Below are 72,089 nucleotides of genomic sequence, written 5' to 3'. Positions count from 1 at the left end.
CCTACAGCTTTTCAAATTCCCGTCAAGCTATCAAAACTAACAAAAAATAAAATTTCACTTTAGCCAAGGTTTGAACACTTTACCTCCTAATTACCAAACACACGACAAGAGTTGAACACCGACCTCCAATTACCCAACAAAGAGATTTTAACCAACTTAGCTACACACTTTGTTCTTTATAAAACCACTTATTAATTTCTTATAACTAACTCTCTTCCCAAATATCCATTATTTACTTTAATTAAATAATTCATTAATTTTCCTAGTTCTTACAAACAATGGTATCCTGGTCTCACTAACAAAGAGGAGGAAAAATCTACCTGTAAAAACTCTCTAACATCAAGCCAGTAAGAGTAGGGATGGCAACGGGGCGGGGCGGGTACGGGTATCATGATCCCATCCCCATCCCCATAATAAAAATTCATCCCCATCCCCATCCCCAAACCCAACGGGTATACAACTTTTGACCCATCCCCATCCCCACCGGGTAACGGGTATTTTCTTATACCCATACCCATACCCATTTTTTTATTGTTCCATATATCAATTAAATATTTTTTATAAAAAAAATTTAAAAATCACACCAACGGAATCATGATACTATCAAAATATTCAATATTAAAATAACATACTCTTTTTGATTTTCATGATGTCAAATATTAAGAAAAATATTATAATAGTATAAATCTCAAATTAAAGTATCAAATAACAACTAAATAAAATTCAAATAATTATATAAAAGCTAAAAAATTACACATTACTAAAATTTTATAATAACCAAAATATTTATTAATTTTACAAATGATCAGTGGTTTCATTTGCATTCGATCCACCTACACATAGAAAAAAAATGAAAAATTAGATATGATATAATAATTGAAATTGAAAATTTTAATTACTAGAATATAATGTACCTTCTTCATCAGATTCATTTTCACTCATGAGAACATCTTTTTCTTTTAATTTTTTAACACCTACAAACACCAAATGTAGAATATTAGATGAGAATTCACAAAAAATACTAACAAAAAATATTAATAAATTTGAGTAACTTACCTAGATGGTTTGAGTTCCATATCCAACTTCTTGTACACATCAAAGCCTCTATAGTAATATGATGAAGTCGACTACGGTGAGAAGTTAATATCTGACCACCAGTACTAAAAGCAGATTCAGAAGCTACAGTTGTTATTGGAATAGCTAAAACATCCCTTGCAATTGCTTGAAGGGTTGGAAACTTTAACCCATTTGTTTTCCACCATGATAGGATATCAAATTCTTGTGTAACCGGCAAATTATCTTCTTCCAAGTAATAATCCAACTCTGTTTTCATAACTGTAGTTCTAGATTTTTTCTTTTTTGCCATAAACTCTAAAAATTCATTCGCATCATTATCAACATCCTTTCCCAACTCCAATGATGTAGCTCTATAAGAAGAAGTTTCATTCTTTTTTGATTGATATTCCAAAACCAAATCATAGCACATTTGACGAATCCTACTAAGTTTCAGATCAAAATCATTACCATACAATTTATAAAAATAATATTCTAACATGTCCATCTTGTACCTTGGATCTAAAACTGAAGCAATTGCCAATATATCATGAATAACATTCCAGTAACTTTCAAATTTCTTTAACATTTGTATTGCCATATTTTGAATGGTTATCTCAGGAGATTTAACCCAATCATTTATTGCAATCTTGATCTCACAAATCTTTGGGAAAAAGATGTTGGCAGTTGGGTATTTGGAGCCAGAAATGATTTCTGTGATGTCATTAAATAATTTTAGCCTTCGACAAACATCCTTTGCAAATTCCCACTGCATATCAGTTGGCAAAGAAGTGTATTGAGCTTCACGTTGCTTTAACCTAAAAAACACATCCTTATAACATATGGCAATATCAAGCATCTTGTAAGTAGAATTCCATCTAGTTGGGCAATCCAAACTTAACTTTTTAGTGAAAGAAATTCGCAATTGTCTAGCTGTTTCCTCAAATTTTTCCATTCTTTTAAGAGTTGCTGTCCAATATGCTACACTTTCTCGAATTTTTTCCACCCTTTCTTTTAGGACGGCTAACCCTTCTTTCACAATCAAATTAAGGATATGTGCTGAACAACGCATATGAAGCAAAGACCCTTTCTTAATGAGTGTGTCCAACTTCAACTTATCCTTAATTTTTTCAATCATGCTATCATTTGTGCTGCAGTTGTCTAAAGTGATAGTAGACAATTTTGTATCAATATTCCAATCGAACAAACAATCAACTAATACATTGCAAAGTCGATCAGCTGTGTGAGGTGCGGGAACATAAATGAACCTATAAATTAAGCAATATTTTGTAAGACATATAATCTTTCTAGAGGTGCATAAAAGAAATTACTGGAAAATTTATAAATTAAAAAAGGTGTACCTCAAAATTATATTTTGCAATGTCCAATTGTCATCAATATAGTGAGCTGTGATAGACATATACCCTTTCTTTTGATTGCTTGCAGTCCACATATCCGATGTAATTGCTATTCTTCCTTTATTTGTATCTATCAACTTCATAACAACTTGTTTTTCATGTTCATAGATGCCAAGTATCTCTTTCTTTATCGTATTTCGTGAAGGAAGTTGAAATAATGGTTGAATTGTTGTCACGAATCTAATAAAACCAATATGGTCCACTATTGACAATGGATATTCATGCAATATAATCATTGTTGCAAGTTCCCTTTTGGCATTTTCTTCATTATAAGCTCCACAAGCCAATTCCTTTTTGCCACTTGAAATCTTAGAAAAAAGTGTTTTTTGTCCCCCTTTTCCTTTTGCTAAAGCCTTCTTTTGAATACATATGTTTGTATGATGGTGCAAGTGCTTTGTTCCATTCTTTGTTTCTCCACCAAGCAGTTTCTTGCAATAGTTACATTTAGCTTTGTATTTTCCATCAACTTTTATCTTTTCAAAGTGTTCCCACACAACACTTTTCAATTTCCCTTTCTCAGGCTCTACTTGTGTTGTTGAATGTATTTCATCATGAACTTCTGAAGGTGTTTGCGTAGATGGATTCAATGGAGATTGACTGTCATTATTGGAACTTTGAAAGGGAGTTGGTTGTTGTGAACACTGTGGTGGACTTGGTACCTGCAAATCTTGATCTCCTGTGCTCATTTTCTCTAGAAACTAACATACGTAACAAAAAAAAATCAAACAAAGTAAAAAGGTTAATTTCTTTTTTAACAAAATATAAAAGGAAAACCAATAATCAAGTTTAAAAATATTTCAAATATTTTTTATACTATTAAAAATTTATATTATACCACTTAAACGAAATAGCACAAATAACAAAATTAAATTAATAATAATTCAAATTTAAACATAGATTCTTCATCTTTTGATCTTGAATTAAATTAAGGATTTATGCAATTGAGCACTTAAAATTGAGAATTAAACATTATCATGAAACAAAAAATAAATAATAAATAAAATTATCATAAAGGAGTAAAGATAATTAAATGTGTGACCCAAATTTGAGAATATCCATTTGAACATAACATAACGGAAAAAAAAATGTATAATTAAGATTATGATAAAAGGAAAAGTACCTTGAAGATCTGCTTAAACCTTAAAGAACAAGCCAAACAATTAAAAGAGAGTAAAAAAGTGTATAACCAAAGTAACAAAAAAAAGAGCTACAAAATAAGAGTCAAACATTTTCATGAAAATAAATAAATAAATAAAGATAAGCAAATGTGTAACCTAAAAATTATTTCATAGAATGAAATTGAGGAACACCTATTTGAACATAACCATGTACAGAGAGTAAAAATTATGTAATAAGAAGAAGAAAAATTACCTTCAAAATTAAATCTTGAAAAACAAACCAGACAATTGAGAGAGTAAACAAAGTGTATAACAAAAAACAAAGAGAATGAGAAATATGTTATATATATATATATATATATATATATATATATATATATTATATTATATTATATTATATTATATTATATATTATATTACTATGTATATATATTATATGTGTGGATATCTTATGTTTATATATATATATATATAATTATTTATATATATTATATTATATTATATATTATATTATTATTACTATGTATATATATTATATGTGTGGATATCTTATGTTTATATATATATATATATATATATATATATATATATATATATATATATATATATATATATATATATATATATTTATAGATATATATTTATTTTAAGTATATATTATATTATATTATATAATAATATAAATATAATAATATATATTATATTATTATGTATATATATTATATGTATATGCGTAGATATTTTATGCTTATATATATATATTTCTTTTAAATTTTTATAAATTTGTCATGTTATAAATTTGTTTATAAAAGATCTCACTAGTTAAATGATTAATTTGTTTTATACGTATATATTATATATATTATATTATATTATTATGTATATATATTATATGTATATTATATTATATTATATTATATTATATTATATTACATGTATATGTGTAAATATATATATATATATATATATATATATATATATAAAAGTATATTTTATTTATATGTATATATACTATATTATATTATATTATATTATATTATATTATATTTTATGTGTAAATATATTATTTATTTATATATATTTTTTAGATTATTTAATAAATTATAAATAGTTTAGTAATTTAAGCGGGGACGGGTATTTGGGCGGGTATATATATATCCCCATCCCCATCCCCATCCCCAGTTGAAAATTTCGGGTATTACCCATACCCATACCCATACCCAGTCAAAGCGGGGATTCCCCGTCAAAACGGGGACGGGTTCGGGTGATACCCACGGGCACGGGTTTATTTGCCATCTCTAAGTAAGAGTGGACGAATAATATAAGTGTAAAGTAAAGTAAAATATTGATTAATTACTTCCTATGATTTAAGGATGTTTTTATAGACCTTTTAAGTTCATAGGTATGGAGAAGATATTAATAATTCTGTTAATATCTCTTCATATAATAACTAATACATTTACAATACCATATCTTCCCAATATTTGAAGGATTGTTATTATTAGAGATGTCAAAATGGGTTTAACTCGTGAGTCAACCCGGCTCACCATGGGTTCAAGCAGGGTTAGGTTAAGAAAAATTCGGTTTTTTTTTTAAAAGTGGGTTGAACTCAACCCGGCCCATTTAACCCATAGGTTAAACGGGTTTGAGCCAGGTTGAAGGTGGGTTGATCCACTTAACCCAACAACATTTTTTTTTACATTTTTCAATTTCTTTCTAATAATTATTTACTATTCCTAATTATGTAGGTTCACAATTTCATGTTTTTAAATGCTAGAAATTTGCTCAATAATATTTGAATAGTTTCAATTTTAATTAATTTGATTGTCAAGTTATATACATTGATACTTTAATCTTTAACTATAATTATAGTAAATTACTCAAGTAACTATCTTATAAACAAATATTTCTAAATTAGCATGATAGAAAATGTTTAGTTTTTTTTTTTTATATTTTGTTGAATAGTATGACAAAAAATGTGTAATATTAGCCATATTTTTTTGCACTATATAGACACTTTTTCGGAAACAATTCATTATATATTGGTAGTGAGCATGATGAAGATATTGATTCTTGATTTTACTTTTATTGTCATCTCATGAGTTACTTACAAAATTATTTAAATATTTGAATACTTAAAAATAAATAAATAAATAGTTTTTTTTATGTGGGTTGGTGAGTCAATCCACTTAATCTATCAACCCGTGGTGGGTTGAGCCAAATTGTAAAATTCCTGACTCACCATAAAGTAAACTGGGTTGGATTCACTCATTTTCAACCTGACTCGTGATGAACCAACCTATATGAATCGAATTGGGTAACATGTCTACTTATTATAATGGGTCTTTTAGGCATCTCAAATGTTATCAAACTAACATTTAGGCTAATAATATTATACCTATTTTCAGGACAGGTATGCACAACTCTATTTTAAAAAATACAAGATACCAATTGAATTAAAAAGAAAAGTTAATCGTAAGTCTAAATATAAAATGAAATTATTAATTAAATTGTAAATGTCTTACATCCATTATTCCTTTAATGAAAAGCTTTTCTAGATTTATTAGATTTTATAATTTTTAATTGACTTGTAAAATTACTTTACTTATGAAAGCAAGTGATTTAAAAGATTTCGAATAATATTTTTTACGCGAAAACTTCTTCACTCAAGCACATTTTTCCGCTACCACATTCCGGATCCCACTTCTTGCCCATGTTATGTGGTCTATATTCTCTGCTTCCTGCAAACATTTATCCCTACGTTATTATTATTATTATAACACCTAAAAACTTTCAACTCCAATAATAAAAAAAATGTTTCTGTTAATTATGGTGAATAAATATTTTAATTTATTAGTTTTAGCTTAACGATGATTAGAATAATAAATTATTTTTTCAATAATCAGTTAATTAGTCTCATTGAGACTTCAGAAAGTCATAAATACATATTTATTTGGTTAACATAATTTATACCAATTGATTACGTTTGAACTTTTTTATTTTAAAGAAGAGAGGCTATCTTCTATAATTTTTATAACAATAAAAAATGGATTGCTAAAACTTCAATATTTTATATGTATTTACGAAAAGTGCAAGCTAATGTTTTTTAGAAGTCAAAAGTTAACTAGCTCCAATCTTGATTGCACAGACATTTACCATTCTCTCAAAAGTTATAGGGAAAACTGAAACATAAAAATTCTTATTCAAAATCCAAATTTTGTACAAACGGTTCTATAAATGACTTTGGCCTCCAATCGTTAAACTACTTCTTTTATGCCAGAATTATAATTGTTTACTTTCTAAACAACTAATAACATAATCAACTATCTTTAATTCTTTTGACTTCCTTATTGAATCTTGGTAATCGTTCTGAAACGCTATGTCTCTGCCATGAACCTTCTTTAAAAGTGACACATGAAATACATTGTGAATTATGGTATCTACTGAAATATCCAATGCTCCTTACTTATTTTATAACTGAATTCATCAGTTCCAGAGTGTCCACCGATGGGTCAATTATGAAAATGACTTAGAATTTTGCTTCTTAAGCTTTGTTCAACAACTAACCACTCTACCTTTTCTTTTCAACAAGCTACCGTCATAAGTGTACTGCTTATAAGTCCAAAGTCTTATCTTATCCACAAATTTATGCAATTTTGGATCTGTCTTCCGAGACTCAATTATTGACAACAAATTTACGTTGTGAAAAAACTAATTCACCTATATTGTTGTTGTATTATTCATGTGTAGTAAGTCTTATATCTGGATCTGTCTTTCGAGACTCAATTTCTTTGCTTGTTGGCCAATCTGTCTTTTTCTCTCTTTCTTGTCCTCAACTCCTACCATCAGGATCGCTTCCTCTACTTCCTCAGTCTCATTCTCTATCTTGAGTGTTCTGAACTTTCTCATCTTTAGTTAACATCTTCATTTGGAAAAATTGATCAAGTAGCGGCTCTCAATTCTTTTTCTTTTGCTCCTCGAGAGCGTTGATAGGTCATTGGACTCCTTAATTGCGCACTCTATGTTCTCAAAGTCATCGGTCACCGACCCTAAAATTTGCTCCACAGCTCGACTAGTGGGTAGTGTCTCTCCATTTTTGCTAAATTGGGTCATCATGGTTTCTACTCGAGTTATTTACTCAAGCACTCCTTCACTATCCTTCATCTTCATGCACTCTAGCTCGCCCATGAGTGTTTGAAGTCGAACCTACTTCACTTAGTCATCCCTTTATATGCCTTCTCCAATCTTTATGATAAATGCTTCTCCTATAAATAGTGTTATCATTTTTTAACTACAAACAATATTGTATAAAATTTCTTCTAATAAAATAAAACAACTTATACTTATATCCCATTACATTGTTGATGTAAGCAATCAAATGTCTACTTTTTAGCAGAACAACTGCAATGCCTCCTCCTGAAGAATTTGTCACATTCGTAAAAGGTTGTGTGAAGTCTAGTAACCTAAAAAAAGTGTAAACATGAGTGTCTATTAAGTTTTTGAAATGCATTTATTGTTTCTTCAGTTCAGTTAGAAACCATTTTCAACAACTATGTTAGTGGGGCTGCAATTCTTCCATAATTCAAGATGAACCTTCTATAATAGCCTAAAAGTCCTAAAACTCCTTATTTCCTTTACTATTGGCCATTATTAAATTGTTGAAATTTTATTTTTATTTTTGTCGTACTTTGTTACTTGAAATCACATGACCTAAATATATGATTTCTTTATTTCCAAAAGTACATATTTTGTAGTGTACAACCAAGTCATTTTCCTCCAATATTTCTAATGTTGTGTCGAATATTCTAAATAACCATTCCAAGTCTTGGTATAAACTAAGATGTCATCATAGAATACTAATATGAACTTCCCTAAAAAACTTCTAAAGATATTAGCCATGAGTGATTGAAATGTGGATAGAGCATTACACAAACCAAAGGGTAAAACAACCTATTCATAGTATCAATTGAATTCTAAGTGTTGTATTATGGATATCCTCATCGATCATTTTGACTTGATTATAGCAACTTTTGAGATCTAGTTTGGAAAAACTTATTTTTTATGGTAAATGCATCAAGTTTCCTTAAATTTGTGCAACACCACCAAGATTCATCCTTCTTTTTAACCAACACAAAAGAAGAATCATAAAATCTAGTACTTTCGCTTATAAACCTCGTTGAGAGCATTACACAAACCAAAGGGTAAAACAACCTATTCATAGTATCAATTGAATTCTAAGTGTTGTATTATGGATATCCTCATCGATCATTTTGACTTGATTATAGCAACTTTTGAGATCTAGTTTGGAAAGACTTATTTTTTATGGTAAATGCATCAAGTTTCCTTAAATTTGTGCAACACCACCAAGATTCATCCTTCTTTTTAACCAACACAAAATAAGAATCATAAAATCTAGTACTTTCGCTTATAAACCTCGTTGATAATAATCCATGCACTCGTCTACCAATTTCTTATTTTTGGGCATGTGGGTATCTATATGATTTTGAGCAAACTAGTGTTTCATTAATAAAATTGATCTAATGATCTCATTTCCTCTTAGGTGGCAAATGTATGGGTTTCATAAATAACTACTAAAATTTCTACAGAATTGTTGAAAGATCGTGTCGTTGTTCTACTGTTAGAGCTTCTTGGTCAATTATACTAGCAACATTGAGCAAACTGAGCATTGCAATGCAGGCATGACAATTTAAAATTTCCAAGACTTCCAAAAGAAACTCTGACACCATCCTATATAGATAGCAACTTTCATAAGTAATTTGTCTCAAACCACTTACTAAAAACATTCGAATTAAGTTTCTTTCATCCAAAACAGAACATCAATAATATATGAACCCAACCATTCCAGCATTAGTCATTAAATAAGCTTATTACAAAAATTTTGGAAAGAAAATAAACTTTCAAAGTAGGCAATTATTACATCATATTCCGAAAAAGTTAAAAAACTTTAAGTAAACTTCCAAGTCTTTCCCACGAGCTCCTCACACCTAAGCATCTCCACTGGCATCTGCATCAACATCTACTCCCATATAACACAAGTTATATGATCATCGTAGGTGTAAACCATAACCATAAACATGAAAAGGTGAGCTAACCATGTACACACCACATAGCAATAAATATATATACCACACATAACTCACATATCATTACCATACTATAACTTTACTCATCAAGATATTAATTATCAAAAGTTCTCAAACCCACAACATGTAATCATCAACATATTACTACCACATAATATCAATAGTATGGCATTCTCTCAACCAACCATTGTACCTTTATTGTTGAATGACGCCTCTTTGAAAATTCATTTACCATACTTTCCATAAACTTACAAGCAACAACTTCACCTGCTCAACAAAGCTTTGGGTAGGAGCACTCTTGCTAAGCTTATGCCAAAGACTTATGGTGGAACAAAACTATTTAACCTTCACTCGACAAAGCCCTATAGGTAAAAGAATCATCTTGGATTTATGGTTGTCAAGAATTCATATTGTTCCCTCACATATATATAAACATGCATGTAGCACCTCATCACATGATCAACATACCTCAACACATCAAGCAACTACATCATTCCATGACACATCACACCATACCATACATATATGCATATAATTCTCATAATTATATAGGTACCCACACATTATAATTATATCATGTCATATAACATAATCCACCATGCATCAACTTATCACGTCCAAACATCTAGCATACTGCAAATAGGGACCTAAAACAATTTATCACAACAAAAGTATCAATAGAATACAACTAGAAAATCAGCACACATGTGTGACATATATCTCCAACTATAGACCTCCAAACGAAGATCATACTGTTCAAACTAAAGAACAACACGTTATGGACTAGTTGTCAACATTTTAGTTCAATCCGATAGTTAACAAACCGCGAAAATCAATTTTACAAATACTCGAAGACTAGAAAAATACACTCGACCAACGACCTCACCATTCACCCAGCTAAGAGACCCTTCTTTGCCCAACAACCTGATTCGCCCAATGATCGCTTCGTATTAGGATTTTTTCACATACAACAACCTATTCACTCGCTCAGCGAGTCTCACTCGCCCGATGAACAATTTGGTTCAGAAAAACACTTTTAAAATATGAAAAATAGTGTGGAAACATCACAATTTGATAGAGGAATATCCTTAGATTGTATACAAGAAGAACTAGAAGACGAACCTTTACAATTCAAAGGACCTATGACAAAGGCAAGGAGTAAGAGATTGGAAGATCAAATTATTCAAGCAACTTTTGAATATGAAGATCAGACTTTGAGCACATTTGAAAGCTAGTTCTTAGGAAATTAATTTATGCTTTTGGACTTTCGGTTTTCTTTTAGAAATTAGTTATGTTTCTATGTTTTTGGGCTTTGGGCTTTCTTTTATAAATTAGTTCATGTTTTCATGTTTTTATGTTTTTATGTTTTTGTGTTTAGGCCTTTTTGTAGGATTTCCAGGTTTTCTTAAACATATGTGCCTATATATAGAGGCACCAAAAACTAATATAGACATTTTTAGTCATATATTGAATTTTATCTCATTAAAGAGAGGTTTCTCTTTTTTCTTGGCTTGGGCCTCGGGTTTTTATCAAAGATTGATATCTTTGTGGCGAATATTCACTTGACTTACCAATCTGCTAGATTGTGGCGTCCTTCATCCCTGTCTTATTCTGCGTTCTTCTTTGATTTACTTTTGTTGTCCCTCAAGAAGATTCAAATTCAGAAATGATTGTCCTCTTTCTTGGATAGGATCGTATCATCTGGTATCTAGAGTAAGGTTCTGATTTGAATTTCCTCTTCTATCTTATTTTTCTATCATATAAGAAAACTAAATTTTTAGGATGTTTGTGTTTTGTGCTTTGTTTTGAAATTTTGTATGTTTCGTTATTCTTAGAATTTTGTAAGGAGTAGAACCCCAAAGGTTGAGTTTTTAATTTGTCAATTTTTGTTTTATGTTCTGATAAAGCCTTTTTGTCGCCTAAAAGACTCAGTCAAAACCAATTTCCCCTTAAAAATGAAATATCAGGAGAACCTTGGGAATCAACTGTGAACATGGCTAAAGTCAAATGCAACATTGGTAGTTGAAACAAAAACAACACTTAAAAAATAAAAAACTCAAAATCATCAGATGAAAAAAATGCTAAGAACTATGCATGAATGCATGATATGTAAGGCACAAAATGGAAGGGAATGATAAATTAGCTAATCCTAAATGCTAAAAACATGTTTAATGATCAAAACTAGGCTAATGCAATGATTAAATTGGTTCAAATTCATCAAATTCCAAATCTGCCCAAAATCAAGAACGTGTTCATGAGCAAAGTGCATGGTAACCTTGGATTGGGATCTTTTGATGATGCAATTGAAAATGTAATGATGCAAAATGATTATAAATGATCTCAATTGCATTTAGAAACTAGAAACACTCGATTTGCTGCACTACACGCAAAGTTCCCAATTTCATGAACCCTAAATCCCAAATTTGAGTAGAAACGTAATTTCAATCAATTCGTGCAACAAAAATTCAATTAAAAGTGCAGAAAGCTTCGTCATGATGTAGTAAATGAAACCCCCAAATCAATTTGCACCAACAATCATTAAAATTGTGCAACCATTGAGTTATGCAGAAACACAAGTCGATGAAATGCGAAAATTCGAATTCAATGATTCCTTGAAGGAAATGCGAAATTAACGATTCCAATCGCTTGAGAAACATCTATGGATGACGAGTGAAGCTCAAGAATGAATCAAAAAGCTCAAATCACGCAAAATGTGAATGGAACAATGGGGTTGAGTGCATGTGAACGCGAAAATTGCATAAACATATGAATTGATCAAATGGTGATGGAATTGAGTTTGTGATGGTTCGAAATGCTTGAGAATTATCCTATGAGTGTGCATGAATTTACAGAACTCAAAATAATTAAGAATTAAGAGAGAAATTTAATGGAATAGTAACTAATGCGTGTGTGAATGTGAAAAGGGTGCATAAATGGGAATTTGGTGGTTTGATGATGGAAACTTAAAATTAAGCTTGCAAACAATTAAAGAAACCTAAAAGTGGTGTGTGTGAAGTGGTGGAATGAAAAGAAACTAGAAATTGAAGCACGAGTGCAATGAAGTGGAGAAATGTGAGTGAAATGAGCTTGGCTACTACCATTGGTCTTGAATCCAACCCATTCATCTTGTTTACTCTGAAACAATGATGTGTAGAGGTCTTTTAACACACCAATTCACAAGCTTGGTTCCAGAACCTTGATTTGGTAAGGTAGGGTGGAGTTCCAACTTAAAAAGTGGTAGCCAAGGTGGTGGTTTAGTGGAAAATGATGATGAACATTATGAAATCATAGGCTAAATGAACAGTACCTAAATTTTCATTCATTGAAGATGAAAAACAGATTACAATACCAAAACTGAGTACAAGGAGTTGCCTCAACCTTCCTCTCACCAAGGCTTGAGCTAGCCAAGCTTCCAAAGGAAAAAATAGGTGATTTTTGAGAGAATTTCGAGTTTGTTGCATGAGGTGTTGTATTGCTATCAAAAACCATATTACAGTACCAAAAATAAGTACAAGGAGTTTCCTCAACCTTCCTCTCACCAAGGATTGAGCTATCCAAGTTTCCAAAGGAAAAAATGGAGTGCAAAGGGGTGATTTTTTAGGGAATTTTGGGTCTGCTGCATGAGGTGTTGTGTTGTTGTCAAAAACTAGTCTAAGAATGGTCCAAGAAACCTGTAACCTCCATAGGAGGTTGTTATGCCACCAAACCAAATCTACATTAAAACCTACCCTACACTAAGCCACCTCTCACCAAATGAGCCCAAACTCAAAGTGCAGCACCCTCTTTGATTTTTTGCAATCCCATGGCCCAAACGATTGGCTCTTGATTCGGGGTCCAAATGCCAAAAGTCAACTCTAAGGTCAAACATGCCACTTTTGTACACTTCTTGCTTTTCCAAAGTGTAGCCCTCTCTTTTATTTTTTGCAATCCCAAGGCCCAAACTAGTCACATTTAGTGTCCCAAAGTGCTCAAAATGGTTGGCTCTTGATTTGGGATCCAAATGGCAAAAGTCAACTCTAAGGTCAAACTTGCCACTTTTGCACACTTCATGCTTGGCCACCAACTTGACCTTGCTGCTATGTGAACTTCTAGGCCTTCAAATCTTCAATTAAGCCTTGCCTAAGGATAGAGGACCTGCAAATTGATCAAAAGCTGAAGTGGAAGGATTCGCTCTACCTAGACACTACTTAAACTACTAAGCTAAAATGACCTAAAACATGAAAACTAAGACTTTTGCTCAATTGACCCCAAACCTCAAATTTTTGTGTTTGACCATTTCCAACAAGTGTAATTAGGCATTTAAAGTGTTTCCACAACATCAAATTACCCATTAGGGGAAGAATTTCAAAAAGTCAACTCTAAAGTCAACTATGTCATGGTTTAAAGGCTAAATGAGCAAAGTTTGACTCTTAACTCTAGGTTTGACTAACCTAAGACCCTAGGACTCAAAATATGATGCAATCACACTCAAATGATGTTTAAAAACACTCTATAAACACTAATTTTGTGAAAATGCAAAAGTGGTCAAAAGTGAGGAATCTAACCTAATATGCTCAAATTAGCTATTATAGAATGGAAAAATGAACACTTTGACTAATGAAAACTAAGAAAATTCAAGGCACATCCTGTTCTTCGCTTAAATTGTATATTTCTATATTTGATTCATGGAAATTATTTGATTTTGTGGTTAGGGGTTTCCAAGTGCAATTATATTGATTCACATGAATTTGGGGGTTTGAAGGACGATGTGAGTGTGAGATTGGAGGGGGTGGGAGAAGAAGAAGGAGACATGATGTTTGAGACCATTCTTCGCATAATGATGAAGAAGAGCATGTGTTTACACCATGGAGAAGCCAAAGACGAGAGGTGTTTGGGAACCACATGCCTAGAAGGGATAATGATGAAGAGGAGCATGGGTTTAGACCAAGACAAGGCCAAAGACGATATGCGTTTGAGAACCACACACCTATAACAAATAAGATGTGGAGGAAGATTATAATCCCTAAATTTAATGGAGCTAATGACCCTAAAGCCTATTGATCGAGGACATACCCAACCAAATTAAACAATTTAAATGTAGTACTTGGTAATAGATCCAAAGTCGTCTTCCAAACAACCAATATTATCGTTCAAAGGTTCTAAATTAAAAAAAAAAGGTATGCTTTGGCAGATTTAGATTCAATTCAAATTCCAACACAAAATTAAGAAAACATAATTGCAAATTTTAATAAAACAGATTAAAAGCAGTATTGACTCCTTGAATTTGAATGCAATTTCACTTATCATGGGTCACAAAATTAGGGTTCTGGTCTCACCCAATCCACTCGTTCAAAACCCACTAAGCGAAGGTCAAAAATGTGTTTCAATACGCAATTAAGTAAAGCATACATCCATTTATCTATGGTAGAAAAGCTAATTCATTAAACATGAACAAACTCAACGAAGAACACATTACCTAATATGTAAATTAAGTATTAACAGATGCAAGATTATCCATTCATCAGAGAATCAAAATTAAGAGAGAACAAAAACACAAATGCAAATCAAAATCTCAAAGCTTAATTGCATCTCTTCGAAGAAGTCAGTACACAAAATTACCAAACCATGGAATTGAAATTACCAAACATAGATAAACAAAAAGGCATCACCATCTTGAAGAAAACGGACTGAAATAGTATGCAGGTGCAGAAAAACACTCCAAATGTGTGCAAAAAAGAGGAAAATGAAAAACTCCCAAGTGGGTGCCCTCCTAAAACGTGAAATTCAGAACAGAGAGAAGAGAGCCCTAAAACCCTAAGAAAATGTGTTCTCCTTAATTTGGCCACACATATTTACAAAAATACCACTTTGGGCCCAAAATGCTAGGCCAATCACTTGAATGATGTGGAAATGATGTGGAAGCTCTCTTCATCTTAAGATTAATGTCCAAACTCCAAAATTGCTTCACAAAATGCCTACAAAATAATTACAAATGAAAATTAGACCAATTAAATCCAAATTAATTAAAATACAGAATAATGGCCCAATGAAGCCCAATTGATGAAAATGCACTAAAGATATACAATTAAGCACTAAACATCCATAAAGATGAGCACAAAAAGGAAATTGAATAGGGGAAAATAATTACTTATCACCTTTTTGGCATGGGAAATGAAGCTTGACCAAATCTTCAACTCTTACGATTAGAAAGATGATGATAAGGTTCTTATAGCTTTCTTGGAGTTTGAAGGCTATGCTATGAATTGGTGAAATCAAATTACCGTGGACATAGCTAGAAGAAGAAGGCTGCCAATTTCTATCTAGGAACACTTAAAGGTATAAAGGAAATATTTGTGCCTCCTTATTATAAAATGGAGCTCTTAAACAAATTATAAAGACTTACACAAGGAAATTGGAGTGTTTAAGAGTATGCTTAAGAGATCGAGGTCACCTTGATGAAAGTTGAAGTAGAAGAAACACCTATGGCTAAAATGGCTAGATTCTTTAATGGATTAAATAGGAAGATTCAAGATGTGGTGGAAATGCACCATTATTAGACCTTGGAGGATCTTATTCACCAAGCCACCAAAGTGGTAGAACAACTCAAGAGAAGAAATGCCTACAGGAAGTCATCCACCTCATTGGAGAGATAAGGAGAAAAATAAGAAGGAGGGAGTTACTTCTACCATTCCTAAATCTAAGGAGAAAGAGTCTTCAAATGGTAAAGTAACTTTTCAATCTAATAATGATGATTCTTCACGTTCTAGTGCAAATAATTGTTTTAAATGTTTGTGTAGGGCATATATAGTAGCTGAATGTCCCAATAGAAGAACTGTGGTGTTGTTGGAGAATGGTGAGTACCTTAGTGAGCACTCCGTTGAAACTAGAACAACTCGAAGGAGGTGTCTATTGGAAATAGAAGCTCGGAAATTGATACACCACCTACTATGAGAGATCATGAGACTTCTGATGAAGAAGATGAACCTCTACAGCCCAGAGCGTGAAGTTTACAAGACATATATAACTCCACTAATGAAGTGCATGTAGTATGTTTCTTGGCAAATTCAGAAGACTTAAGTTTTAAAGAGTGATGAGTACGTATTTTTGCCCTCATTTAATGTTTAATTCTGGGTATTTAATTGAATTTATGTGCCTAAAGAGTGATTTAATTGATAATTTTGATAATTAGGTTGTTTGAGCTTGTGTGATAAAAATGTCTTAAAAAGTGATTTTTAGCTGTATAAATTATTTTTGGATATTTTAACGTTTGTTGATGCAGCTGAAGTTAAGTTTTAAGCTCATTTAGAGGTGTGGAAATAAATTGATTAAAGCTTCATGACACCTTAAAGATAAATCAAAGAATAAGAAATTATCAAAAGCACAAAAATTCAGGCCAAGCATTACATGAAGACGGCAAGAAAAGCTTGAAAAAGTGAAGAAGTTTGGCTAAACCAAGAAGAGAGGAAAGAAAAATTGGACCTTGCGGTTTTCTTTATCTTTATGATAGAAGATAATTTGGGAAAATATATCTTTAGATATTTTATTTGATATTTTTAAATAATTATCTTATTTAATTATATCATAAAATATTAAAAGATAATAACTACCAAATCTTTTTAAATATGACAAGATCTTCTTGAATCTTTTTAGTTCCACAACAAACAAATATATCTTGAAGATATTGGATTATTTAGAAGATAATTTAAGGAGATTGCAAAGGGTTAATTTGGAAAATTAATACAAATACTAATTGGTGATAATTTATCATATATCTTTAAGTAATTAATTAATTTAATTATATTAGATATTGATATTATCAACCAACTATATTTGTCAAATAGTATATATCTCTCTAAATATTTTTAAATATTTATATTTATATTTATTTTAAAAGATATTTGAGAGATTTTAACAACAGAAAAGCCCAGTCCAATTCTTATATAAAGAGACCAAGGGAGAAGCATAAACAACAAGCTCGGCACTTCGGAATTTAGGAACCCTTAGGGGGACCTAATTTCTTTCTCTCTCTTTTCTTCTCTTTATTCTTCTTTTATTCTTATTTTGTATTCCATGGATTGCTAAACTTCTTGGGTTGATTCCATTGTAATTTCATTATGGATTCTGAGGTTAGAATGAAATAATTTCTTTGTTCTTTTTATTATTGTTGAGGTTTTAATTCATCTATGTCTTTTATCTTTGAATCACGTGACAAGTAATGATTTTAAATCTATATGCATGTTGATCATATGAGTTCAAGGGTTTTTAAATTTAATTGAGACTTTACTTTGATTTTATTTAGAAACTTTCATATGATTAAATGAGTTTTTACCAATAATTGAGACTTTACTTTGGTTAAAGGTATTTACTCTAACTACAATTAATTGAGACTTTACTTTGATTAATTAAGCTTTTTATTTGGTGAGGAGATAAAAGAATAGACATGATTAGGCATAGTAAATTTGATTGAGACTGTACTTTGGTTGAATTTACTGTGGATAATCTAAAAGTTCTCACTTTTAATTGAGACTGTACTTTGGTTAAAAGTGAGAACACCAACAAATTAATTAAAACTTTACATTGATTAATTTGTAAATCTATAACAATAATTAATTGAGCAATAATCTTTAGATAACCGAGGATGAATCTATTTTGAAAAAGCAATGGAATCAATCTATTTTCTTTACTATTGTTTTTATTTCTTTTTATCTTTTAAACTTTATTTCTATCTTTGTTTATTTTAATCCCCTATATTTTTTATTTTATTTGACTAACTCATTTGTATAGTTTTATAAGAACTAATTTGTTAAAAATCAATTCCGTGTTCGTTGGGAGACGACTTAGGGTTACTTTACCCTTTCTATTTTCTTGACTACTATCTTAGCAATACTGAAGTTGCTATAGTTTAGTAGTATTAATTTGATCGCGTCAACGACAGCGTTATCAAATTTGGCGCCGTTGCCGGGGAACACGGTTAGAATTTTTATCATTTTAGTTCTTATTTTTATTTTTATTCTTTTGATTTTATTTTTTATTTTTATTTTTATTTTTTTTATCACTAACATTTTCTTTTCTCAATTTTTGTTCTAACATTTTTTAAATTTTCTTTAGTTATTTTATTTTATTTTATTTAGTTATTTTTTTAAGCGTAATTTTTGTTTGAGGAATTTTGTTGGGAAATTTGTGAAACTAGTTGGGAAAAACTTTGGCTAAGGAAAGATAAGGTACTTAAGTTGTCCATTGAGACGCACCTCTCTTTCCTGGAAGTCTACTCAACAAGCTTTCAACTTATCTCTTTTCAGAAAACCTCTTTCAAAAATGCAAAATAATTTTTCATATGAAAATAATCAACTGTGTGATTTTCAAGTGAATTATGATTACTATCCACAGCAACCACGTGATTTTCAGCAACAAATTGTCACACCTACTTCTGCACCTGATATAAGTGGGTTAACTTTACGACAATTTAATGATCTATATCCTAGATCATCTTTTTTGGGATATGAGCAACAACCATATTCTGAGTGTCCACCTCAGCAACCATATGTTCCAAATAGTGTTCAGCAACAATATGTACCACCACAGCAAGTTGAAGCAATCAATGGACCATCCTACAGGGAAGTTATGATATTAATGGGTGAAGTTATAGAGAAATTAGAGTCCATGGATGAAAGGTTGCGAGTTGATCAACGATGTAGAAATATTGAGCAAGAGTGGTACGAAAATAAGCAAATATTGTCTGATATGTTGAGGGATGCAAGTAAGAACAACTTCATAGAATTACTTGTAACTGTTAATACTACCCCTCAACCCCATCAAAGATTTCCTGAAAATCCAGATTTTAACAAACTTCGTCATGAAATCAAAGATGTGCTTCTGAAGTTGGCCATCAGAGCTGAACAAATGTCTGAAGATTTGAGTCAGCTAATGAATGATGCAATGATGAAAATGATGACTGAAATGATGAAGATGAATCAGACAGATCAGAAAGAGATGATGAATGCCGCCACACAAAGCTTGCAGAGTCAGTCTGAAAAATTGATAGCGGAATCACATCACACTGATATATCTACTGATAGATATAATGATGCTCATAGTAATATGTCTACTGATGGACATATCAATTTTGCTAAAGATGTTGCTGATGAAGAAATTAAAGATTCTCACATAAACATATCTACTGATGGATATGTTGATGATGCTCAATGTGAATATAAAGTTGTACCCGTTGATGAGGATATGAGTACAAATGATCATTTTCAAGAGCAAAGTTGTGAGAACAATACAATGGAGGAACCAAGTGCAGTTGAAGAGCCAACAATATTAGAAGATGCAGCTGAAGCATCTACTATTGCAACTGACTTGGTTAATGATGAAGCAACAGAGTCAACAACACCAGGTGAAAATTTTTGCTCAGAAGATAAGATTATGAGGATTACTGATGATCCGCTTAACCATTCGAATGCACCTGATGATGCTCAAATTGAGTTGAAGCCACACACTCCACACATCAAGTTTGTTGATGTGAATGATGCAAATAAATTTTTAGTGGTTATCTTTGTTGACATGGCTGCAGAAAAAGAAGAAAGGTTGCTGCAACAGGTAAAAAGCTTAGATTCAAATTCTTTTGAAATCATTGTTGATAGAAAAGTTAATTTGCATGCATGTTTGTTTTTTGTTTTTGTTTTTAATTTTAAAAATATTAAAAAAATTTCAAAAATATGTGTTTTTGTTTTCTTTAATAAAATTGTACAAGCTGACTTGTACTTTATAAAATTAAAGAAAATAAATTTTGACATATGGCCAGATTGAGCCAGAAGTCACAAATTTTTTCGTTTCCTCCCCAAAATAAGTCTATCAAGGACATTTTTTTTAAATAAGTGAGGGGGAGACAAACTGTAGGTAGGATTATTTTTTTTTTTTGTGTTTTTCAATTTTTGTTTTTGTTTTCATAAAAAAATTGTGATTTCTTTTTGAGAAAACTGTGAAAGTATTAACTTTTTACTAAGTGAAACTTTTAAACAATATGTCTCATAAGAAATCCACCAAAAATATTTCCCTGCTTTCAATAAAACATATTGACATTGGATTTTGGGATTTGATTCAATAATTGGGATGATCATGATTATAGAAAAATAAAAGTCATGTTGGTATGAGTGGACTGTTTCTATGATTTGCTAATTGAGTTGATTTGAGAATTTCTTGATTAAATCTTTTGTGAAAGAATTTGACCTTGTGAGTCTTGAGCCTTAATGTAAAGGATGAACTGCCATATGTCATTCCTATTTTTTTCTTGAGTGACTTGCTCATGTTTGTTTATACTCAAATGTTTAGCTTGAGTCTTTTGTTTTGCATCTTAGGTGAATATGCATGATTTGATATGACTGAGGCATTTCTTGTTTTTAGCTACTTGGCCAAATAAGCCCACCTTGATATTAATCCATTGGTAGCCCCTTTGAGCTTTAAACCTCTTTTTCTTGTTTTAAGCCTACTGCATAACCTTGAAAAGAAAAAGACCATATTCTACCTTAGGAAGAAAGAAGGAGCTAATGGATTATGTTCAGGAATGGTTGAGGAATAAAGTGTGTGGGTGAGTACCTCACCCACAAATTAATAAAAATGGCAAAAGGAAAAATTGTTGATGAAAAAGTGTTGAAATGAAAAAAATAATTGCTTTCTAAAAAAAAAAAGAGAGAGAGCAACAAAGAGCAATAAACGAAAAAGAGTTGTTTTTGAAATTATGCTCCATTATTCTTTCTATATTTTAATTTCAAAAACCCAAAAATCTTAAAATTTTTCCTACCTTTGCCTTAGCCTCATTATAACCTGTGAAAAGTCCTCATGATCTTTGAATGCATATTTTCTGAAAGTTTGTGAATATTAGAGTCTTGTTAAGTATTATGAGAGTTTACTTACATGAGTATTTTGAGTGAAAACACAAGCCAAAACACTTGAGAGAATTTTGGTGAGAAAATACACATTTAACTTGAGTGCTTTCTTTCATAATTGATTGTCTTGTGAATTCAAAAGATTAACTTATGTGTGAAAAATAGAACATTTTTGTTTGTATATACATGATAATTTGATCTCTAGAGTATTGATTTGTCTCCAATGATGATCATTCCTTTGATCCAATGTTGATGTGAAATAAAATACCTCAGATTAAGTTTTGAAATTGTTTGATTTTGCCCAGGAGTGCAAAAGGATAAGTGTGTGGGTATGATGAGTACGTATTTTTGCCCTCATTTAATGTTTAATTCTGGGTATTTAATTGAATTTATGTGCCTAAAGAGTGATTTAATTGATAATTTTGATAATTAGGTTGTTTGAGCTTGTGTGACAAAAATGTCTTAAAAAGTGATTTTTAGCTGTATAAATTATTTTTGGATATTTTAACGTTTGTTGATGCAGCTGAAGTTAAGTTTTAAGCTCATTTAGAGGTGTGGAAATAAATTGATTAAAGCTTCATGACACCTTAAAGATAAATCAAAGAATAAGAAATTATCAAAAGCACAAAAATTCAGGCCAAGCATTACATGAAGACGGCAAGAAAAGCTTGAAAAAGTGAAGAAGTTTGGCTAAACCAAGAAGAGAGGATAACGCTGTCGTTGACGCGATCAAATTAATACTACTAAACTATAGCAACTTCAGTATTGCTAAGATAGTAGTCAAGAAAATAGAAAGGGTAAAGTAACCCTAAGTCGTCTCCCAACGAACACGGAATTGATTTTTAACAAATTAGTTCTTATAAAACTATACAAATGAGTTAGTCAAATAAAATAAAAAATATAGGGGATTAAAATAAACAAAGATAGAAATAAAGTTTAAAAGATAAAAAGAAATAAAAACAATAGTAAAGAAAATAGATTGATTCCATTGCTTTTTCAAAATAGATTCATCCTCGGTTATCTAAAGATTATTGCTCAATTAATTATTGTTATAGATTTACAAATTAATCAATGTAAAGTTTTAATTAATTTGTTGGTGTTCTCACTTTTAACCAAAGTACAGTCTCAATTAAAAGTGAGAACTTTTAGATTATCCACAGTAAATTCAACCAAAGTACAGTCTCAATCAAATTTACTATGCCTAATCATGTCTATTCTTTTATCTCCTCACCAAATAAAAAGCTTAATTAATCAAAGTAAAGTCTCAATTAATTGTAGTTAGAGTAAATACCTTTAACCAAAGTAAAGTCTCAATTATTGGTAAAAACTCATTTAATCATATGAAAGTGTCTAAATAAAATCAAAGTAAAGTCTCAATTAAATTTAAAAACCCTTGAACTCATATGATCAACATGCATATAGATTTAAAATCATTACTTGTCACGTGATTCAAAGATAAAAGACATAGATGAATTAAAACCTCAACAATAATAAAAAGAACAAAGAAATTATTTCATTCTAACATCAGAATCCATAATGAAATTACAATGGAATCAACCCAAGAAGTTTAGCAATCCATGGAATACAAAATAAGAATAAAAGAAGAATAAAGAGAAGAAAAGAGAGAGAAAGAAATTAGGTCCCCCTAAGGGTTCCTAAATTCCGAAGTGCCGAGCTTGTTGTTTATGCTTTTCCCTTGGTCTCTTTATATAGGAATTGGACTGGGCTTTTCTGTTGTTAAAATCTCTCAAATATCTTTTAAAATAAAGATAAATATAAATATTTAAAAATATTTAGAGAGATATATACTATTTGACAAATATAGTTGGTTGATAATATCAATATCTAATATAATTAAATTAATTAATTACTTAAAGATATATGATAAATTATCACCAATTAGTATTTGTATTAATTTTCCAAATTAACCCTTTGCAATCTCCTTAAATTATCTTCTAAATAATCCAATATCTTCAAGATATATTTGTTTGTTGTGGAACTAAAAAGATTCAAGAAGATCTTGTCATATTTAAAAAGATTTGGTAGTTATTATCTTTTAATATTTTATGATATAATTAAATAAGATAATTATTTAAAAATATCAAATAAAATATCTAAAGATATATTTTCCCAAATTATCTTCTATCAAAGAGATCGTGTAGGAGAAGACATGGCAAAAGGCAATGGATGAGGAGATCAGAACAATGGAATGCAAAAACTGATGAAGGATTATCTTGTTTCCTTTTGGATTCATGAATATGGTGAAGTTGTTTAAGAAAACTTTTTGAATATGGCAAAGTTATTTCCTTTTAGATTCATGAATATGGATTCAAGTTCAATAGAACACAGATTTAGAAACATTTAAAGAACAAAAATGAAAAAAAGAAACAAGTAAAATGGAAATCATAGAAGATGGTGCAATGGATGAAGCACGCCATTCATAGGGGGGATCTAAGCCAACCAAACCCTAGAGATGAGTGATGGTGCCGCCACTTTCAAAATGATCAACCCTTTTACAAGACAAGGAGCCCCCTTTAAATAGAAGTTCATAGGGGTCCTTTAGCAAATACATAAACATGAAAAGAATTAACTAGCAAACCCTAATATCCTAAGCTCTAGCACTTCTCAGCCAAAAAGAGAGCATGTGGTTGGTGGATGCATTTCCATGAGGATTCTAGGCCAAAAGAGGAAAGAGACCAAGTAGCCTTTTAAGGAATAAACCAAAAAGGCAAAAGAAAAAAAGATACATGTCTACTTTTGCTTTTACTTTATGCTTTTTGCTTTCTTCTCTCTTCCACATCATCTATATGCTCCAATCACCATGTGCCACCTAGCATGCTTTACTTTCTCTTAATTACCTACAAAATAAGACAAACAAAGATTAGCATGTTGGTTTAAGTTAAGCTAATCTTGGTCAAAGGTCAACTTTGGGTCAAAGTCAACAAGTCAACCAAAATAAGTCAACTAGAAACCAACTTAGGGAATTCAAACTAAAGCAGTGCAAAATAAAGATAAAGGTGATGGAATAGAAGACTCCCCTCTAGACATGCTTCTAGTGATCCTTCTTGAGGGAGCTTCTATGGAGGTGTCATGGTTGGTCACGCCTTCATCAAAACCACATTGGAGTTGACCAATTTGCCCAATGAAGCCCGACCTATTGGCGTAAAGTGGGTGTACAAGAAGAAGACAAATGTTAAAGGACAAGTTGAGCAATATAAAGCTCGACTCATAGTGAAGGCATATAAGCAGAAGAATGAAATAGATTATGAGGAGGCATTTGCCCTAGTAATTGATGAAGGATTGATCCCTACCAAGGATGATGGCTCATGGCACATGCTTAGAAGAAAAGGAGTTCCTTGAGCCCTTGCTTTGCTTTTTTTTTCCTTATTTTGAATTCCATGAAGTTGGATTAGTTGACTATTTTAAGTTGACATGTTGACCTTGACCTTAGGTTGACTTATTGACTCAAAGATTAGCTTAACCTAAGTCAACATGCTAATCCCTTTTTACTTGTTTTATAGGTTGTTTAAGAGGTGATGCAATATAGGAAAAGTAGCGAATTTAGATGGCTTTTGGAGAGCACATGTGGAGGAGAGAGAAAGAGCATAGATTTCTAGAAACATCTAGAAAGGATGACCACGTCAAGAAGGCTTTTAGAATGTGTCCTTGTGCTCCTTTGTTGATGTACTTTCTAGACACTAGGTTTTGTTATTTGCATTGTAATCCTTTTTAGAACTTTGTTCTTTTTCTTAAAGACCCCTAAACACTTCTATATAAGGGGTCCTCTAACACTTGTAAAAGAGGTTGAACATTTTGGAGAAATTAAACACCTTTGTGTATCAACCATTTGTGAGAGTTTTCTCCCTAGGGAGTGAATAATTTTAAACCTTATCTTGCATTGCAAGTGTTAGCACAAATCCATTCATGTTCAAGGTTGCCATGGCTTGTATCCTAGCTTTGTAGTGGCGTGCTTCTCACATTTTTACCATTCCTTTCCTTTCCATTTTATGCTTTCTTCTTCCTTTGTGTGTATCTCGGGTTTTACTCTTTTTATGCGCATTCCATTTCCTTTTTATTTTGAATCAATCTATCATCTTCTTCTCTTGAGCTTTGTGAAAGGAACTTTAACATCTAGGTATCATGCTATCTTAATGTCCAGTGGGGATTTCACTTAGCTTTCTCAATCAACTCACACCATATTTAATAATCTTAAAAAGGAACAAGATAATCCTACATCAGTAACAAGGATGGAAACATTTTGGCTGTTGATTTCCTTAGCAGCTCAACATAAATGGGCGATCTTGCAAATGTATGTGAAGTTGACATTTTGAAATGGAGTCCTAAGGAGGAAGTACTTATTGAACAACCACTTGGATACATGCAAAGAGGTGAATAGGTGAAGAGAAGAAAGTGTTGAGATTGAAGAAGATGAGTGCGTATTTTTTCCCTCATTTAAAGGCTTAATTTTGGGTATTAAAAGAATGTTTGTGCTTAAAAGATTGATTAATTGAAAATTCTGATAATTAGGCTTATTGAGTTTGTAAAACAAAAATAGCTTAAAGAGTGCTTTTTAGTTGCATAAATTATTCTTGAATTTTCTAACATTTGTTGATGCAACTAAAGATAAATTTGATTCTTTAAAAGTGTGAAATTAAATTGTTTCAAGTTACAAAATAAAGTCAAAATAAATAAATTCTGAAAAAAAATAAATCTGGAGCTGAATTAACTCCTAGTTTTTACATATACACTCCCATTTTTCAATTTGGCCATGTAAAACATACTCCAACACCTTCTAATCTACTAAATTTCACCCCTCCTATCACTTAACTCAACTAAACCAGATCATGCCATGTGGCAATCCTCCACTAATTAAGTTGACTAACCAGAACATGACACATGTCAACATTCAAGCACTCAAAATTCAGCCAACCAAATGTTGCCACGTCACCATCTTCTTCCCATCTCCCAAACAGAAACCCTAGCCACCTTTAACCATCACCTTGACAACCATCATCATGAAGCAATAATGCATCTGCACCACAAGCTTCCACGTTCACGAATATAGATCTTGATTCATTCTCGTCATGAAAAACGTCAACCAACAACGTCACCAGACTTTGCGCAAACATACCACGAAACCTGCATCTTGATTCCACTTAACACGAACCTCGCACACAAAGATGCAAAGCAAATCAGAACCATTGGAACAGAACACCAGCAAGCCTCCGCGTTCAAGTAGCTACAAGAAAACAAAACCCTAATGGAGGAAGCAAGACAAATCTGACGTGAGATAAAAAGAGAGTTGCCACATGTCAAACTCTAATTGCACACTCAAAGTATGGTCAAATATTATTGATATATTTGGATTTCCCTACAAAATTGAACTACAAGATTGCGAAGGGCTTATTTAGAAAATTAATGCAAATATTATTTGGTGATAATTTATCAGATATCTTTAAATAATTTATTTATTTAATTATATCATAAATTATCAACCAACTGTATTTGTCAAATAGTCTATATCTCTCCAAATATTTTTAAATATTCATGATCTCTATAAAGATAAATGATATTTATCTTTATCTTTATTTTGAAAGATAGTTGAGAGATTTTAGCAAAAGAAAAGCTCAGTCCAAGTCTTATATAAAGAGACCAAGGGGAAGCACAAAAATAAGCTCGAAACTTTGAAGTTTAGGAATCCTTAGGGAGGCCTAATTTTTTTCATTCTTCTTCTATTTTTATTTTATTATTTATTCCATGGAGAGCTAAACTTCAAGGGTTAGTTTCACTGTAATTTCATATTTGGATTTTGATGTTCGAATTTGTTTGTTCTTTTTTACTCTTATTGTGATTTATTTACATTGTATCAAGTTAGCTTAGTGTTAAATCTACATAACATAACAATTATATGAGTCCAAGGGTTTTCAAATTTTAATTGAGAAGTTTCTTTGATTAAATTTAGAAACTTTCATATGATTGAATGGGTTTTTGCTAATAATTGAGAAGTTACTTTGATTATTAAAGGTGAAAACTTTGATTATTAAACGTGTGTGTGTGCCTATTTATCATGTATAATACCAAACAGAGCGTACAAATTCATCAAATTAGTTTGGTCAAAATTGCATGGCTTGTGTCGGACTTAGCGTCGTCTAGGGCCACTCTACCTCAAAAGTAATTTAAAATTAGTACGAGATAGGCCCACGCTATAGCATCACATCTAGAAACAACTATGTCCACGCTTTAGCGTCTACGTATGGTTGACTCTATAGCATCTACTTATGGAAAACTCTTTAATTAGCGTCTACGTATGACTGACTTTATATCATTTACATAGCATCTACGTATGATCGAGTCTACAATGTGTACATATGGAAAACTTTATAGTGTTCCCGATAGTGGTGAATCTTGACCATAAGTTTTGAGTAGCCAAAATAATAAACTCAAAATTTATATACGTTCCAAAGAGTTAATATGAAACTCTTCACTTGCAGCTGTTATTATTTGAATCTTAAAAAATTCCCTCTAATTCTAAAATTGATCCTTAGTGTCATGCTTGAGAGTATGTGAAGAATTTAAAATATGTAAAGAAATAGAATTTGTCTTGTTTTAATCTTCACGAGTATCTCTCCTTTTAAATTTTTTTAAAATATTAATCTATTCTTTTATTTTTTATTTATATACCTATTCAAAACAAAGAGTTTAGGAATAAAAATAATTTATCAAAGTCTAATAAAAATTTGGGAGATATAATTATTAAAGAAAAAGTCTATGATAATGAAGTCACAATTAAAAAAATGGTTATGAAAAAAAATATGATAAATAATTTTTCCTTCTATATCCATAAAATAATAAATATACAAAAAAAAACTCATGAGATAAAAAATACTATTTATTAAATTAATATTTCACTATAAAGTGAGACAAAAAAGAGTTACTTTTTTTATCTTCAATAATGGAATATAATATATTAAAAGTAAGAATATAAATAATAAACATATTCAAAAAAATAACAAGAAAGAATATAACAAATATATCCATGGATTTATTTAATTTTTATTGTATTTAATTTTATGTTTTATTATTTATTAAATTAAATGTCATACTTTATAAAAATATAAAAATTTACTTAATTTAATTTCCACTAATATTATATATATATATATATATATATATATATATATAATTTTGAAATTTTTTAAAGATTTAGAGGGACCATAGTCTCTATGGAAACACTAAGATTTGGCATTGATCTTTAAGTTTTTACATCATAATCTCTTTGGACGCTTAGACGATATTATAGAGTTCGTTTATCAATTTTAGAGTCTAATTTTGATGGACTATAATTTATTGTTTTCTTGTTATAAATACATGAGTATAAATTTATAAATTAATTTTGTAAAATTGAATTTTTTTTTAACAAATATAGTTTTATAATATTAAGTAAATGTAGGATGAAAAATTGAAGTAGTCATGTATCATTTGATTTCTTTTTGACAAAAGTGACTTGGAAGATTCACAATAATGATGACTTCTATACAGCTTTGTGTCCCACATCCATGAATCAAAATGAGCTGCGTAAGTGGCTTCTGTCGATTTTTTTTTCGAAAAGCACGGTTGACCACTTTTTTTACTTAAATAGCATACTGTAGTTTAAATTTACCAGATGGCACAGTTTTTATTTTCAGTTGAGAATTCGGTTCTCTGGCAGCCAAATTCCAACTTATGATACTTTTTTTTTCTTTTTATTTCAAGTCAGAATTCGGTCCTAGGGATCTGAATTCTGAACTTGGTTTTTTTTTAAAATAAATTAGAATTAATTTTTTAAAATTTTTGTAACAAAATAGATATAAGATTTATTTTTTATCTTTTATCTTTTGTAAAAATTTTACATTAAAGGTTAAATATATATTTTTTAAAAATAGATATAGAATTGTATTTTTAGTTATTTTAGGTATTATTTGAAAGAAAAATAATAATAAATAATATTTTTTTCTTTTCAAATTTATTGATTTCAAAATAGATTTTATATTGTGTAGTAAGTTATTTTATGTGCAATTTGAAAATATAAAAGTCAATTTAATTTAATTTAATTTTTTTTATAATTTGTGTAATATTAATTATTTTTAATAGATGTTTATAAATATCAAAATTACAGTTATCTTTTAATTTTTGATAATTTTAAAAAATTGTATATTATAAACATTGAAAATTTGTTAAAAATATTTTAAAAATGATGGAAATAACTAAAATAATTTAAAAGCATTTCATTATTGTATTTTAAATAATTTTGTTATTTGTTTTTGGTTTATGTAAAATAAGTAACAATAAAAGATAATAAGAAAAGATGTACCATTGAATTGAATCAAGTACAAGTTTATTGAACACAATTAAAAGTACAACATAAACTAAGTGGTTTGATGTGAATCATCTAAGTGCAGGGTTATTAGGACAATGATTTCTTGTGTGTCCTTCAGTTCTACAAAAGGAACACTCTTTTTATTGTCTTCCTTCCTTAATGTCCATCTCAGTCCTAATTTTACTTGATTTAGGACGACCCCTCTCGCTCCTTTTTGTGGTAGGATGAGGCCAAACCTATGGCCCTTGGTATGGTGGCCAATATTCTTCATGTCTTAACTCGCCAAATAAATTGTCATATACTTTCATGATGACATCCAGCCTATAATGGGGACTTATGTACATGCTGAAGTCGTGATGTGCATGCTTGCAAGCTGCAATAACATGTGAACATGGTAGATGTATTTTTTGAAACTTTCCACAATCGCACCACATTTCATCTAATCTAATCACAAATTTTCCTGTAGGACGTACTTCTCTGGGATTGACCATCTCTTCCACTCTGAATCTTATGATATTTCTATCAAATTCAACGACATGGTGCGTGTTTGACTTGGAGTCTGCATCTTGTAGGAAGTTGGTCGCGTATTCAGAGTACACATGACCAGCATTGGCCATTGCAGTTATTTGCCTACCTCTTTTTGTGAAGTATGTGTTGCACCTGGTGTACGTGGCCAATATTATGGATGAAATGGGCAAATTCCTTGTCTTCTTCAGGACAGAATTTATTGCTTCAGCTAGATTCGTTGTTACGTGACCCCACATTCTTCCTTGATCATATGCAAGACACCACTGCTCCCTTGGAATTTGGTCTACCACAGCTGCTGCTTCTAGGTTGTCTTCTCTAATGATGTTGTAGTAGTAGTTACATTGTGGCTCCGTCAATGCGTACGCTACAAATATAATTATAAGAAGAATTTATTTTCTAATAATGGGTGTGAAAAATTAACAGCCAAAAAAATGAAAAAGACAAATTTACATATAATAACTTACCCATGTTGACGAGGTCCTTTTTTAGAGTTGTATTCTTGAATCTTTTTGTAAAATTTTGTGCAATGTTTCGAATACAAAACACCTGCACACAGTTCCCTTCAATCCAACCACTACTGGGCCTGTTGAATGCTGCATTGATTGAATTGTGGCGGTCTGACATTAAGCACAAATTTTGTTGAGGCGTAACGTGTGTCCTTAGGTTTTTAAGGAAAAAAAACCAAGCTTCGACGGTTTCACCCTCTACTATAGCAAATGCAATGGGAAAAATGTTATTTCTCTCATCTTGTGCAACAGCTACTAGAAGGGTGCCCATATACCTTCCGTAAAGGAAGGTTCCATCCACTTGCACTATTGGTTTGCAAAATGGGAAGCCATCAATGCATGGTTTGAATGTCCAAAACACTCTTCGAAAGTGTTGTTGGTTTTCTACGACCTCCTCCCCGTTTGTAATTGGACTGGTTTTCAACTTGTATACAAACCCAGGCAAATATGTTTGCATGGCTTGTAGTAGGCACGGCAATCGGTTGTAAGATTATTCCCAATTTCCGTACACATCTTCAATTACTTGTTGTTTTGCTAACCATGCCTTTCTGTAGGTTGTGTTATATCCCATAGAGGTTTGGATGGAAGAAATTATTATTGCAATTGGTGTGGATGGGTCTGACTCCACCATTTGCCTTACATGTTGAGATATTATTCTTGAGCCCAAGTGCCTGTGGTCTTGCGTTATGAGTTGTGTTGCACATGTGTGCACACCTTCAACCTTTCTAATTTTCCACACTTGGTCCCTTGTACGTAATATTGCCTGACATTTCCAAGGACACACGTGTTGCACACATTGCACCCTCAACCTTGTTGTGTTTGAGTGTGTGGTTTTGTAGGTGCAATGGTTTGTTATGTGGTACCTATTTAAAGCATCTAGAAGTTGTTCCTTTGTTTGAAACCTCATTCCTTGGGTCAGTGTACCATCATCATACTCAAAGTTGTCATGCAACATTGTGTGGTGGTCATAAGCGTTTGGGAATTCCTGGTGTGGGGTCTGGCTGTATTCTTCATATAATTGGAAGTGTTGTGGTGGGTTATAGGGGACAAGTGTCTGAGGGTGAGGGTGAGGGTGAGAGTGTTGTTGTTGTATGGGGTGGACATCTAGGGTTTGGTCATGGTCATCATGTTGATAAAAAAGTACATTGTCCTCATCTTCGCTAAATGCGTCTAAGGATGTTGTAGGTAGACCTAGGTTTTCAACTTCTATGATAGCTGGAGGAGAGGACCTTTGGGTGTTGTGCGGGAGTTTGAAAAATATTTGAGGTAGACAGACCGGTTAGTAGTTCGGTATATGACTTTATATCATTTCACCAATCCCCTAGGTAGGTAGTATTAAGGTCAAATAGTTCTTGTTGCGGTTCGGTGTTTCGATGTGGAGGATGTGCATCAAAATGTGTTAAAGAAATATTTTCAGAAGGTCTCGTACCTGAGTTGTAGGTGGTGCAGAGTTCAATAGATGTAACAGTTGGGGTGGCCTGTATCATGTCGAAAGCGCCGTCTAAGTCGTCGTCATCTTGGATCTGAGTGGTTGTGTATGTCACATGTTGGCCACAAACTTTAGTCGGAAATTTGAAGTAAATAAGTGGAACTCCATCCCTTGGATCTCTATTTGCCTTGTCCATTATTATGCGAATAAGTTTGGACAAGCCGAAACCTCTATGGATGCGGATCATGATTGTCTTTGCAGATGCAAAGTAGACACTAGTTTGAGCGTCACTGGCGATTTCTCCATCATCGTATACACAGACAAACATTGACCCTTCCATCTGAGGTTGTGGTTGAATCTGACTTTTGATGATTTTTCAGAGCGAAGAGAAATTGCAAGATTAAGATTATGAGTTTAGAAAGTGAGGGTATTCTTTTATACCAAAATTAAAGTTATCATGCCACTTTTTGTTATGTGAACATGTGACTTGCACGATAGTTAATGTTATCATGTAAGTGGCACGAGCTTTTATGTACTCATGTGATTGACACGACTTCTTATGTACCCATGTGAGGGGCACTAATTATTATGAACCCATGTGACTGGCACGACCTCTAATGTTAGCATGTGACTTGACTACATTTTATAAGAGATTGGCATTTCATTACCGCCATTTTGTAAGTTCAAATTCATTGAAATTAAAAGCTGCATAAACATTTGATGAAGAAGAACATCATAAATAAAAATACATACTTCAAATAAGAAAATATAAACCTCAATCTAAATTGAGGGACATGTTGAAGTTATTAAAAAAATCAAAATAAACTTCGTCAGAGATTGCGTTGTTTTGCCTTGCTGTAATAAATGTCATTATCTCAACTGGAAGATGACATGCTTTTGTCATTCCCATGTAAAAAATGGACTCAACATCGTCATCTCCACACATCATACAAGATCGGTAGTGTGTAATGTCGCCCGATATGAAGATCGGTAACCTGTAACGTAAGTCTACTTCATAGTCGTCCAATGTTGGACAATTGAATTCCTTGAGGATTGCCTGCTTAAGTTGGGACAACGTCATGGTATTTGTTATGGTCACCCATGCCGTGTTGGAGCTAATGAATTTATCGGAATAGTTATCTTCAACATAGATGCTGCCATTGAAGTACATCAACACAATGAATGCTGTAGATGTCATTGGGGGGTAGGAGTTTGCACTGACTTGATTAGATTGATGAATGAATTGATGAAGGACATTATTTATAGCCTGAATGGCTCAGTGTGGGTTACAACAATGACAATTTTTGTTTGTTTATGCTATTGGTTTAGATTCAAAGTAGATTAATCCAACTCACAAGATTTAGATCCACTTTGTAGAACAACCTTGGATTTTTTTTTTCATAGTGGTTTGTGATGTAGTGATTTTCCCTATGTGTTCCAACTTTAATTATTTGGCATGTGATATGTCAGGTTAAAATTAAAAGCACTGGACTTGATGAGTGGTAGGCTTTAGTCAATGTCATCACGAGATACCAACATCACATGCATAGTTAATATACACAATGCACAATGAATGTCAATCAGGCTTTATCCCACTTTACTTTGTCACGTGAACCCACTTTAATGTAGGGGTCAAGATTTTTTTTGACTATCAAGTAACCAATCCACTTATAAATTATTAGGTCGTTCAGTTCATAACCATAACTGCTTATTACCAAAACAAGGATGGTGATCCATCACGAGAATAACATTCACAATAGTTTTCTTGTTGCTGTTAACTATGAAAGTCGCATTAATTGTGCTTTTTATGTGTCTACTACTATGAATTTACTAATGTTAAAAGAAGAAATTGCAAGCTATCGTTGCTGCAGTCAGGGAAGACGAGTCAAAGATGTATGGTTTCACAAGCCCGTGTTAGGAGAAGGGGACCAGTATGAAACAATTAAGCTCATCACGGATGATGATGTTCGCGACATGGTTGCCTTCTTCCTTCCACTCCCACATGATCTCCCAATGAAGCTTTCAGTACCTTACATCTTCCTGAAAGTGACAACATGGATGCAATAAACTCAGCTACAGGCAATACTATCGATGACTAAAGCTTAGTTCTTTATGTGTTTAGGGAAGTCTGAATAGTGTGTTTAGTAATATTTATGATTAGTACTTAATTTCCATTAATGACTTTAGTGTGTGCAATGTAACGAAGTATTTGTGTTTACTTGAACTTTTTTTAAGTACTAAGTACTTATTTTTCAATGACATTATGTATGGATTAATATTTGTTGTCGTATCTGAAACTGATGTCATTGGTTTAATAGCGTCTTCTTTGCATGGTGTACATGAAAAAAAGTCTCCTAAGTTAATTATGACTTATATGGGGAGTTGTGATGGTAGAAATGAGGAGTTATGTTGGATATTTTGGTCATCAGTTGCAGTACTTTAAAAAAAGAAAAAATTAAATGTCACCACCAAAAGTTCACCCTATTTTATTTTTTTTAAATATGCACCTTTAATGGTGGATATTCAGTGTTTAGGTTAGGAAAATTGTATCAAGGAAAATGTGTGTCAGTGACTACATTGTGTGATCACAAAACGATATTTTAATTTTTTTTAACCACCTGCAAGTGCAATTCATAATTTGGAACACTGCTCCCCACATATTAATTCTTGACTCCCCACTTACGGATGACTTGAGGATTTAGACAATTGTTAAGTAAGACAAGCACCCACGACAGATAACAAAAATTATATGATGGAAATTTTGTTTAAGAGACTAAATTGTGTGATCACAATACCATATTTAAATTTTTTTAAATATGCACGTCCAGTCACGAATTTACAATGGTACTTCCCACATATTAATTCTTTACTCCCCACTTACGGATAAGTTGAAGATATTTACAATTTTGAAGCACCAGAAACACGTTTGATGGTGGATATATATATATATATATATATATATATATATATATATATATATATATATATTTACAATACGATATTTTAAATTTTTAAAAAGATGTAGTCCAGAATCTACAACACTATTCCCCACATATTAATGCTTGACTCCCCATGTATGGATGAGTTGAGGATTTTGACAATTTTTAAGTAAGACAAGAACCCCTGTTAGTGAATGGAAATTGTAGGATGGAAAATTTATGTAATTAACTGAATTGTGTGATTGTAATACCATTTTTATTTATTTTTAAAAATCTCCAACCTCAGAACATAATTTCAAACTTCACTCCCCACATATTAATGGTTGACTCCCCACTTACGAATGACTTGCAAATTTTGATAATTTTAAATAGCCATAAAGATCCACGATGGTCAATATTCAGTGTTTTGGTCATGGAATTTGGAAGACAAAATTTGATTAATTGACTGTATTGCGTGATCACAATTCGATTATTGAATTTTTTAAAAAGCTGCAACCTTGGAACATAATTTTCAACTTCACTCCCCACATATTAATGGTTGACTCCCCACTTACGGATGACTCCCCACATAATTTTCAACCTTTATGTTCAATGTCATCCAAATAAAACTTTTGCATGTTCAAATTTGGGTCCTCTATTCCAAAAAATTAAACAGACAAAAGTATTTATCCCATCATTAAGACCACAAATAAAATTGTCAAAGACATTCACTTTACTTCATTCTCCACCCTTTTTTACAACTGAGGAACTATTGTCTGGTTAATTTATCTTCTCATGAATAAAATTTATTGGTATTCACGATTTTTTTTATCTTTGAGCCCGAATTCTAAAAAGGTGTGTGCACCGTGTAGTCACCTTCATACAAGCTTTAGTCTCATCATGTTGTGCAAATAACATGTAAGATTAAGTCTGAAAAGGTCTTTGCACATGACAGATTGTCAGATTCACATTAATGACCATTGACATGACAATGCACCAACCTCAATCTAAGGGATGTCATTCGTTTGAGTAATCCAACGACTATGTTTTCACTCATGAAGTCTTGCATTGTCTATAAATGTTTAATGTTATTGTTTTTAATTCTTGCTATCGACAGAAACCTACAAAGACTGAAAAAAATGTTGCTATGGAGACAAAAAGAGCATAGGGCTGCATACATTTCTTCTCGGGTATGTCAACTTCATTTCTTATTAACACACCTAAGTTTTTATGTAATCACATATTTTACTTTTTTGTTTAGGACACGGAAGGGAGCATTGTGTCGTCTTACTATCACTCTATGCCTGAACCTCATCCAAGTATTGTGCCTATAATACAAGAAGCAGGGTTTGGCGGTGTGGCTAAATTGCGACATTTAAAGGTTGACCATAGTTTAGTCACTGCCTTGGTAGAAAGGTAGAGGCCTGAAACACATACATTTCAGTTTCCAACTGGAGAATACACTATAACCTTGCAAGATGTCTCACTTCAATTGGGGCTTCCTATCGATGGACTCCCTGTCATTGGTCCAACTATGTTGGATTGGGACGAGATGTGTGAAACCTTATTAGGTATAATACTGGTTAAGGGAGAATTGATTGTCGGTTCTATGATCAAACTAAAATGGTTAAGGGATAATTTGTTTCCTATAGATGAAAATTCTAGTATTGAGGTCATTCATGCACATGCTAGAGCTTATATATTAGGACTTATTGGAGGGGTTTTAATGCCTGATAAGACTGGGAATAAAGTACATTTAATGTACTTGAACTATTTGACTAATCTTCGAAGAACCAGGAGATATAGTTGGGGTTCGGCGTGTTTGGCTGTGTTGTATAGGGAGATGTGCATAGCAACGAATGGACGTGCGAGGACTATGGATGGATGTGCTTCGTTGTTACAATCATGGGCATGGTTTCAGATGCCCTTTATTGCACCCATTTCAAGAGTTCCACCAACTTTCCCGCTAGTTTGCCAATGGAGCGGCGGTCGAGTACTGAACTACAGAAATGTCCCCCACAATGATTTAGTCGGATATCGGGCAAGGATAGATCACATGCAACAAAATCATGTAACATTTACCATTTCTATATTGATAAATGGTTGTAAATGAATGATTAACATTTTCAATTTTTGTTGTAGTTTATTTGGGTTCCTTATGAGGGTTTGGGCTCTATTATTGATGTTGAAGCATATCGGGACCAAGCAATATGGACGTCATGCACTACTTTAATTTGTTTTGCCATTGTGGAGTGGCACCAGTCAAACAGGGTGAAGTTACAATTTCGGCTATCACAAGAGACCCCTGAAGAACCCAACAACCTTGATCATCTACATAAATTAGACATGAGGGGAAGACAAGATGAGAACTAGGTTACTAGACATGCGCAATGGATAGAGGTTTGGAATAACCGGCATAACCTAACATTGAATGGATTACCGATGCTTGGGCCACTTCAACACACAATTGAGTACATGTCATGGTACATTTCAAACTCATTTTTGTATTTGTCAGTTCCACAAATGTTAAATGATCCTAGAATGCATCGTGCATCGACATCAGCAAATTTCCCTCCACCACAACAAACTAGGCATGACTTCAACACTCCACCTCCACCATTAGGTATGGAGGGAAGAAGGAATTCAATTTCTTCAAACACAGAACTAGGCATACGAAGTATGTTTGCAACTTATGATGAAACACCACCTTCTGCACAACCGTGGTTGCGTACATATCCTCAAAGTCCAAATTTCTTAGAAGGATTGGATAAGCCTCAAGAAGACTCAATTTACTACATCCACAATCCATATGCAGAAGCATCATCATCTGTTGCGCATGATGATCATCAACCTTAGGAGGAACATGAACCACAACCTTCACACGTAGAAGAACCTAGACCTGAAGTGTGTAGGAGGAACCCCACTAGAAACAGGCGTCGACCACGGTGTGGAACTGGACACCACTACGGTGATTAAAAGGACAAAGATGTAGTTTAATATTTTATTACATATGAAATAGGTTGTATTTATGTGTTTGTAAGAGTTTACCGTGTTTAACACAATTTAGAAGATCAGCAATGGAAAAATTTAATAATTGCAAATGCTTTATTGCTAAATAGCGAACAACAATTTCTTTAGATAAACTCAACAAGTTCAATGATCTTAAAGACCAATGTTACAACATACAAAAAAAACTAAATAGGTACAAAGTTGTCACACTTCTCAACTTTCATGAAGTTGACATAAAAAGATATTGTCACCGTAGGGACCATCATTGAGTGCCACTGAATGGCATGTTGAAGATCTTCGTCATTCCTTACAAAAAGGAACTCATCAATGCCTTCCGCAACAAATTCAGGAGGGACATGGTACCACAAATGGCTTAGTGGGGGCTCAAATGGTCCCATCAAATGACTTCTGATGATGATGCGCATATGGTTAAGAGTAACCCCATTTGGAAGTCTACATAGGGAGAACCTTCCATCTTCAAAATCAATAGCAGCATTAAAGGAATTATATGCATTCAACTCCTCAAATAAAACCATTTTTACTTATTATATTAGAGCACTCCACAACTTTCAAACTAAGGAACCACAACCTTAAATAGAACTGACTATCTTCACCTGGATAGCGTGCCAAGAAACATATTTACTCTCACCACTATAAAAGTTGGCGCATCTTTGAAATGAAGGGCCTCAGTTGCACCTTTTAATTATGACAAGACCTATCAACTTTATTGGGAGGTGCCAAAGCTAATTTATTATATTACTCTTCTAAAAGGTAATAGATACTTCAATTGGGATAACGTGCCAATTCAAAAATTTACTTTGACCATTGTAGAAGCTGACACATATTTTAAATAATTGGCCTCACTTGCACCTTCTAATTATGACAAGACTTATCAACTTTATTAGGAGGTGCCAAAGCTGATTTATTATATTACTCTTCTAAAAGGTAATAGATACTTCAATTGGGATAACGTGCCAACTCAGAAATTTACTCTCACCACTGTAAAAGCTGGCGCATCTTTGAAATAAAGGGCCCCAGTTGCACCTTCTAATTATGACAAGACCTATAAACTTTATTGGGAGGTGCCAAAGATGATTTATTATATCACTCCTGTAAAAGGTGAAAGATACTCCAATTGGGATAACATGCTCATTCAAAAATTTACTTTGACCACTGTTAAAGCTTACGCATATCTCAAATAATTGGCCTCACTTACACCTTCTAATTATGACAAGACTTGTCAACTTTATTGGGAGGTGCCAAGGCTGATATTTAATTCAGAAATTTACTTTTACCTTGCAATTTGGACAAGACTTGTCAACGCTATTGGGATAGTGTGCGAATAAAGATACATAATTTTACCACTTCATAAAGGGTTATGTGGACGGTGGACCTTTTTGAAATTGTGCTAATATTGATATTGTTTGTAAATGGGAAGTACAGAGGTAGTAAGTGGGGAGTTGTGATGACTATTTTGGTGTTCATTACCCAATTTTTATATAAAAATCAAATTTCATTGTGAACATAATATCCTCACACTAACCTTAACATAGTACAAATTCATTTCCATGACCATGACATTAAATGTTAGGTAATGTGGCCATGAGGTTTTTTAGAATTTTCGAGTCACACTATCTTCGAAATTGAGGAGTGAAGAACAATGAAGTGGGAAGTTATGTTGGATATTTTGGTCATTAGTACCAATGTTTGTTTCATATTTTCAGTTACTGCAACCGATAATAAAAAAATTACAATAATTCCCCATTTAATCTGACACGGCTCCCCACATACCATTTACGTTACTTATGGGATAATTTGTAATGTTCACCATCCAAATAAGCTACTATTCAATTTGGTCGTCATGGAAATAATTTACTTTTGTTGTTCATAACTCAATATCAAAATGTCCATCGTAACTCCCCACTTAATCCATCATTAGTCCCTACCTACCTCATTCATTAGTTATGAGACCTTTTTCCATTATCCCCATCCAATTAACATTTAGTAGTCTTAGAAATATTATTGTGTTATCATATGATTACAATGAACATTTTTCTCTTGACTCTTAAGTTTTATATTTTCCATTTTTATACTTTCCATTGAATTACTGCAACTGATGTTCAAAATAATAAGAATAACTCACAACTTTATCCAACAAGACTCCTCACATACCTTATACATACTTTAAGGGACATCTTTTCATTACACCATCCAAAACAGCTGCTTTTCAATTTCGTGGTAATGAAAATAGTTTTTTTCTATGATACAATGACAACGAACATTTTGTCTTAACACTCAAGTTTCATATTTTACATTAACAAAATTGTACCGTACCTAGCCAAACCCGACCAAGTAAACAGTGTACATATCGAGACCGCCAAGTACCCAGGCTAGGCCAAGTTAGCCTAACTTGTACCGGTTTTAACCTAACCTGAATGTCTAAGAGGACATCATGCACCTCATATCACCAACAAAAGCCATCTAGGCAAGTAGTCGGTCTAGACCGACTACTCGAGCATATCTGGTAAGGTTAAGGCCCAGGCCGACTACTCCAATAACTTAGCGAATGTCGAAGCCCCCGCGTTCAAAAGGTCTCACGAGCCTGGGTTAGGGCCCAGGTGTAACATCCCTGGCTACCCCTCCTCGGGTCCCAGAGGCTGTCAGGTTACTACAGCCCGATGCACCCCAACCCCTCACCCTTCTCCGTCCATTCATACTGGGTGGGTTGTTGCCAATGGGAATCGAACCCCCAACCTAACCTTTAACACCTCTGGCTCACCAGCAGATGCTACCAGTTGTGCTGCAGCGCAACTGGTAGCATCTGCTGGTGAGCCAGAGGTGTTAAAGGTCAGGTTGGGGGTTCGATCCCCATTGGCAACAACCCACCCAGTATGAATGGACGGAGAAGGGTGAGGGGTTGGGGTGCATCGGGCTGTAGTAACCTGACAGCCTCTGGGACCCGAGGAGGGGTAGCCAGGGATGTTACACTAGGCCCACTCGTGGCCCAAACTAGAGCCCAAGTCAAGGCCCAGCCTATGAAATGGTCAAACGCCATTAATGCTCTATAAATACACGTGGACCCCATCATTTAAAGGTACGCATTCATTAATCACTGATTTTGACTCTCTAAGAGCTTTGACTGACTTGAGCTTCGGAGACTTTTCTGCAGGTAACCCCCCTGGGTTCAAGCCGACATGTATCGACTGGGTTCAGTAAAGCCGCCCTCCGTACACCACACCTCAACCAGGAGATGATACTCCAATGTATGACTCTCACCCTACAGCCCGGCCCCTTCGCCAACAACGTCTACCTCCACCCACCCACCTCCATTCACGAACTCAAGCTACGTGCAGCCGACTACGTCTGCATGAAGGAAATGCAAACCCTTCACACCAAATTCTGCAACGACTACGCCGCCAACACCTCCAACCCCACCCCCAACCCCACCCCACAACCTCACCCGCGCCCTGATTCCCGCCCACGCGAACCCCGCCTACCTCGCTTCACCAGATACGCCCCCCTCACAATCGCTCGCTCCCGCATCCTAGACTAAGCCCTCCAAGGTGACCTCCTCCCCCACCACGCAAGACAACCACACCTCCTAACGCCGACATGACCAAGTATTGTCGGTACCATCGCAACCATGGTCACACTACGGAAGAATGCAAAGCGCTCCAAGATAAAATAGAAGAACTGGTCCGTGCTGGCCACTTTCGCCGCTTCATCCGTAGGGATGACCATTCCTCCTCCTCTCGATCCCGCCACCCCCCACGACATGACCACCGACGCCAACCAAACGACCCCCATCACAATAGCCACCCCACCCAACCCAACAACCAACAGCCAGAGCCCGCCCACACCAACATTACCCCTGTCGACCCCCCCTTACGAGGCACCATTAACACCATCTCTGGTGGCTTCGCAAGTGGAGGCTCCACCTTGTCTGCCAGAAAAAGACACCTCCGCCATGTACAATCCATCAACCATATCACTCATTCCTATCACAAACGTCGTATGCCCCCCATCGTATTCACGGATGACGATTTCCACGGCCTCGACCACCAACAGGACGACCCCGTGGTCATCACCGTTGAAATCGAAAATTATGCCGTTAAGAAAGTCCTTGTGGATCAAGGCAGCTCAGTTGATATCCTCTACTAGGCCACCTACCAAAAGTTACAACTTTCTGACGCCGCCATGATACCATATGATGAGCCCATATATGGCTTTTCTAGCGAACAAGTATCCACCTGGGGCTACATAGACCTCCATACCGTCTTTCGGGAAGGAACCCAAACCAAACCATCCCAATCCGCTTCCTTATAGTCGATGTGCCAAGATCCTACAACATACTCCTGGGCCGTCCTTCCCTCAATACACTTGGCACAGTCGTCTCTACCCCTCACTTGGCCATGAAGTTCCCAGCCCCATCCGACAACATCCTGACCATCCACTGTGACCAACGCCTGGCACGCGAGTGCTATATGGCAAGTTTAAGACCACAACTTCCAATCCAACAAACAAACCACATCGAACGACCCCCTGATTCCCGCATAGCCCTATCTGGCGAGGAGCTTGACCCTAGAATAAGCCGGGATGTCCGCCTCGAACTAGTCGAGGACACCATTCCCCTGGAACTCCCCAATGGCCACTCCATCAATTTAGGCACCAGTTTAAACTCTGATGAGCGTGCCACAATCACACCCATCCTCATCAATAACACAGATCTTTTCGCCTGGTCAGCCACCAACCTCCCTGGAGTAGACCCCCAGGTGGCATCCCACAAGCTTTCGATATATAAAGAAGCCCGTTACGTATCCCAGAAAAAGCGCAAGCTTGGGGAAGAACGCAGACAAGCGGCCAAAGTAGAGGCCAACAAGTTACTGAGCGCAGGGTTTATAGAAGAAGCTCAATACACCACTTGGCTTTCTAACGTTGTCTTGGTAAAGAAAGCCAATGGCAAATGGCGGATGTGCGTAGACTACACAGACCTGAATAAGGCATGCCCTCGCGACGCCTACCCTTTACCCAACATCGATCGACTCGTAGACGGCGCGGTAGGAAACAAGGTGCTTAGCTTTTTAGATGCATATTCAGGTTATAACCAAATCCCCATGGCCACAACAGATATGCACAAGACCGCCTTCATCACAAATGATGCCAACTAGTTCTATTTGCCCTTCGGCCTCAAAAATGTTGGGGCAACTTACCAGCGACTAATGGACAAAGTCTTCAGCCATCTAACAGGACACTGTGTCGAAGTCTATGTCGATGACATGGTCGTCAAGTCCCCAAGCCATCATCAACACGCTAAAGACTTGGAAGCAGTGTTCTCCGCCCTGCGCCGATATAACCTCCGCCTAAATCCCGATAAATGCGTATTCAGCGTCGACCGGGGTAAATTCCTTGGTTTCATGCTAACCCAACGCGGCATAGAAATCCAACGAAATGCGCAGCCCCACTACTGTCAAAGAAGTCCAACGCCTAATCGGCCGCCTCACGGTCATTTCTCGCTTCCTACCCAAACTAGCGGAACAAACTCAACCCATAATCCAGCTCCTAAAAAAATCCGCCCGGTTCACGTGGACTGATGATTGTGAACAGATCTTCCAGAAACTCAAAACAACCCTAACCTCACCCCCATCCTCCACAAACCAGACATCTGCTGGTATATATCACAGCCACCGACCATACCGTCAGCGTAGCCCTTGTCCAAGAAGTAGAAGGCACGCAACATCTTGTGTATTTCGTGAGCAGAACACTACAAGATCCTGAAACCAGGTACCAGATGGTAGAAAAACTAGCCCTATCCTTGGTCCACGCCGCACGCCGTCTACGCCCATATTTCCAAAACCACACCATAACCGTCAAGACCGATTACCCAATCCAAAAAATATTACAAAAGCCGGATCTGGCCAGACGCATGTCATCATGGGCCGTGGAGCTGTCAGAATTCAACATTCGCTATGAACCCCACAGCCCCATCAAAGCCCAGTGTCTCTTAGACTTCGTCAATGACCTATAACAAATACCCGTTGAGGACCAGTGGACACTTCATGTAGATGGCTCCTCAAACCCAAGGGGTGCCGGCGCTGGCATCGTCTTAGAAGGCCCCAACGACATCCTCATCGAGAAATCTCTTCACTTTGCTTTCAAAACATCAAATAACCAAGCCAAGTACGAAGCTATCCTCGCCGGCCTTTCCCTAGCCCGTGAAGTCGGCGTCAAGAAGTTAACATGCAAAACCGATTCCAAACTCACTGTAGGTCATCTAAATGACGAATTCCAAATCAAAGACCCCATCCTCCAACAGTATTACCATCTAGTCCGTGCAATTATTCAATCCGCCTTGGAACAAGTCCGCGTTGAACACATCCCGAGAACCGACAACGTCAGAGCCGACATCCTTTCCAAATTAGCCAGTACCAAACTCAAAAACCGTAATCGATCCCTACTACAGCAAACACTCTCCACACCTTCCATCACACACACTTGCCAAACGTTAACCCACACCCTATCAAACAACATCACCCCCACCCAAACCCAAAACTGGAACACCCCTTACATTCAATACCTCAAAACCGGCAACCCCCCCTCGACGCGAACAAAACTTGGCTGGCTAAGGCCGCCAGGTACACTATGGTAGGCGATGACCTCTACAAACACGGATACGGCCAACCCCTACTTAAGTGTGTCACGGCAGAGCAAGCCCAATATATCATCAAAGAATTACACGAAGGAATTTGTGGTTATCATTTAGGCGCACGCACCATGGCCACAAGAGTTCTCAAAGCCGGATACTTTTGGCCTACTATAGTAGCGGACTGCCAGGATCATGTCAGGAAGTGCAAGCCATGCCAGAAGCACGACAACCTTATCTATCAGAAACAAGAACAACTACACCACATATTGTCCCCATGGCCATTCGCTAAGTGGGGAATGGACATCCTCGGCCCCTTCTCACCCGGCAAGGGGCAAGTAAAATTCCTAATCGTAGCCGTCGATTATTTTACCAAATGGATCAAAGCCAAGCCGCTGACCACCATCACGGCCCAGCAAGTCCAGCAGTTCGTGTGGAAGGACATTATATGCAGATATGGTGTACCACATACCATCATAACAGACAATGGTCGACAATTTATCGACAAGGAGTTAGCCAAATTCTACATCGGCCTAGACATCAAACACATCACAAGCTCTGTAGAACATCCACAAACCAATGGGCAAGCAGAAGCAGCAAACAAAGTTATTCTCATAGAGCTACGCAAGAGGTTGGATACCGCCAAAGGCCGATGGCCTGAAGAGTTAATAGAAGTATTATGGGCTTACAGATGCACCCCCCAATCATCAACAAACGAATCCCCATTCAGCCTAGTCTATGGCGCAGACGCCATGATACCAATAGAAATTGGCGAACCATCCCTGCGCCGAGAACTATACGACCCAACTCACAACCACCAAAACATGGCCTTACATCTCGACCTCCTTCCCGAACTCAGAGAAAAAGCCCAAATACGCATCTAGCCGCCAAACAATGAGCTGCTAGGAAATATAATGCAAACCTACACCCACGATCATTTGTCGTCGGGGACCTAGTATGGAGAATGGCCAGCAGTGCTAGAAAGAAGGATGGCAAGTTCTCCGCCAATTGGGACGGCCCATACCGCATACGAGAAGACGCAGGAGGAGGGGCTTATCGCTTGGAACAATTATCTAGGGAAGAGATTCTCAACACATGGAATGTATCCCACCTCAAGTTCTACTTCAGCTAAATATGTATCATAATTAACCAATACTTGTAACCACGGGTGTACTCTTTTTCCTCACTTGGTCTTTTTTCCCTAAGGAGGGTTTTGGCCAAGGAGGTTTTAACGAGGCACCCCTATTCAATAAATAAAAAGAAGGGTTCCCTACTTTATGACTCTATCCTTTTAATCTTAGTTAATTCGTTTTAGTTCCCCACCCTTACCCCAAGTAAGCGGCCTGGGTCGAACACCCTTTAATCTTGGTTAATTCGTTTTAGTTCCCCACCCTTACCCCAAGTAAGCGGCCTGGGTCGAACACCCTTTAATCTTGGTTAATTCGTTTTAGTTCCCCACCCTTACCCGAAGTAAGCGGCTTGGGTCGAACACCCTTTAATCTTGGTTAATTCGTTTTAGTTCCCCACCCTTACCCCAAGTAAGCGGCCTGGGTCGAACACCCTTTAATCTTGGTTAATTCGTTTTAGTTCCCCACCCTTACCCCAAGTAAGCGGCCTGGGTTGAACATCCTTTAATCTTGGTTAATTCGTTTTAGTTCCCCACCCTTACCCCAAGTAAGCGGCCCGGGTCGAACACCCTTTAATCTTGGTTAATTCGTTTTAGTTCCCCACCCTTACCCCAAGTAAGCGGCCTGGGTTGAACACCCTTTAATCTTGGTTAATTTGTTTTAGTTCCCCACCCTTACCCCAAGTAAGCGGCCTGGGTCGAACACCCTTTAATCTTGGTTAATTCGTTTTAGTTCCCCACTCTTACCCCAAGTAAGCGGCCTGGGTCGAACACCCTTTAATCTTGGTTCATTCGTTTTAAATCCCCACCCTTACCCCTAGTAAGCGGCCTTGGTCGAACACCCTTTAATCTTGGTTAATTCGTTTTAGTTCCCCACCCTTACCCCAAGTAAGCGGCCTGGGTCGAACACCATTTAATCTTGGTTAATTCGTTTTAGTTCCCCACCCTTACCCCAAGTAAGCGGTCTGGGTCGAACACCCTTTAATCTTGGTTCATTCGTTTTAGTTCTCCACCCTTACCCCAAGTAAGCGGCCTGGGTCAAACACCCTTACACCAAAACATCCACTCATAATTATTCCATCCGCTAACGCACCACTATCACGCAAGTTATCGACATCCAATAACAAACATAACATACACAAGGCATTCATCATATTAAGGGCAAAGTAAAATAGTGTACGGATTATTACAAACAGAATTCAAGTTTCAAATTATAAAAAAATGAAGTTCCTACATCCCCTTGGTCTCATCACCCCCACGACAGCTCCTGCATCCTTTTCCTCCTCCGCCGCCTTCTCCTCCACCTCATCAGCATCCCCCTCATCCTCCCTCACCAACTTCCCACCAACTACGTCCTTATCTACGTCAAATCTCAAATCCAAGACATCCACCTCCGGATGGAAAAAGGCCGCCTGTCGCAACCCCTTCTCGAAACCATTAATATGCTCTTGGATGACGCTGTTCTTCAAATCGTCAAGTTCCCCAACAGCCCCATCATACTTATCCTTCAAATCCTTATAGTCTTCTTCCAACTCCCCTATACGCTTGTTTAGCTTTTCCTCAGAGTCCAAGCAACGCACCTTCCATGTTGCCAACCTTTTCCTTTCCGCTTCCCAGCCTTCTTTCTCCTTTTCTAAAGCCGTTTTCTCCTCCTCAAGCTTATCCACCTTACCCTGCAACTCCCCCACCTCTTTTACTTCCCTTCTGTAAAGAGACCCTACACGCCGACTCAGGACTAAGGCCTTACTTCCAAACTCTACCATTGTTCTCACAATATGATCCACCTCCATGTTATCAATAGAGTTAACAACGGTATCCGAAAGGTCGATCGAGATATCCTTCCTAACAGATATCTCCGGCAACTCGATCAACCCGGCCTCAGGCAACTTCTCTCCACTAGTCGACCCCGCCCCGCTAGCCGTCCCAAGAAGAGCTGCCTTTATCTTCTTCAAGTCTTTGCCCTTCCCGGGTCGAGGCGGAAGCTCAGCTTTCCTTTTCGTCCCGTCGTGTACATGCACCTCCACAACTGATTCTTGCAGGTTGGGAACGTCAGCTTTCCCAGCCGCCTTGGCCTTAGCGGCCATTTCCTTCCTTAGTGATTGAAAGAGCGCCAGATTCTTCTTGCCAGATTGCGCCATATGCCCTGCAATAACATATCACGACTCGGATCAAAACAACTTAGTATTATTAACACAGCTTAAGTAATAAACAGATACCTTCAATATCTATTATCGGATGCACCGAATTATAAACCCTAACTAGGCCCTTAGTGGGCAACTTATCAACAAATTTCAACAACATCCCCACCACCTCCTTGTCACCAGCCGACAACTCCTCCACTCCCATGTCTTTATATCGAGAAGGATTGTTGGTCCAGCAAAAGGGAAACTTGGTACTCCCATCCGCATTCAAAAAATGAGATTTACCCCCTTCCTTAACGACTACTTTAAAGTACCCGTCTTTGAAATGCTTGAAAGATTGGGAGAAAGCATCCAGTCTGCTGATACTGGGGCGACTGATTAAAGAAAGCCAAGTAGCCGGCCTCCGGGGCCTGGTGTGATAAAAGTATAAGAAAGCATAGGGAGTAGGCTCCAAATATAAGGACTCGCACAGAATGCGGAAGGCCTGCAAGTAGGCCCAGCTATTAGGATGTAGCTGCGTAGGTGCCACATTCAACGCCCGCAGCACGCCCAAAGTGAAATCGTCTAAGGGCAGTCGCACATGAAGCTGAGAAAAGTGGCACATATACATGTAGAAGAATTTTTCGGTAGCCCCCTCCTACCCATGGCATACCCAGTCGACGGCACTCACCCTCTCCAGCGAAACAATGTCTCCACTGACACCCCTGGACATAACGGGTGTGCAGTTCAGCCAAGAGTTCAACAGACGAGACCACCTGAATAAAGATGATTGATCACGAACATCAGCAGCAACCCACCCATAGCCGCCTTTGGCCGGCCAGTTACTCTCCTCCAACTCTTCGGGAGGATCCTCTCGAACCTCCCTCACTACCTCCATCGGCATCCCGCTCGTAACAACTCCAAAACTCGTACCCTCTCCGCCAAGTCGCCCATCCTTACTTCTATATGACTCAGTACTTTCACTACTACTAGACGAAGACACACTACCACTACTGGACATACCTGATTTCATTTTTTTTACGAGAAGATGTCGGTCGAAATTGAGGACTAGTCGGACACTTTTACGAGCACAAGGTCTTTAAATTCAGAATTCACAAATGAAACAAGTAACCCCTCATCTGTTTGCAAACACATATTTATAGCCCACAATCCCAAACGACGAACCTCTTCCCGCCAAAACCATACCACAGACCAATCGACACCATCATTGCAAAAGATATGACACTTCAAAATGACGGCGCCAAAACTTTTCGATTTGACCAACTGACACCCTTTCACCTACCTTCTGACGGTTACAAATTCTAAGCCTTAACACTGTTCACCACACTTAAAGATTGGGGGACTGGTGTATCACACCTAACCAGTTTCGCTAACTTATCAACACATATCATCCTTGACCGATAACTCATATCGGACAAGACTGGGAGACTGGTGTACCGTACCTAGCCAAACCCGACCAAGTAAACAGTGTACATATCGAGACCGTCAAGTACCCAGGCTAGGCCAAGTTAGCCTAACTTGTACCGGTTTTAACCTAACCTGAATGTCTAAGAGGACATCCTGCACCTCATATCACCAACAAAAGCCATCTAGGCAAGTAGTCGGTCTAGACCGACTACTCGAGCATATCTGGTAAGGTTAAGGCCCAGGCCGACTACTCCAATAACTTAGCGAATGTCGAAGCCCCCGCGTTCAAAAGGTCTCACGAGCCTGGGTTAGGGCCCAGGCCCACTCGTGGCCCAAACTAGAGCCCAAGTCAAGGCCCAGCCTATGAAATGGTCAAACGCCATTAATGCTCTATAAATACACATGGACCCCATCATTTAAAGGTACGCATTCATTAATCACTGATTTTGACTCTCTAAGAGCTTTGACTGACTTGAACTTCGAAGACTTTTCTGCAGGTAACCCCCCCTGGGTTCAAGCCGACATGTATCGACTGGGGAGAGGCCAACTAAGGAGATAACGGACTACGTGGTAAGGTGACGCTTGTGCCTAACCTATCTTATTTGTTCTCTGCAAGAACAAAAACTATTAGCGATGTTCATAATATTAAGAAAAACTCCCCACTTATTCCAGTATTACTCCCCACATACAGAATCCACAATGAAATGAAAGTCCACAAAGGAAAGATTCCAAACACAACACCCAATTACTCCTATTCAGAAAAATTAATACTACACAAATTATTAAAAAAAAATTAAATTAAATTGACGTTTATATTTTCAAATTACACATAAAATAACTTACTACACAATATAAAATCTATTTTTAAATCAACAAATTTAAAAAGAAAAAAAACATTATTTATTATTTTTTTTCTTTCAAATAATACCTAAAATGATTAAAAATACAATACTATATCTATTTCTAAAAAATATATATTTAACCTTTAATCTAAATTTTTACAAAAGATAAAAGATAAAAAATAAATCTTATATCTATTTTATTACAAAAATTTTAAAAAATTAATTCTATTTCATTTTTAAAAAAAAGGTGGTCATCCGTACTTCTTTGGAAAAGAAAAGGCTTCTGTCCCACACCCATGCATTAAAATGAGCTGCGTACAAAGGGATTGGTTTTGAATTGGAAATACACAAACAAGGCATTTTTAGTAGACATTCATCGATATTAATTATTACACTATATGAGAATTTAGTTCTTAATTGTAAATGCTGCGCTCTAACAAGTCACATCTTTGTCTGAGTGTTCTAGCCACCATTAGATATAAGTCAATTCATACCGTACGTTTAATTTACTACCATCTCATCATATCTTCACTAATTTAATATGAATCCAATTTATTATTTCACTATATAAATAAGAAATGAATTATCTTGTGATTTATTCGAAGGGACTATTCGAATTTCGGACGTTAAAGCAATTTTATTTTTTTAAAAGTTTCTTTTAATTTTAAATAATTAAAATAAATATATTAAGTATTTTAAAAATTATATGTCTAATTTTACTAACTAATTTTATATTGAATTAAAATTTTAATAAGAAGGTTATCATACTAAAAATGAAATTTAAAATTTAAAATATATTTTTAAATTTATAAATATTCAAATTTTATGTTTAAATTGAATTTCATAGTGACAGACTGTAACACATTGTCTGAATCCAATTATTATGGTCCCTATTATCTAGCATTTGTCTCCCGGTCACTCCAGCCAGTCACCCTGAGATGCGTATCTTTTTACGGTGAGATAACTTTTATTGCTGGTGTCATAAGTGGGTACCACTAAATTTACTCAATTTCAGATTATTTATATCTGTTAATTAAAAATATTAATTTCGTAACCATTTTTAGTATATTATTTTTATTAATATAGATTATTTTATTATTTTATCTTTTAAATTTAATTACTTATTTATAATAAAATTAAAAAATAATTTTAAATATGTTATTAAATTAAAATATAAGATTATTTTGTTCTCTTAAATAGAAAATTAAATTTATTTAGGTAAAACTAATTTAGAATAAATAGAAAATATAATCTATTTAGTCAGAATAAAATTTTTGTAGGAGTAATATAAGACACTTCTTAATTTTATTAAAATTATTATAAAAATATTTCTAAAAATATTAGTTTGTCTTACTGATCTTATATAATTTGTCATCCTAATTTTATCTTTCCTAATTATTTATATTTTAAAAGGTTACTGAATTAAGTACTAAATAATTTTTAATTGCTTTTACACGGAGAGTCATTCAAAAATCCATTCTCAGACGTTCGCACAAATAATAATACTTCTCAAAACAAACAAAGCTTAGTTAATTAAGATATAAAATCTCCATAACAATCACACATAAAAAAGGCCAACTTCCAACGAGTTTCATTATCATAGAAAAAAAAAATTGCATGTTAGGAAGTACACATCTACCATTAACGTTTGATTTGAACTGACCGGGAAATATTAACAAATATGCTTACATGCATGGTTTTGTTTACCTTATAACAAATTTTTTTTTTCACAATTGATGATTTTTTTTAGTAGTTAACAATATCTCTTGCTACACAAAATTATTATTACATGTTTGAGTGTGGAAAACCCAATTTAAGGAGAGGAAGACAAAAACAATTTATAATCAACCAAACTCAACTATAATCATTTTACTAAATGGGTTAGATTGTTAAATTATACCGGGACTTTTTTCTTATGTATAATTTTATTTTTTAAATAATCATTTTTAAGATAAAAAATTACTAATTTTACTTTTTAAATGATATTTTTAAATTTAATTACTTTTTTTAACTAATTTTCCAAACTAAAATTACTTTCAATAATAAAATAAAAATATATGAAATAAAATAATATTGATAATAATTTTATTATTTTTTATTATCATAGTAAACATTATAAACATTTTCTTAAAATATCATTGTAGGACGTGACATTGATACCTTAAAAAACAAAAGAGTTTTGATAATTCAACAAAAACATGTTAAAGGAAATCTAATTTCAATTTTTATTCAAAGTTAAATAAAAAAAATATTTAATTATAATTATAATTTATGACTTTTGAACAGTAATATTTTGATAATTTTTCTTATAATATTTTTTAAATGGTTTTGTAAAATAAAAAATGAGAAAACAAAAAAATAAAAAAATGACATAAAAATATTACATCAAATTCTAAAAAATTGTCAAATTTAATTATTAAAATTCACTTTTCATGACTTATTATTACGGTGTAAACCACCATCTTCATTAATGACGGATCTGAAACCTTAAATTAGTTAAACAATTATAAATTATTTAAATCTCAATCTTCAACTTTTAATTGGTAATAGTTTGAACAAAATTAGAAGGTGCACTTGCACGTCTCATGTAGAGAGCATAGGTTCACCACGGGATAAAAAAAGTAAGATCTACAATTAATAGATGGTATTCTTTATTTAATTAGGGAATACAGAAATAACAATTTAAAGACAAATAAATAATAGTAATTGGTGCACCACAAATACGATTATATATATTAGAGACAACATGCAAACCCTAGTTAATTCTTAGATATAAAAGTTGCTTTAGAGATTAATTTATTATATCCTTATTTATGAAACTTTGAAATAAGATCACTCTTTATCTTGAGAAGCACATGTCTCGTTAAGAAGTGACTCTAACGTGGACCACGATGAACCACCCTCTTGCGTAGCCAATTTTGCCTTCTCCGCCAATTCCCTCACTTTCTCTCTTGCTTTTCTCCCCTTCTCCCCTTCCATCATCTCCATCATCGTCTTCTTCAGCCCTTCCCTTTTCACAAAACCTCTCACTGATCCATCACACGTTTCCACCCTGAGCCCCACCTTCACCTCCTCTTCCACCATTCTCGCATTCAAATACTGCTCTGCCATCATTGGCCACGCCAGAATAGGAACCCCAGCGCACACGCTCTCCAGCACCGAGTTCCACCCACAGTGGCTCACAAACAATTCCACACTCCCATGCATCAGAATCTCTCTCTGATCCACCCACTCTCTCACCACCATCCCTCTCCCCTTCACTCTCTCTTCAAACCCATCAGGAACACCCCACTCCTCCTTCCTCATCACCCACACGAAACTCACCTCCGATTCTTCCAACCCCAATGCTATCTCTTTCAGTTGCTCAACTGAAATCTCAGCTTGCGACCCAAACGCTACGTACACAACACGGCGCTTTTCTTCAAGCTTCTGGTCTAACCACGTTACCCACCTGGGTTTCAGACCTTCATCAGAGTAAACCTTCGGCGTCCATTCAGCCAAACACAGAGGGCCAACACACCAACCTTTAGGAGAGGCCCCCGCGTTCACGTAATCAACAAAGGTAGACTCAAGCTCGTAGAAGCTGTTGAACAACATGCCATGGCTCCGATGTGTGGATGATATTGAATTCATGTTGAACGTGTGTGCATCATTATTGGGGTTAGGGTCTCTGAAGGAAGGGTCAAAGTCTTCTTTGCAGACTCTGATCCACGGGAACTGAGTCAACGCGACTAACTCGTTGTCGGGTTGGGAGCCGTTAAGAATCCCCTTCCTCATTGCTTCAATGCAAATGCTTGAACTGTAGCAGTTCATGCCGTAGTAGACAAACCTGGGGATTCCGAACGCAGTGGCTGAGTCTAGGGTCCACCAAAGGAAGCCGTCGGTGACCATGAAGTTTACCCGTGGAAGGGTCTGGAGGAGTTGTTCAAACTGAGGTTGCATTGCTGAAGTGGCAGAGGCAAACTCGTAGAAGAGGGACATGGAGGGAAGCTTGTCCGTGCTCTCAACACCAACGGGGATATTTGTGACGGTGGGGAACAACAGCGTGACCACAGAGGCGGCGGTTCCCTTTAGGAACTCCGTGATGAAAGGGTGGTTGGCGGGGGTGGTGACGACGGTGACCGATATGGAACGGCGGAGTAGGAGTTTGGCGAAGTGTAGAAGGGGTATGGTGTGCCCTTTTGACATGAACGGGAAAAGAAGAACGTGGGAACGTGTGCCATCGGAAGGAATTAGACCCATTTCTTTTACTGCCTATCTTTCTCTGTTACTTGTCACGAGCTTATTGGGTGATGTGTTGGGGCAGAACTCACCAGACATGGGACGTGTTGTATTAGCTGCATTGTCATTTATAGGCTATTATATTCCTTTTTATTAATATCGTAAATTTACGAGGAACAAAATTGGAACTTTATTTTTCTTTTTCTTTTAATGTTATTTCAAAGTCTAAAATATCTTTTTTGTCGTTATACGTTAAAACTCTACTTTTCAAAGTATACTTTTTTTTTTCATTTTTTCTATTATGAGTCGTGTATGCCAAGAAATTCTATAATTGGAAACTTCATATATATTTTGTATCATTAACCAATTTTTCAATATGAAATTTAAAAGTATACATATTTTAATTTTCATTCATTTATATCGTCAAATTACTAACAATGAAGATGTAATGATAACGTCCAATACTATATTTATGAAATGTCTATAGTATTATATATATATATATATATATATATATATATATATATATATATATATATATATATATAAAATGAAAACAATTATCCTTGGAAATTAGTTAAATAATCCAACTTCATTTTATAGGTTTTTTCACTAGTGCGGTAAAGGTATTTGGCCGCGGTTACTTTTGCTATTATGCCTCAGTTTTAGAATCGAGGCATATGTGAACGAGGCAAAAAAGGATTAGACTTTGGTTTCGGGTGTTACTCGAGGTAGAAAATCTATTTTATGCCTTGGTTCTACTGAGAACCGAAGCCATATCTCTCTATTATTGCCCCGGTTCTGATGCAACCGAGGCCTAAGACGTTTAAAATTAAAAAAAAATTCAGAAACGGGGTTCTGGAATGCGTCCTTCCATCACCGGTTATGGTTCCTAACAAACCTCACCATCCAATCGCAATCACCTGCACAAAATCACCAAAACAGAGACTATCAAACCATCACAATACAATACTGATTACTGGATTTTACCCCTGGAAACAAGATGAATGAAGGACAAGGAAGGGAGTGTGGAAATTGTCGAAGGTTGGGGGTTGGTGAATGTCGATTAGAGGGGAGAGGAGAGGGTCCACATTCCTGAGAAATCGGAGCGCGATCTCCACCTTGCCTTCGCACGAGAGTGAACGCGCCACCAAGCGCGGCACCACTGCCATGGCTCACGAAGGAGCAACGTGCTTGGTGCTCCGGCCACCGCTATTGCCCGGTTTAGAGGGTTCGGTTAGGGATTCAGATGTGGAAGGGTCCAGTCCAATCAATCTTCAACCACACTCAAATCTGCGAGTTTCTCTTTCTGTATGTGTTCTGTGTTGAGCAAGTGGTTCCCTCCCGCACGCGTCCTCGTCGTCCTCTCCGCGTTTGGCCAAACTCGTCATGCCCTCGCGGCCAATAAGCATTCCACACACGTTGTTATGAGTTGCAAGGTTGAAATGAGAAGAAGATGGAAGAAGCATGTTATGGAGAAGGGTGAATAGAAATGAAGGAGAAAGAGAAGTGTTGGGTTTGATGGAGTCTGCGGCATGAAGGATGATGAAGTAAGGGAGTCTGCGGCATGAAGGGTGAAGAAGCAGCTTGGTGGGTTTGCGGCTTTAGGGTTTCCAAAGGATTGAAAAAATAAATTTGGGCCTAAGGCTGGCGATTTTAACGGGTTGTATTGCCTCGGGTTCAAACAACCGAGGCATATAAGGCCTTACTACCTCGGGTCAATATCAACCGATGCATAAATTTTTTGTTTTAAATTTAAAGTGGGAAGCGGGAAATTTTAGAGAGGCTTTAGGCCTCGGGTCTCTTAGAACCGAGGCATAAAACTAGTTTCTGCTTCGGGTTAATTAGTAACAGGGGCATAAAATGTTGCATAAATTACAAAACTGCCACTGCGTGTTTATATGCCTCGTTTGCATTATGACCGAGGCATAAAGTCCGAGTTAGAAAGCGTAAAATGTACTAGTGTTTCGTTAATTTCCCATGTTTTTAAAATGATGCATGTGAGCTTAAATTTTAGTAATTTACTATTTTAACCATGTTGTCTAACCTTCTCTTCTTTTGGTTGCTTGGGAATAAAAGTAATTTTTGCTTTCTCGCTTTTGAGATTGGTTTATAGAGAGTGTATTGTCCATTGAGTTGATTGATGTTGCATGAAATAATAGATCTGACTTCAGTCTCTCCATTATTTAATAGCACTCAATTTAGCTGTATGCGATGTTCTTTCTTCACTGCATTGTTTCCTATTTAAATCATTAAATTTTATTGTGTATTTTTCAGGATTTTCCATATTTTGCAACTGACTTTTAGTGTAAAACTTTTAATATGTGTTAGTTGACTCTTTTGGATCTTCCTTATTTGGGGATGATTTAACTCATCAGCTGGTTGAGTTTCCTCAATTATTGTAGTTCCAAATAACAACATATTTTTAATTTTTGATGTAGGATTGATTAATTGCTATTTATTTTTGTAAGCTACTCAAAGATCTAGAATGCTTACTTAGTGGTTATGTTTTCTTCTGATCAATTTGAATGTAATTTTGTTTTATATTATAGGTTTGCAATATTATATATTTGGATTCTCCTACTGGTGTTAGGTTGTCATACTCAAAGAATGAAACTAATTACACAATTAGAGACATAAAGATTGTCTCTCAATGGAATTCACTTCTTCTTAAGGTAATTAAAGGAAACAGCTAGGAGATATTAAGTAGTTATTTGAAGCAACGATTTTGTGTTTGTCGCAATGCTCTAACATATAATCTTTCTATGTTTTTTAAAAAATCAGTGATTTTGAACTATATACCCTAAGTTCTTTCCTATCCCGTTCTTCATCACTAGAGAGTCCTATGTAAGAGTGTATGTGTCTACTCTTGTTGTTAAAGTTGTGAAAGGTAGTAGTAAGTTGTGTTCTTTTGTGCCATAATTTGCAAGAGTTGATTTGTAAATGTAATTAAAATGGATGTTAGTTATTGTAGTTACTTTGCAAATTAGAGACTCTAATAAGGTCATGCTTTTGGTAGTTGTAGTACAACTTTAGTGCATAGTTTTGGACCTTCGTATTCTAAGGATGACAGAGAATGTCAAGGAAGGATTTTGGATAAAGGCTTTACTTCTAGAATTAATATTCTTATAACTGCATAAGGTGTTTTAATAGGTTCTAAAATTTGAATGCATTTTAGTCTGTTTATCTAAAATTTTGTACGCATTTAAATTTTTTATGGGTTATAAACTTTGTACGCAGTTTAGTCTATTTATCTAAAATTTTATACGCATTTAAATTTGAGAGTTATTTTTCCAAGTTTTTCGTTTACAGTTGCATTGGGATCTGACTAAAGTTGGCAGGTAAGTTGGACCATTATAATCACTTACTCTATTCAATGTTGTCTTATTTTCTTCAAAGTGGAATGCACTGTAAGTGTTTTCTAAATATGGTTTGGTGTGATGTTTTTGTTCTCCAATATCATGGTTTTTAAATTTTTTACCATGCCTTATTATATTTTTTTCTTGCCTATAGAAGTGTCTTCTACTCAAAATTTTAAAGCAAACTAGCTTCTCTTTATTTCAATGATTATGTAATCTTTATTTCAAAAGTAGACAAAAAGTCATTTTTCATGAGTATCTCAATTTTTAAAGGTTGCATGCCTTTCTGTAAGATCCGCGAAATTTAATTAATTAAATAAATAATTAATTAATAAATGCGGTTAGGTAGCTTATTTATGACATTAAATTCTAATGGGTATGACATGGAAAAGTACTAACTTAATTGGTTGAGAGTACTTTATACGTGTGAAAGGACTTGGGTTCGAGTCCTATGAGTGTTATTGGTGTGTTGGTTGACTTATTTTTATTTTAAAATTATACATGGTCGTGTTGGGTGATAACATCATGGTAAATGTGTATGAATTAACATGAAACATTAATTGGCTTGGTGGTTTAGCTGTGATTTGGCTTTAGTAAGGTCATGGGGTTTGAACCTTGGTGAGTCAGATTTAACTCTTTTTGCTTAAAAATTTGTTGTGGGTTGAATATGAAAGGGTGGAGGAAACCTAGCAAAAAGGGGGCAGCCAAGAGTGGCTGAAAAAGAAAACAACTAATAATGGACTTGAATGCAATTAACTCCATCACAAAACCCAATTTCGTTTTTTTGCTTTATCCTAGCATTAGGGCCTTTAAAAGGCAAAATTTGAGAGAGGAAAAGGGTTTTGAGAGGCTGTTTTCAGAGAGCTCTGTGAGGTGCACGAATCCAAGGTAAAATAGAGAATTTTGAGAGAATTAGATAGGGGTAATTGAAGTGGTGATAAGGCAAGCCCTTGGTGATCAAAGGAATTTCCCAATTTCAGGTTAGGGGAGCTGAACTCGAAATCCTGGTTTAATTGTATTGTTTTGCATGATTATGCTGTGTGTGTAGCCAAATTTTTGTGCTTCAATTGATGGGATGTTGTACTGGTTGTTCTTGTGGCATGGGATCAAACTTTTTATGCAATTGTATGGAAATAATGAGGGTTTGGGTACTGACAGTGCAACTTATGCTTTAAACATGCATTTTGGGATTCATGTTGGGTCTGAATTGTGTGTACATAGTTGGTGCATTATTCTGGATTGGTTGGCATGATTTGGGAGTGTGAATTTGGTATGTTGTTGTTGTATGCGTGAAACAGTGCCAGAGTCTGCATGTCTCGCTCAGGCGAGCCAGGCTCGCTTAAGCGAAATATGCAGGGACTCGAAAACCTTCCCTACTCGACCATCTCGCTCAGGCGGGGTGATTTGGTCTTGGGCGACAAGTCATCTCGCTTAGGTGAGTGTGCCTCGCCCAAGCGAGAATTCGTGCGTGTTTGTGTGGTTTAATTGAACATCTCGCGCAGGCGTGATTGATTGCTGTTTTGAGCGGAAGTACGTCTCGCTCAAGCGAGAGCCTCTCGCTTAAGCATGATCTCGAGGGAAGGTTCGTAGCTTTGTTGAACTCGTCTCCTAGACGAGGCATTTTAATCCTGGGCGAGTGAGGGTCTCGCCCAAGCGAGACTTCGTAGCTGCAGAGGGGTTTGAGGCTCGCCCAAGCTAGTGGGTCTAGCTTAAGCGAGATAGGCTGGACTGGTTAAACAAAGGCGTTTAGCCTAAGCAACCGAGGGTGCTATTGTGCATTCAAGGCATGTGTTATTGCTGTATTAATGGTATGAGATGGAATTTGTAAAGCATGGTCTATAAGGCTTCTAAGGATATCTCGATGGTGGGGTTGTTGGTGTTCCATGGGTTGTGGCCCAGAACGTATCCTTGAGTTGTGGCTCAGGATAGGGGTGAAGCACGTGGCATTCTATGGGTTGTGGCCCGGAATGACTTCCTTTGAGTTGTGGCTCGGGATAGCGGATGAACACTAGGAACCTTTGAGTTGTGGCTCAGGTTGGCGAGTGTTGCCGGTGTGAGTGTGTTAGTTGTGGCCAGTACGGATGGGTCCAAATGGATTGCCCTCCTCAGTGATATGCTGACGAGTTTGGTAGTCCTAGGACGTTACGAACTATGTTCGTAATTGGGAACTCCACTTGGCGTTAAGGTGTGTGATCCGTAGTATGGTTTCCAAACGTGCTCTATCGGTTGTGGCCGATAGGTGTGGCAGCAAAGCACCTTGAGCAAATCATTAGGAGATGTATAACATTGCTGGCATGGTTGTGGCCATGTGGAAGGAAGGTAACGAGGCTTCCTTAAGGTGTGTTAATGTTTCATGGTTGTGGCCATGATATCACGCATGGTGGTGGCCATGGGGATCAAAATATGAGATTTGTTTTTAATGTATATAATGTATATATGTTTGGTGAAAAATTATTTCTTATTATTTTAGCTCACCCTATCTGTTTGTGTTTGGGGATGATCGTGTACGCGGTACATGTTAGCAGGTGATGATGTAGTGGAGCTGGTGAGGCTTAGCCGCGGAGAGGGGATAGTCTGGGAGATTTACATGTTTTTGTCTTGAAATAATTTGTAACCTCAGATGAGAGGCTTTGTAATTATGTTCAGTTTTATGATTTACGAACTTTGAGTATATTTGGAATTAATAAGAATGTTTTAAATTTCCCGTGTTTTTGGGAAATGAGGTATTATTAAATGCATTGAAATTAATTACTTTATTTTATTTTATTAAATTCGTAATATCCTGACGGGATGTTACACTTTCTTCCTAATTTTTATTTTTTCATTTATGTTTTGAGAACTTCTTTCTCTTAAATGTTATACCTATTCCTCTTGAATCTTCCTTTTGAACATAAACTTTGCAGCATTTTTTAGTAAGTAATAGAATTTTAAAAGTGTTTCCTTGAATAATTATGCAATCTTTCAATGTCTTAATTTCATGCAATGTGGTGTCTAAAAAGCATGTGGTTGACTGAAACCATTCAAAGGGTTAAGACACATATTTCTAACCATTATTGTCAATTTTCATTAAACAAAGTCAAAACTCTAGCTCCACCGGTTAACTTCTTTTCATTCTATCCAACAAGAAATCCAATCTCTCTTGGTGTTCGTTTCTTCAGGGACTGTTTGAAATTCTTTCTTTATTTGGCTCATTCATGCCTAGTGAAAGTGGAGAAATACGAAGCAGATATGGTGGCATGGGTGTATCCTTGGCAAGCTCTGATGGACGTGTTGTAGGTGAAGGAGTAGCTGGTTTATTGGTAGCTGCAAGTCCTATGCAGGTACGTTTTCATTTTATAGTTTTATTCCCATTTCTTTAGTATGCATAGAATTTGTTAGGATGAAATGTAACAATAATTTAGTTTCAAGTTTCATGTACTAGATGATAATTGAGTATTCAATGGCAAGTTTTATATGATTCTAACCATTCTATTTTCTGATTAACTAATATATAACCAACGTGATGTTATATAGAGTGTGAAAACAACAATAGTTGTTCCCATTTCCATTCTTGATCTAATACCAATTATATGTTTTGATAGAAATCAAGCTTATGGTCGAGGAGAAAGTTCGTGGTTTTAGGCTTTTATGTTGTTGGATTATAGTTATGGTTTTTCCTAATTCATTTTAAATATTTGTTGTTTGTTTATGGCAGTCGAAGTGATGCCAACGAAGCTACTATAATTTTACTTCAAGCATTATAGTTTTTACCCTGGATTTCTCAAGATCGTGAATCTTTAGAGGAGAGCATGCCACTCTAGATTGGAATGAAGTAAGTGCTTCCTCATTAACTGTTTGAACTTTGGAACATGTCATATTTAATTGGATTATCATCATTGATATTCTTTTTATTGTTGCTTTGATGGGGATTTATTTTCTCCCCATCTTTTTGTTTCTGGGTTGTTTTAATTCATGACTAGGATAATTGGTTCAACTACATTTTTCATATTGAAATTGTGTTCTTGATATTTTCCTTTAGTTTTTTTGATTGAATGAATTAGAAGATACTAGCAACAACTTATATATGTCATGATCCTTGGTAAATGGGAAGTGCACAAAAGGAATGGTGTTATCTATCTTGATGTGCATAAATTACCAGAAAGATCCTAAAAGTGATTTAGATCGTAGGAGTGGTAGCCTCAACCTTTAAATTTCTTGATGCTTTGATACGTAAATATTTAATATAAAAAGTAGCAATCAATACAAAAAAAAGAGTTGATGTTAATAAGAGATGCAAGTTTGATTATGTTTGATTACATGCCTAATCATAGCTTGTTCACAAATTTACATGGTCCACTTGCTAAGGAAAGTTAGTTAGATTGGGCAAGAAAAATGAGCATAATTGGAGTTGTTGAAGGTTTACTATAAGTTTGCCTTCTCCATATTTTTCTTTCATGGTTTGAAATTGAAATCACTCTAAATTCACATATATTCTTAATATATGCAATTACAATTATACTCTAAAAAAGATCCTAAAAATCTTGACATTCAACCAACACAGTTGTTGTTGTTAGGGTTAATTATTTCCTCAAATATTTGTTAATTAATATTGAACATTAAAAATGTGGCTTAATTTGAAATATCAATATAGACTTTGATATCATTATAGATATTGTTAAAGATTCTTATAAGTTTTCTTTTCAAATGGGTTTCTGTAAGACTTTGACATCATCTTTTAAGACTGACTTTGAAGGGTTACTTGATCTATCTGTGGTTGCTTGACCAGGAAAAAGGTTAATACCCCTTTCAAGGCTCGACAACTACATTTTTATTTGGAGTATTACGATGGATTTGAGTGTAATCAGGAATCAAATCAAGGGAAGGAACATAAATGAAGGTGCACTATAACACCCCTAGAGATGCCAAGTGCAATTTTTTTTTCAAAACTTCAAACATATCGTTTGATACCATCCTACTACATAGGAACTTCACAATTATTTATTCTCAAAATGACAACTATCAGTTTAGTTATCTAAAACAACTTTATTCAATATAATAAAACATTTTTCACAAACCAACTTGTTTAGATCGTCAATCCGAAAGTGTCACTAATTCCTTCAAGTCAAATGTAACACAAAAACCACTAAACTATTACATTTTATTTAAAAGGAAATTTTCAAATGTTTTAAAACTCCCAAAAGCTTCCTTGCAACCTCCTCATCGCTAAGCTTCTCCAACAGTATCTGCATCAACATCTTCTCCAATTTAACATTAGTCATACGATCATCGTAGGTAGAAACCACAACCACAAACATGTAAGGGTGAGTTAACCATGTATCTCATCACATAACATGCATATCAACATACACTCACCTAGCATTATCATAATGTAACATGAAAGCATTCATAATATCGATTGTTACATGTTCTCAACACCACAACATGAACCCATCAACATATTACCACCAAGTAATACCAAACGGTATGATATTCTCTCATAGCCAACCATTATACCCTTCTTGCGCACCAATGCCTCTTAGAAATTATTTTCCCGTACTTTCCATAGACTTACTAACAACAACTCCACCTACTCGACAAAGACCTTGGTAGGAGCATTCTTGCTAAGCTCATGCTAAAGACTTATAGATGAACAAAATCCTTTTACCCTCACTCAACAAAGCCCTCCAAGTAAAATAACTATCCTGGCTTTAAAGCTATTAGAGAATTCAAACTGTCCCACCACCTATATATACTCATTCATACAACATCTCCTCACATCATGCCACATCATACCATTTTATATGTATGCACATATAATTCTCAGCATGACACATAAATCAATAATCACATGATTATACACATTCATGATGGATAACACTCATGCACATCAAGGCCTCATCATTACATGTATAAAAACACATTGACATTATACAATCCTCATCATTGTATTTAACATAAATCAATCATCAAGCCCAACATACAATATACTGTAGACAAAGCCTATCACAATTTATTACAACAAAATATTAACACAATGCAACTATGAAAAACCAACAATCATGTGTATAATATATCTCTAACTACAGAATTCCAAACTAAGATCACACTGTTCAAACTGAAGAACAACATGTTATGGACTAGCTGTCAAAATTTCAGTTAAATCGGATGGTTAACGAATTGGAAAACATAATTTTATGAAAACTGCACATACTAGAAAAATCAGTGACGTTCGACACCCAGAACATGGCGACCAGCGAAACAAAAACCCGAGACCTGGCGCCCAACGGTAGAAAACCACCGCTGGCGGAACTAAAACCCGAGACTTAAGGCCTGATGGAAGGAAGCTAGCGCCCGACGGTCCCTACTGCGTGAAAAAAATATGAGAAACAACGTAATTACACCTACTTTGGTCATTTTACAAGCACACAACCATCAAGGAAAATTAAAACTCATTCATCATACACCAAACTTCATAGATATCCATTCCTAGCTTCCTAATCTTCCACTTCATGAACGTAACTCACCATTGCAACACACCAATTCAACCAATTGCTAACCCAACCACTCATTGATACAACATCATGAACTTGTACTAAATTTTTACTGCATCCAAAAAAATTTATTATAACATTTGCACACCATGAGCCATCGAATTTATCTTCATAAAATTTTAACCCGATTTGAGCAATGTTCGCTCCAAAACAAATTCTGAGCTCACATTCAATTTAAAAAAACTTAACCATTTTTCTCTCAAACATCATTCCTCTAATTCTCAATATCATAAATTAAGAAAATTATCCCCCAATGCCATATGCCGAGTTCATAGCCATCCACTTACTATCATCAATCGTAAAAATCAACATGCCACATGTAGTGAATTTTTTCATCTCATTTGTACACAAATTCAACACAACCAATCTACAAGGGAATTCGTTCAACTTACCATCTAATGGCCTCCCTCTCCACCAAAATCAATTCCATAAAATGAACATAAACTGAAAAAGACGACAAATCATAAACCCATCGACACCATGAACACATACACATAATAGTGAAAATTCTTCCTATTAAAATTTCCATTCAATTCATCAAGGTTGACCATTCTCAAAGGAACGAAACATCACATTACGCCTCACTCCATCACAAAAAATGCAGAATATTTAGAATAAAGTATCTTCCCTTACAATCCCATGGAGAAAACCTAAACCCAAACACACATTCACACTAAAATCAAAGAGAACAAGGCTTAGCACCCCTTACCTAGAATTCTTGCAATAAGACCACCTTAGCTTTGCTCCACTTGTACCTTGCTCTTCAATCTTATGTTGCCTTCCTTTTTTCTTTTCTCTACCAACCTCAATTTTATTTTAACCTTAAAACCTCTCTATTTCCCCAACAATCATAGAAAAAAAACAATACTATAATTAATTGGCTGCACTTTTTTATATTAGCATTAATTGGATGAACTTTTATTTTTTAAAGAATAAACTACTAGGATTAATTGGCTGCACTTTTTTTCATTCCACTTTAACATTTCAATAGCATCCACACATTTCATGCATTCATGGAAAATAAAATCAAATAAATTCTCGTCATTCAAAATAAAATATACGTCCTCACCACATACAATACACGCCTTAAAGCACACTCACACATAAGCACCTCCAAACAGGTATAAAACAATCTTAAAAATATAATTGCTCCAAATACACACACTAGGAATTGAACCCTTGACCATCAACCGATAACTAAAACTTTAATCAACTGTGCTACTTTCCACTTCTATAAAATCATTCATTTCTTAATTTAAATACTCTCATCACCTCTAATTACCACCTTACATGCACAACAAAGTTTACAATGAAAAGATTGATAGAGGGACTATTCTGTTTGCTCAATATTACAAGTAATGGCTTAAAGTAGGTGCCAATGAACCACATCTTCCTAATGTCTCTTTGCCATCAAGGCCAAGTTACAGGTTATCATGAATGTCTTCATATTTTTTTGTTCCAAATTCCTTAATCAACCAAAACTTGTAACTAAAATGAACATTTTACATTCACCTCCACAACAATCTTTTTGAAGTGATTTTATGTTTATGGTTTTCTTTAATAGATTCAAGACACTATTCGACTCTAAACTAGAGTAATAAACTTCTGGTCTTGGCAACCAAAATGGAGTGTTGAGAATTACTACAAGCCTAGAGATTGATGAAAAGTTGTATGAAGATGAATGAAAAAATAGTTCAGTTCATGTTATCAGTAGTGCAAAATGGGCTTTTTACAGCGCCCTATCTGCCTCGGTTCACGCATAAACGAGGCATATGAAGATGTGATGACACTTTTGTAATTTTTTCGAACTTTTATGCCTCAATTGTACTTAGAACCGAAACATAAACCCCCTAAAACTTTTATTTTTCCCGCTGCTTTGATATTTTTAAACTGGTGGTAGACTTTTATGCCTGGAGTCATATCTAATCGAGGCAGATAGATGTTTGTGCCTTGGGTCTATTTTAACTAAGACATATTTGATTGCTTTTCGAGTGGATTATGCCTCGAGTCACATCTAACTGAGGAAAATAGATGTTTATGCCTCGGTTTAAATTCAAGCGAGGTAATAAGCTTTCTTAGCGTTTAAAAGAAATCACGCCACTATTTGTCTTCTTTGCGTGGAGCAGCGACCATTTTTTTCTTCCATTTTTGAACGCCATTATTACAGAACGTAGAGGTTCCTTCTTCCACACAATTGTAGTTTCGTCTCTCCATCATCGGTCTGTCGTCGCACAAGCCTCCTCCATTGTTGTTGTCACAGAGGTTGCAGAGTCCCCTTCATTGTCGTCGTTCAATCCCGCTTATAGGTATTTTCTTCTCCTTCTTCTATCATGAAACCCTTTTGTGGGTTTCGAACATCGATATGTGTGTGTTGAAGTCGCGATTTGGCTAATGGTGGTTCAGTCGTTGGTGGTTTCACGTTTTCTGTTCTGATATAGTGGTGAAGAAAAGTTGTTCTACGTCGCCGGCAAGATGAATGACGGCGTCATGAAGCCGTTCCGACGTGATGTGGTGGTCAAAGATGGTGGTGATGGCACACTGTGGTTGATGCAGGTGTGTGTACAAAGATCATGACTATGTGTGATGTTGTTATTGAGTCAGAAAGTACATGTTTTTTTTTAAATTTGTGATGCCCATTAGGCCTCGATTCCCTCCAGAACTGAGGTAGTAACCCTCGCATATGCCTCGGTTCATAAATGAGGCATAAGCAAATCTTTTTTACCTCGCCAACATATGCTTCGGGTCTAAAACCGAAGCCAAAAGGTCAAAATAACCGCGGCATAATCTCTTTCATAAACTAGTGTATCTTCTGTGCTTATAATTTGTAGATGAAAACTATCTAATTCAAATTATAGAATTTCAGTTTTGATGTAATGTCCTTACCTGATATAGAAAGGACATAGCGTATTTGTTGAAAGATCAAGTCACTTTGGCAAAAATAAAGCTCAATAATGGCCAGCATCTAGATATTGGACTATTTTTAGTGTCTTTCTTGTAGGTTCATATCAAAGGAAAGCTTTGAGAACAACAATCGTAAACCGAAGAATGCTTCAGCTGTTCTTTCAACCAAAAGTTTTCAGAGGGGTGGGTCAGCTGACTTTTACAACCAAAATCCATCTATAGACCAACTAATTCTATAAACTCCGTATTTTATTAGAATTGAAAGAAAATGATGATAACTTTACTTTGTGTTTGGATAGAGTATTTCAACAATACTCTGAAATTGAAATGCTTTGCATTTGAATTGCTTGCAATTAAATTTTTTCATTTTCTAAATAACTTGTTTGGATAAAAAAATTAAAATACCTTACATTTAAATTTCTTGTTTGGAAAAAATAATTGAGTTTTTTTTTGTGAGATAAAATTTAATTTTTACAATATTTATTTTAGGCTTAATTATGTTTTTGAGTTCATGATAAATTTGGAAACGAACTCGATGACCCAAATGGACCGAGCTGATCCACCCGACTACCCAACCGAATTGGTCTGACCCGACGACTTAGACGGGCCGGCCAGAAAACCCAGACAAGCTGGGTCGACCTGATGATCCAGACAAGCCTGACAACCCATACCTCCCGGTCATGCCTGTCAAGTTCATCAACCTGGCCCGACACGTTTCGACCTACTCGGCCCGTCTAGGTCATTGGCCCATCTAGGTCATTGACTCGGCTTGGCCCCACTAGGTCGTCAAATCGACTCAACCCATCTGGGTTGTCGAGCCCGTTTGTGTCATCGTGCACACCCGACAAGTTTATGTTGATGGGCCGACCCGACTTGGCAAGGTCGTTGAACTTGTTTAGGTCGTCGGGCCGGTTGGGCCTGACTAGGTCATCGGGTCGGTTAGGCTTGTCGGGTCAACGAGTCGATCAAGTCTTTGGGACTGCTTGACACGTTTAGGTAGTCAGACCCACTCGACACTTCTAGCTCGTATGGCCCGCCAAACTCGTGTGGGTCATTGGACTCACTGACTCGTCTTGGTTGTTAGGTCAGCTTGATCTGTCTATGTCTTTGAGCCCACCCGACTCATCTAGGTCGTCAGTCCCATTTGGGTCATCGGACCCGCCTGACCCGTCTAGGTTGTTGGGCCTGCTCGACCCGTTTGTGTCGTCAAGTCGGTCTAATCCGTCTGGATCGTGTGGTCAGTCCAGCCTGTCATGGTTGTGAGGTTGAGTGAGAAGAATTTCAAATTCCACCTTTTTTTAGGATATTTGAATTTCTTCTACTTTAGCTAATTAAAATACTTCAAAAAATGCATGCATTTTAAATGTTTTTTAATTTCTCTATCCAAACAAAGCATTTCATTACAAAAAAATTCAAATTCTTTAAATAAATGAATCACCCTCTTGAATTATTCCATCCAAACACACCCTAAAAGAAGTTTGTAAATTGATGAGTATTAGGGATCTGACTTGGACTTTAAAGATATGGTTATCAACCTCTGTATATGGTCTTGTATTAACTATATTGGTGTGAACTTTCTAATGGCATTTGAGTTCAGGTATTCTGACCTTTTTTTTTTGTGTGTACTTTTGCACGCAATTCATTATGTTGTGTGGCTATAATTACCTTTTTATATGTCTTTTCAAGTATCACTGTACATTTGGATTGAATTAATTTTAGAGATTATATGAATGATAAAAAAAGCATCGATGTCATTATATAAATAACAAAAATATGTTTACACTCAAAATTTCACTTTATAAATCATTTTAATTAAGTTTAAATACTACAGTGATTGTTGTCATATTAAAAAATTTCCAAATTTACTTATATTATTTTAAAATAACTTTAAATTTAAATTAAGAAATATACATTCATATAGTAATTACATTAAAATTTATTTGTCTATTATTATATATTTTTGTATAAAAAGAATTGATATCATATTACATTACAGTTTATATTATTAGAATAATTTAATTTTTTATTATCATTGTATTAATTACAATAAATTAATATGGTATAAATTAAGAATTTAAATAAACTTGTACATTATCTTAGACTTTAAAGAAGATGGTAATTGATACTGACAGTGAATTGATAGTGTTATATATATATATATATATATATATATATATATATATATATATATATATATATATATATATATATATATATATATATATATATATATATATATAAATCATAACTCAACCCTTGTTCAGGCTAAAAGATGTATTTGGGATATAATTATATTTTCTAATAATAAAAATTATTGTTATAATAATAATAACTATTATAATAATAATAATATTATTATTATTAGATCTTTGATTTTATATGTTATTACTTTTCGGTATATTTTTGTTTTAAGTTGTCCATATTCACACATGTTTTTCTTTAAAAATTTTAATATTAATGTCGTGTTGTTTTTATTTTGTTATCTCACAATATCCTGCATCCTAGGTCCTATACACACATTTGGGTTTTTTTGTCTATAATTTGTATATTTTTCACAACATTTTTATTGTTATTTAGGGAACATATTAAAAGTTGTTATTATAAATATAATGTGCCATACAATTTCATAAAGCATAAACAACTTAAATATTATTATGAAATATATTTGAAATATCAAATAAATTTAACAAAATTTTATTAGAATGACTAAACACACATTTTGTAAGTTGAGCAACTAAATTAGTCCAAAGTTTCGAAGAGAAACTAAATCAAATTTTCATTAGAGACTAAAAATATATTTAACCTTTAATATTACTATTTCAATTAATAATGATATTAGTATTAGTATTAACATATATTAGTAATAATAATAGTATTTTAAGTTGTCTATATCTACATGTGTTTCTATTTAAAACTTTTAACATCAACTTAATTTTGCTTTTATTTTGCATAGGATCATATTACAAAATATTACATACTTTATTATTACATGTCACAATATCTTGCATTTTATTCATATATATACATGTTACCTTTGATTCATTTTAGTTTAATTTCATTTTTTCTCTGATCCCAGATGACCAATTCCTTTTTGATATTTCTCTGTTGATTAGGTTGTTTATATCTACACGTGCTTCTATTAACAAATTTGAATATCAACTTCGTGTTGTATTTATTTTGTACGGGATCTGTAATGCACATTTCAATTTAACTACGATCTATGTATACACATTTCATTTTAATACGATATACAATCAAAAGTTTGATTATAAATTTTAATTATACAATATTGTTTTACTACACATCACTAATGAATTGATATGCAATAATAATTGTACATATGCATAATTCACTACACCATTTATTGCTTTTAGTAACATTTTGTTAGTTACGTTTGTTTAAAATGTTACAATAGATAAATTTCTTCCTGCTATTGTAACATTTTTCATATAAATGTTACTAAATGTTAACATTAACTTAACCTTTTTTCCTTTTTTTTTTGTTACTTGTTTACTTTGTTTTCCTTTTGTAGTATTGTTTCATTTATGAAAGAAAATTTTCTTTTCCTTCTCCTTGCCAAAAACACCTCCTACTCTATATTCTTTCATCTATCCTCGTTTCAAAAGGGTTTGATCTCTTAAACCAAAGTTAGATTCTAAAATACTCGATCGATAGGATGTTGTTCTTCCATAACTATGTTATTCATAAATCCTAATTTTAATTTCACACAACATTTCTTCCTCCCAGCGTCGCATTAAAGCAAGATTAAGACTACAACAAATATGAGTTTTTGTGACAAAAATATAGTGACAAATATAAATTTTATCACTATATATATTTTATTTGTGACTAACTTTTTTATTTGTCATAATTACTATTTATAACAGTGACAAAATTAAAAAAATGTCACAATCATTATATTACAAAAACTAAAAAAATGTTAAATATATTTTAAAAAAATGTTTCATTTTTCATAAAAATATTTAATTAACATAGCATATATTAAATATTTATAAAATAATGTTTATATATTACTAATAATAAATTATTGATTATTATAAAACTAAAATATTTGTGTTAATAATATTTTTTTAGTATTATATATTTATTTGTGATAAAATATATTAAATATATTATTATAGCTTTAAGTTTAAATATATTAAATAATTCAATATTTATCTTTTTTTTAAATGTAATTAGTTGTGATAAATATAAATTTTGTCACTATTTGTATATCATTTACAACTATTTTTTAATTTATTTAAAAATTCATTAAAAATGACAAAATATATATAATGTCACAAATGATTGTTCATTAATATAAAATATTATGCGATAGAATTACTTTTCTTTTTTATAAGAGTATAATTAACAAAATAATTGTTTATAAATTAATAATAATATAATATTAATTTTTAATTGTGATTTATAATTGTTAAAAGGAATTAAATTATTTACTTTTGATATAACGTAATTAATGGTAATATATACACATTTTTCACTATTTATATATTATTTTTTAATTTGTCACAAAAAATTCCTTGTAAAATGATAAAATATACTTGTAACAAAGAGTTACTAGTTAACATAATGTGAGATAATAAAAAAAATCTTTTGAA

At 34.6% G+C, this 72,089-nt stretch overlaps 1 protein-coding gene and 2 pseudogenes across 1 annotated transcript; 1 reads left to right on the top strand and 2 right to left on the bottom strand.

The window, feature by feature from the left end:
• Positions 1-29,981: 29,981 nt before the first annotated feature.
• LOC146886257 (uncharacterized) lies at positions 29,982-32,716 on the bottom strand (annotated as a pseudogene).
• Positions 32,717-36,594: 3,878 nt separating this feature from the next.
• Positions 36,595-38,150, top strand: LOC146886256 (serine/threonine-protein phosphatase 7 long form homolog; annotated as a pseudogene).
• A 14,931-nt stretch (positions 38,151-53,081) lies between these two features.
• LOC114183918 (UDP-Glycosyltransferase superfamily protein) lies at positions 53,082-54,794 on the bottom strand. The gene has a single exon (XM_028071098.2). It carries the CDS (start codon positions 54,699-54,701, stop codon positions 53,292-53,294), a length of 1,410 nt encoding a protein of 469 aa, XP_027926899.1. The 5' UTR covers positions 54,702-54,794; the 3' UTR covers positions 53,082-53,291.
• Positions 54,795-72,089: the final 17,295 nt, after the last annotated feature.

Source organism: Vigna unguiculata, chromosome 5, assembly GCF_037176805.1.
Source record: "Vigna unguiculata cultivar grain cowpea cultivar isolate G323 ecotype 2 chromosome 5, ASM3717680v1, whole genome shotgun sequence".
Lineage (NCBI taxonomy): Eukaryota > Viridiplantae > Streptophyta > Magnoliopsida > Fabales > Fabaceae > Vigna > Vigna unguiculata.
The sequence above is the reverse complement of the archived record's forward strand: the minus strand, read 5'-3'. Positions and strand labels throughout refer to the sequence as shown.

Excerpts from the sequence above, each read along its gene's own strand:
- LOC114183918 (XM_028071098.2), bottom strand. The coding sequence starts at position 54,701 with ATGGGTCTAATTCCTTCCGATGGCACACGTTCCCACGTTCTTCTTTTC.